Source organism: Scyliorhinus torazame, chromosome 3, assembly GCF_047496885.1.
Source record: "Scyliorhinus torazame isolate Kashiwa2021f chromosome 3, sScyTor2.1, whole genome shotgun sequence".
Classification (NCBI taxonomy): domain Eukaryota; kingdom Metazoa; phylum Chordata; class Chondrichthyes; order Carcharhiniformes; family Scyliorhinidae; genus Scyliorhinus; species Scyliorhinus torazame.
In genome coordinates, this window is record NC_092709.1 from 283,426,819 (window position 1) to 283,498,907 (window position 72,089).

The window sequence follows — 72,089 nt, forward strand, 5'->3', positions numbered from 1 at the left end:
TTGCCGATGCACATTGGTTGAGTGTAAGATCAACAGAAGTTTATTAGATAGTTCTTCAATGTAGAAGAGTTGGTACTAGACTAAGGGCAAAAGCCCACAAAGTTGCAGATGACGTCACACATGTCATGTGACTCCATTCTGAAAGAGACAATTCACACAACTATGATAGCCCACATACATAAAATCCCTCCCCCTTTATTTCTAAGGTCCAACACAGCTAATAACTAATATTTAAAATAGTCATTTACTCTATATACAGGTGCAAGCATCAAATTATTACATTGTAATAACACAGCCAATGAGATAGACCATCAGATGGGTGTCTATGTTTCGCTGGTTGCCTGTGCAGTTCCAGAACTTTGTTATTTTCGACCTTCAATGTATTTTCAGATTCCCCAGTCAAGCATCTCTTCCCTGGAAGGCATATCAGTCTCTTTTTCTGAGGGAAGACTTGTAGTAGCAGCTACTTATGGTACAAACTATTCTTTTGTAGATGGACTATACGTTACACAGTCAGATGAAATATAGAATCTCTTGAGGTAGTTCTGCCACTGACACACTAACATGTGTTGACAATAATTGATCTGCATGGCATCTCCACAGGGCATCTCCGCATGAGTTCATCTGTCGTTTGGACCATGTACAATATTGGTCCAATATAAGTCTGATCCAATAGCATTGCAGGGTCCGATTTATCACTAGTGATGTAGCTGCTCGCTGACACTTGTTCTCCTTGTTTAAATAAGCATTTCCTTGAGTTACTTTCTCGTCTCAAGATCTGTGACTGATGGTTTTGCTCTACTATGTCAGGTGTCTCCTCTGGCAAGAGTAACTCAAAGATAGTCCATGGCTTCCTTTTCATCATAACAAAGCTGTGGAACCTTGTGTAGTTGCATATGTTGTATTCTGGGATGTTGCTAAAAACTTGTTCACATGGCGATGAAGAAAACCTTGGTTCTTAGAGCATGCTTCAAGGACTGAATAAACATTTTGGCTAAGCCATTGGGATGGGTTGTAAGGTACTGACTTTATATTTTGAACTCCATATATCTTAAGTAGTCTTCAAACCCTTGGGCTGTAAACTGTGGCCCATTGTCACTTAAATCTGCTCTGGTTTACCAAATCTTGCAAAGATCTCGTTGAGTTTCTCAATGATTTATTCCATAATGATTGACTTCATTAGGACCAGCTCAGGTAACTTTGTATGTGCATCTCCATTGACCATGTGCCCCTCGAATGGACCAGCAAAGTCAATGTGTAAACGTTGCCATGGAATTTTAGCCACTCCCATAGATGCAATGGAGACAATGACAGTGTGTTCCTTACCCACACACATGATTGGCACAACCCTACTTTTTCTTCTATCTGGGTATCAATTCCTAGCCACCAAAAGTAGTTCCTGGTACTGCTCCTTCCTTCATTTAAACTATACCTGGATGCCTTTCATGTAATTCCATGTAACTCCAATAACATTTGTCACAAATTTGGAAGAACTCTGTTAATTTGAGTTACCTGGAAATGTAAGGTTATAGTTTTCATGCCATCCTCCCCTTTATCATAGAATTTACAGTGCAGAAGGAGGCCATTCGGCCCATCGAGTCTGCACCGGCTCTTGGAAAGAGCACCCTACCCGAGGTCAACACCTCCATTCAATCCCCATAACCCAGTAACCCCACCCCACACTAAGGGCAATTTTGGACACTAAGGGCAACTTATCATGGCCAATCCACCTAACCTGCACATCTTTGGACTGTGGAAGGAAACCGGAGCACCCAGAGGAAACCCACGCACACACGGGGAGGATGTGCAGACTCCGCACAGATAGTAACCCAAGCCGGAATCGAAGCTGGGACCCTGGAGCTGTGAAGCAATTGTGCTATCCACAATGCTACCGTGCTGCCCTTTAATACAGTTTCCAGTAGCTTCCCCATCACAGGATCATTTCTGGTCTGTCTTTGGACTTGAACTGCAGTCACTGGAACATTATCTGTGCACAATAAAAATATTATCATGACTGTGTGGTATTTGACCAGCTGGTAAAGGCAAACATGATAATGCATCTGCATTGGCATGATTTACCGACAGGCGGTATTTGGTCTCGTAGGAATGTGCATATAATGTTAAGGACCATCATTGAAGTTTGCTTACAGCCAACAAAGGGATAAGTTGCCCAAAAGCTGCATTTAAGGGCCTGTGGTCCATCAGCAATGTAAAGTGATTACCATAAAGGTATTGGTGTAATCATACACTTATAATACTCAGTGCCTCCTTCTCCAACCAAGTGTAGTTAGATTCTGCACTTAATGTACATGATTGGTCTTTTTTCACCTGAAGGTAGTATATGTGACACCACCGCAGCGATCTGCAGGGGAGACTAAACCAATGCGGTTTCAAGATTCCTCTTCCCAACATACTCCTGGCAAATGTCCAAGCGATCGAAAACAAGCTGGACGAGCTTAACGCTAGACTCACCTCTCAGAGGGAAGTAAGAGACTGCTGTATGCTCTGTTTCACAGAGACATGGCTAATTCCTGCCATACAACCTGAAGACTTCTCCATTCACCGGACGGACCGCACCGCATCATCAGGCAAAGCAAAGGGTGGAGAAGTTTGCTTCCTCATCAACTCCTGGTGCTCGGCTGTGGTGAGTCTGGCAATCTACTGCTCCCCGGACCTGGAATACCTGACTGTGAAGTGCCGCCCGTACTACCTTCCATGTGAGTTCACTTCAGCCATTATCACAGCGATCTACATCCCACCCCAGGCGGAAGTGAAGAAGGCGCTGGTCGAACTGTACACAGTTATAAACAACTACGAAACAGAACACCCGGAGGCCTTGTTCATCGTGATCGGGGAATTCAACTAGGTCAACCTCAAGAGTTTACTGCAAACATTCCACCAACACATCTCTTGTCCCACCAGGGGCAACATCACTCTCGACCACTGCTATACAAAAATCAAGGGCGCCCAAATAATAATAATAATCTTTATTGTCACAAGTAGGCTTACATTAACACTGCAATGCAGTTACTGTGAAAAGCCCCGAGTCTCCACATTCCGGCGCCTGTTCAGCTACACTGAGGGAGAATCTAGAATGTCCAATTCACCTAACAACACATCTTTCGGGACTTGTGAGAGGAAACCGGAGCACCAGAAACACATGCAGACAGGGGGAGAACGTACAGACTCTGCACAGACAGTGACCCAAGCCAAGAATCGAACCTGGGACCCTGGAGCTGCAAAGCAATTGTGCTACCCACTGTGCTACCGTGCTGCCTACAATTCTATCCCCTGACTGCATTTTGGAAAATCAGACGATAAGACTGTGCTCCTTCTCCTGGCATACAAACAGAAACTTAAGCGGGAGAATCTGGTTAAGAAGGTTGTGCAGTGCAGTGCTAGTCCATGGAAACAGAAGAGCTCCTACATGACAGCTTGGAGTCAGTAGATTGTTGTGGGGTGAGGGTGGAGCTGTGCCCAGGAGTGGCAGTCTTCGGGTATCGGTCCAGCCAGAACTATTAATGGGGAAAGGGGCTGATGCTCTTGCCTTTGCTTCCCTAACAGCCCGCTGAAGAATCCTGCTTAGCTGCTGATCGGCAGCACCACCCACAGCTGCAGACTGGCTGGCGGGATTTCTCCACCTGGACAAAATCAATAATAATAATTGTTTATTGTCACAAGGAGGCTTCAATGAAGTTACTGTGAAAAGCCCCTAGTCATCACATTCCGGCACCTGTTCGTGGAGGCCGGTACGGGAATTGAACCCGCGCTACTGGCCTTGTTCTGCATTACAAGCCAGCTGTTTAGCCTACTGTGCTAAACCAGGTGGCAATGGAAAGCTCTTGTATACTGCACCTAATCCATATACCCTTGTTTATTGCACAGTGTATAAAGTAAAGAAAGTCAATAAAAACATTAACATTTAAAAATACAAGTCAAGCCTTTGGAGGAGGATTGGATGATGGTCCAGTTTTTGGATTGACTGGCCTTCCTGGTAGTGGAAAGGGAAAGATGGCAGGAATTAGAGGTGCCGCTGGGGTAGGAGGTAACAGCAAACTATATTCGTGCAATGCTGTCAGAGAGGGCACCGGGCCCGGATGGATTCTCTATGGAATTTTATAAACAGTTGGTGGCTCTGCTGCTGCCACATATGCTGGATATGCTCAATGACTCGCTGACCTGGGGGGTGTTGCCGGCCACACTGGCACAGGTTTCGATTTCTTTGATCTTGAAAAGGGACAAAGACCCTACGGAGTGTGGGTTGTATAGGCCCATATTTCGGTTGAATGCCGATGTAAAGCTGATGGCTAAGGTGCTGGCTACCCATTTGGAGTTGTGCCTGCCGGGGTTAATTTCTGAGGATCTGACAGGTTTTGATAAGGGCTGACAGCTGTCTGCCAGCGTCAGAAAACTTCTGAATGTGATGCTGTCGCCCTCTGCAGGGGACAAGTAGAGGGGGTTATTTCCATGAATGTGGAGAAAGCATTTGTCCAGTTAGAGTTGGGGCACATTTTTGAAATTATAGGGTGGTTAGGTTTTGGGCCTAATTTCATATCTTGAGTTAGGCTTTTGTGTAGAGCCTCCACTGTGAGCATCCATATCAATGCCCTGAGCTCGGGCTATTTTCAATTGAATAGGGGTACCAGGCAAGGGTGTCCATTTTCCCCATTGCTGTTTGCTTTGCAATTGAGCCATTGGCCATTGCACTCAGGCCTTTGACCAGTTAGAAGGGAGTAGAGAAGGGAGCTAGGGTGCATACGTTGTCCTTGTATGTGGATGCTGAGGAAGGAGCTGTGCTCCAAAAGCTAGTGATTCCAAACAAAACTGTTGGACTTTAACCTGATGTTGTAAGACTTCTTACTATGCCCAGACCAGTCCAATGTTGGCATCTCCACATCATGGTCTACAAAAGCAGCACCCTTAGGTGCATCCATAAAATTCAAAACTGAGGGCTAGAGAAATCATTTGGGCCATGGACGTGGCATTTCCTGCTGCCTGAAGCCTCCAGCTTCAGTGCCCCCTCGACTTATTGCTGGCTGACTGGCTCCAAGGAGCTGTCGGACCTGACACTCAGTAGCAAACTGCTCCAGTACCATGAAGACCCTGGCAGGGTTCTCCTTGTCCCCTTATTAGCCTATTAATTGGTAAGTATATTTTTGCTGCTGTTGTCAGGTAAGTAGCTGCTGCTGTTGATGAGAAGATTGCCCAGAGCATTGGGCAGCTGACCCAACTCCCTCATTTCCAACTTTGCTCCTTGTCCCACCTTTTGCCCAGGCTCTGCAGGACTAGGGAGATTCAACCTCTGGTACTGGCAGCAGGCTCTCATGTTCCACGTCCTCTACTTCTTGTGTGTCCTCTAATACTATGGTGTGAGTCTAATGGAGATTTTCTTGCCCTGTAGAGCTTGGTGAATGAATGTCTATATATAGGGAAGAGATATAATTGATGGTGCATGACTCCAACTTTACCTCTTCAATGTTTTCATCCTCTCTTTATCATTAAATCAAAACGAAGGTCTTTTTCCTTTGAGAAATCCATGTTTCGATTGAAAAGCAGCACATTAAGAGAGCTTTTAGCAGCCAAAAGTCCTGATTCAACACCCAAAGAACTAAAATGAGTACTAATGCAGGCTAAGAAACACCAACGTCAGTAAGAACATTTAAAATGACCTCCCAATGTGATATCCACTACGAAATATTCTTTGTTGCAATTGAGGCCCACCATTCAGAAAAACAGCATTCAATGAGACCTGCTTTGAATTCACTCTTTATTATCTATGTTTTGCTATAAGTAGCTCAAACTTTAAATGGGTAAATCACTACAGCAGCTATTCAGGCAGCCCAAGTGAAACCTTTGTGTGCTGTTCTGCATGCAGCCGTTTTGTATTTAAATCCACACTAATTTATATTACACTTGCATTATAAAGTGAATGAAACATATTTGTCCTCAATACTCTTGTTTGTTTTGAAATAGTGTGAGGAGTGGCATAGCTGTCGATCAGAGTGACAGGAAACAAAGGCTCGAAAATTCTAAAGAAATCCTTGATCGTTAAATGCTTGTGTCTTGAAGAGATAAAAGTTCTTTTCGAACACTCTGGTGGCTTTGTTAGGTTATCTCAACCAGGAGACAGTGAGGATGCTAAAGTTGGTCTCGGTACCGCAAATCGATGGAAAGTAAATGCCTGTTAAAGCAACGTTTTGCAAAGAAACCATGTAGCAAGGTTATTGGTAATCTGTAATGCTTTGCACAGTTAACCTGTCTACCAACACTCACTATCGAAACCCATACACGAAGAAGGCCACTTGAATGAGCCACTCCATGTTTGCTAGTGCCTTTGGAAAAAGTCAATTCCTTAAGGAGATGAAGGGAGGAAATTGGGTAAAAAAAGCTGCTCGGTAATAACTGAGACATGATTGGTTATTTATAATGCATTGGTCTGGACAGTTTGCAGGTTTCATTCTCACACTCAATATTTAACTGAACTCACCCGATCTCAAGGAACTGTAGAGTAAAGGGCTAACATCAGAAGAATGCATGCTGTTGATATAATAATCATGTCAGATCACATGACTGAGAAGTAAGAGAATTCTGGAAGGGTGACACCAAATCATCTAAAGGTCCAAATGTGTAAATACTTGCTGTAAATAAGAAGGAATGGTTTTGAGAAACTACAGATTTGCGCAGGATACATTGAGAGAGTAGACAATCCCAAAACCCCCATCTAGATTCCAACGACACAATGAAACAAGGTGGCAGAGAGTGAAAGAATGATCATAACTTAAACCTTGGCATTGGCAATAAAAAGAGATCCTCGAAGGAGGGACAAAAATGAAAAAAATAAAATTCACCAAGACATCGGAATACCGTGGGAGATACAGATGCAAACTGAGAGAAAGACCTGGAGACCAGACAGCAGTGACCACAGACCTGAAGCAGAAAGCAGCAGCACAGAAGCAGGAATAATTCCAGGGTTCAGCAGAAGCATGGAATATTACGGTTCCCAGAATTATTTCCGAGTGCAGAGTGTTTGCAACAGGCCCAAGTCTGGGACAACTGGAGAGAAACATTCAGAATGCACAGAATTATTTCAGGATGATGCAAATAGATCCAAAAGACCAGGTCAATACACCGCTTTATGCGGTAGGATCTATTGCGGGTGACATGATGGCAAGGCCAAGACTTCAAATTCTTATGAAGAAGTACTGCATGCTTTTGATTCTTATTTCAGTGTCGAGCAGAATTTAACAATAGAGAGGGATAAATTTAATAAAAGAAAGCTAAGATTAGGCGAAAGCATAGATTAATTCGTCAATGAGCCCTCTAGACTGGCAGGGAACTGCGATTATGGAACCTTAAATAATGAGCTGATTCAGAAAAGTTTGTAGGCAGGTTCCCAGCTGACGGATTTTGGACGGACAAGAATGTTTTAACTCTCGTTTTAATGGTGCATATTACGAGGCAATTTCTCCTTTGTCCATGTGGGATGAGAGATCCTGTGGAGAAGATCGAGTGAGCCCATTCAGTTTGTAGGCCATAAAAGAGAAAGTGTTCCAAAGCCGAAGCCCACCAAAATGGACAAAAATGCGACAATAGCCATTTTGAAATGCATTCAGGGTGGAGGTAACAAACTATAAAAGCAAGAAGAGTGCCCAGCGGGGAGGGCGAGTGCCACAATTGTGGAAAAACAAGCCATTTAAAAATTAATTTTTCCAGCATGAAAATGTTCACAACAAGTAAAAATAGGGAGAAAAGTTTAAACAGAACCACAGACAAGAAGTGGAAGAACTACAAGCAAAGGAATTAACCTTCCTGGGGGTAGTAAATGATATGGAAAACAGCTCTTAAGCTCAAAGTGAATGGAAGAGTTTAAACCAGACGCAAGAGCAGGGGTTTTTGCTTTCTCATATTAAGTCAAATGCAGCCCTCATCACTTGTGATGGGAACGTCTGTTTGCCGCAGATGGGGGCCATGGGGGCATCTCGGTTAAACCAAAATGCTGCCTTATCTGGTTCCATGCCTTCAGTGTAGCTACTACCACTGGGCAGGATGTGTACTTTGTCGGGGGGGGGGGAGGGGGAGCACTGCTGTGGTGAGGGCCCGGAGGGTCGTTTCCTTGCAGGAGGGTTCCTCCAGCCTCATCCATTCTGTGTTAGGTTCTCGTATCCATCCCCTCACCATCTCGGCTTCCCAGTGGTAGTATTGTAAATTCAGCAGGGTCAGACCGCCCATGTTTTCCCTCCTTTGTAGTGCCGACTTAGGACCCCCCCCCGTGTGCTCGGAAAAGCAACAAATCCATTAAAGGGAGAGGTTGGTTGAACTCCATGATACATTTTGGGGTTCTGAAAAGCCTCGCCCATAACAAGGTTCTTTTTAACTTCCTCCGCCAGACTGGTCAGATTCCACTTGTGCATCCATGTCCAACCCCTCCAGTACCTCAATGAGGTACTTTCACTTGACACCGTCGAAGGCCTTTTCTGCATCCAGGGAAATGGTCACCTTTAGTGTTCTCTCGCCAGATGGGGTCAGTCTCTTGGCCAGGACCTTCGTGGGTATCTTCGTGTCTATGTTGAGCAGCGAAATGGGTTTGTATGATCCAACGTAGCGTTGAAGGCAGGGTGCCCCTCGCTAGCAAGCCTGTGAACATGACCCGTAGGTGTGAGTCCAGGACTGGTGCAAATTTTTTATAGAAATCCGTCGGGAACCCGTTAGGTCCCAGCCCCTTCCCCGCCTGCATTGAGTTGATGCTCTCCATGACCTCTCCCAGTCCTGTTGCTGCTTCCAGTTCCCCCCACCTATTGTCCCCATGATTGGCATGCCCAGTCCATCGAGGAACCGCTTCATCCCCGTGTCCCTGTCGGGTTGTTCGTAGATGTACATCCCTTGGTAGAAGTTCTCGAACGCTCAGTTACCAGCCTGCCTCTGCTATTCTTCACCTGAGCTATCTCTCTTGTGGCTGCCTGCTTTCTCAGCTGGTGAGCCAGTAGGCAGCCAGCCTTTTCCCCATGTTCATAGAAGGTCCCCCGTGTCTGGCGGGCTTGGTGCATTGCTTTCCTGATGGATAGCAGGTTAAAATCCATTTGTACCTTTTTCCTCTCCGCCAGAAGTTCTACGATCGATGCCTCGGAGTACTTTCTGTTGACCTCCAGAATCAAGGCGATCAGTTGTTGCCTGGCCTCCCTATCTCTACGCACCTTGTAGAGGCTATAATCTCTCCCCTAATCACAGCCTTCAGCGCCTCCCAGAACATGGAAGGTGAGACTTCCCCGTTCTGATCATTAGTAATGTACTCGCCTATGGCCTGTGATGTTTTCTGGCAGAAGACCTTATCGGCCAAGAGGTCCGTGTCCAACCTCCATGTGGGGCGCTGGGCATGATCCGTCTCCAACTCGCATCCACATAGTGTGGAGCATGGTGGGAGATAACAATCGCAGAGTATTCCGCCCTTACTATTCCTGGAAGCACCGCTTTCCCCACTGCAAAGAAGTCTATCCTTGAGTATGCTTTGTGGACCAGCAAAAAGAACGAGAAATCCTTCTAACCTGGGTGTAGGAACCGCCAGGGATCCACTGTCCCCATCTGCTCCATGAATGCTCCCAGTTCCCTAGCCATGCCTGTCGTTTTCCCCGATCTGGGGTTCGATCGGTCCTATACACAGTTGAAGTCACTCCCCATGATCAGTCGGTTTGTGTCGATGTTGGGGATTTCCGCCAAGTTCTTCTTTATGAAGTCTGTGTCGTCCCAGTTGGGCGTGTACACATTAACCAGGACTACCGGTGCCCCGTCCAGAACACCGCTCACCATGATGTACCGTCCCCCCGGGTCCGTAACCGTCCTTGTCGCTGTAAACCTCGTCCTCTTGCTAATCAGTATGGCTAGAAATCTCCTGCAGAAAGACTATGTCGGCTTTCAAATTTCTTAAGTGGGCGAAGACTCTGGATTTTTCACTGGGTCGTTAAGTCCCCCGACGTTCCAGGTGATAATCCTATTGGGGTTTTTTTGTCCCCCCATTCTTGTGGGACCAACCAGACGTACCTAGTGGATTCACCCCTGCACTCCAGGTTTCTCTTTGTCCATGGGGCATCCAAAATGGCCGTGAACTCTGTGTACGCCATGTGGGTGTGTCCCTGCACTCCGGGGCTTCCCTTTGCCCATGGACCCTCCAACGTGGCTGCTTGCGGTGCAATCTTGTCTCCTTAGCCTGCACCTAACCTGCTGAAGCCAATCCAAAAACCAACTGTTTTTCCCCGTTTTGTTCCTTTAGTGCCCTTTTTCCACCATGCTCTGCCCTCCCATCCCCCTCCCCCTCGCGCCACCCTTTCCTCGTCTCCCCCTATGTTTTCCCCTTCCCTGTCCCGGTGTACCCCCCTCTCCTGACCAGGGGCTCCCTCCCTCCCTTGAGGTGCGCCGCGGTTCCCCCCTTTCTGTCTGTCTTCCCGTGCTAGCTGTCCATGCTAGTGTGGTGGCTTCCCTCCCCAGGGCTAGTCTAGTCCCTAACTTATGACCGCTGACTGCCTGCTTTCTCTGTCTATTCTCTCAACTGCATTCCCCTGTCCTCACACTCTCCTGTGACCCAGTTTTTTTCATCAGAGCGAGGCAGCACAAACCTATTTGCTGTCCAATGAGCCTCTGTTTTTTCATAATCCTCCTCTGATCAGCCTTCATTGCTGCCTCACCTGCCCCTTATCCAGGCCGTTGGTTCGCACAAATTTGTTTGCATCTGCCGGGGTGTTGAAATAGTGCTCTTTCTTCTGATACGTGACCCAGAGCCTAGCTGGGAACAGCATTCCAAATCGCACCCCGTTTTTGTACAGGGTCCACTTCGCCTGCTTGAATTCGGCCCTGCGTTTTGCCAGATCTGCCCCAATGTCCTGGTAAATTTGGATTTTGTGTCCTTCCCAGGTGCCCGCGTTTGTCTGTCGTGCCCACTGCAGGACCCTCTCATGATCCTGATATTGGTGCAGCTTCACGTTGTTGGCCCTCAGCTGCTTCCCAGCTTTGGATTTCGGTCAGAGCGACCTGTGCGCTCTGTCGAACTCTGGGGGGTTGGGGAGGCTCTTTCTCCTGACTAGGTTACCCAGCATTTGCGCAATGTAGCCCGTTGAATCTCTGTCCTCGATGCCTTCTGGTAGGCCCACAAACCGAATATTTTGTCGTTGGGACCTATTTTCTTGGTCCTCGACTTTCCCCTTTAAGTTCCCCTGGACCGCCACCAACCTTTTTACTTCTGCTTCCAGGGCGATGATCCTGTCACTCTGACCCGTCGAGGCCTTCTCCAGGTCGAGGATTGTCCTCTCCTGCGTCTCCACTTTGTCCCCCAGCCCATCGCCTTTTGCATGGTGACCATCGCCTCTGCCACCACCACCTTGACTGACACCTGGATTTCTATCCTGATTGCCTCTTTCGTGGCGGTCAGCTCCTTCATGAGGAAGTTCTTCCATCCATTTCCAGGTGTTGGGGGGGGCGGGGGGGGGGGGGAGGCTGGTGCTCGGGTCGTTGGTCTCCCTCTCTCCTAGGTGGCCAGGGCCCCTTCGCCTCGTGGTTCCGCCGTCTCATCCGCCTGCTGCCCATGACCCTTTTCCTACCAGTCATGGCCCAGTCCATCACACGAACGTGCCTCCCATCCATTGACTCCATCCACACCTCCCACTGCCTGGGGAAAGCGGGCAGCATAATCAAAGACCCCTCCCACCCGGCTTACTCACTCTTCCAACTTCTTCCATCGGGCAAGAGATACAAAAATCTGAGAACACACACAAACAGATTCAAAAACAGCTTCTCCGCTGTTATCAGACTCCTAAATGGCCCTTTTATGGACTGACCTGATTAACACTACACCCCTGTATGCTTTACCTGATGCTGGTGTTATGTAGTTTCATTGTCTACCTTGTGTTTCCCTATTATGTATTTTCTTTTCTTTTCATGTACTAAATGATCTGTTGAGCTGCTTGCAGAAAAATACTTTTCACTGTACCTCGGTACACATGACAATAAACAAATCCAATCAAATCCTACACTTCTGCCGTCCTTTCGACCCCTCAACCTCCTGTTTGCTGGCATTTTTGTGTAGTTGGTGCTTTCTTCTTGCCATTGAGGAAAATTTGCCTTCGAATTTTCTGACAAAATTTGCCTAAAAGTGCCTATTTGATTCTGGTCTGGAGGAGAGCCACCTGATGTGCGTCTGCTCAGCACATCCCCGTCACCGGAAGACTCAGCACATTTATTTTGACCGTCTGTACCCTTCCCGCTAAGGAAAAGGGGAGTGACTACCATTTTTGCAGGTCCTCTTCACCTCCATTTGTGGAGCCTCGTCCAGGTGTGGGCCAATTGGATCCCCAGGTACCTGAACTTGCTTTGGGTCACTTTAAATAGTAGTTATTCCAGCTCCGATCCTCCCCCTCAGGGGTTCACCGAGAAGAGTTTGCTCCTTCGCAGGTTGAGTTTGTAACCTGAGAAGGCACCAAACTCCCTAAGGTGTGCTGTTATCTTTCCCATGCCGGCTACGGGGCTCGACACGAAGAGGAGCATGTCATCCACATACAGCGAGACTCTATGTTCCCTGCCTCCTCTCCAAATGCCTGTCCACCATTCCGCCAATCGAAGGGCGGTGGCTAGTGGTTCGATTGCCAGTGCGAACAGGAGAGGAGATAATGGGCACCCCTACCTCGTTCCCCTGTGCAGCCAAAAATTGGAGCTGGTGAAGTTCGTTTGGGCACTCACCATAGGAGTGCGATACTGGAACTTCACCCACGCGGTGAATTCTGCTCCAAACCCAAACCATTCAAGTACCTCCATGAGGTACCTCCATTCTACTGGATCGAAGGCTTTCTCAGCGACCAGGGTGGCGATCAGCTCTGGTGTCCTCTCCCTGGATTGGATCATTATTACATTCAGCAGGCGTCTGATGTTTGCTGTTAGTTGTTTGCCCTTGGCAAACCCTTTGACATTGAGTCGTTGAACATTTCCCACAAGTGTGGGGCCAGCACTGCTGCAAATTGTTTGTAAAGGTCTACCAGAACCCAGCCAGTCCCAGTGCTTTCCTGACTGCATGGAATTAATGCATTCCATGATTTTACCCAGCTTTAGCGGTGCTTTCAGCCTTTGTTTCCTGTCCTCCATTACCAGCAGTATATACAGTCTGCCGAGGGACTGTTCCCTCACCGAGTCCCCCTCTGGGGGTTCGGAGTTTATAGCCCTCGGTAAAAGTTTACACTGGCCTCGGTAACCTTGTTTGGATCTGCCACCATCCTACCATTTCTGTCCCTAACTTGCGCTATCTCTTTCACGGCTGCCTGTTTTCTCAACTGGTGTGCCAGCATGCGGCAGGCCTTGTCTCCATATTCGTAGAAGGTCCCTGATGCCTGGCGAAACTGGTGGACTGCCTCCCTTGTGGAGAGCAGATCAAATTCCATCTGCAGCTTTTTCTTCTCCGCCAGCCATTCATCGTTGGGGCTATGGAGTACCACCACTCCACCTCCAGTATGGAGTCAATCAGCTGCTGCTTGGCTGCCCTTTCTATCCTGTTCCTAAAGGCCCTATAGGCTATGATTTCATCCTGATCACCACCTTCAGTGCCTCCCAGAACGTGGAGGGTGAGACTTTCCTGTTCTAGTTGCAGGTTACATAACTGTTGATGGCTTGGGATATCTTTGTACAGAATTCCTTATCAGCGAGGAGAGCTGCGTCCAGCCTCCATGGGGAGTGTTGGCCCAGCCTTTCTCTAACCTAACATCCATGATGTGGCCCCTGGTCAGAGGTTACAATCGCAGAGTATTCCACCTTTGTTACCCCTGGAAGCACCATTTTCCTGGACGTGCGTAGGCCTTGAGCATGTGGAGAAGAAGGAGAATTATTTTTCTCTTGGTGATTGAACCTCCACAGGTCTACCCCATCCATCTGCTCCATAAAGGCATTCAATTATTGTGCCTTACCTGACAAGGTTCCTGTCCTGGGGTTGGACCTGTCCATTTTCAGGTCCTGTACACAGATTAAGTTGCCCCTGTCAGGTGGATGTACCTTTATGAAATGGGTGTTTATAAAATAGCTGCAGTGATGTCACTGTGTGGGTGGAGCTGGGCTGTTTGTCTGTCTTTTACTTTCGTTTTTGAGCTGCGAGCAGCAGTGTGTTTCGTTTTCAGAGTTGGAGAGCTGCATTCACAGCAAGAAGATGTTATGATCTCTCTCTGCAATCTAAACAATGTCTCCAAATCACTTGATGATTTCAAAGTAATACCTGTTTCTGTAGAGAATTTAAACCTGCTGTTTTTGTTAAAAAGTGTTTTGGGTTTATGGATGTTGTTAGGAAAGTTACTAAGGGTTGCCTATAGAATATTGTATTTGGGAAAGTATCAGTATTTGTAGTTGATAGGATGTTTACTGTGTGTTTCTAAAGTGTTAACTGAATTCATAGAATAAACATTGTTTTGTTTTAAAAATACTTTGGATCTCTGTTGCATCATACCTGTAAATTGTGCCCTTGTGCTCCCCATAACCAAAATCTATTAAAAGTTGTGGGTCAGATGAACTCCATTGTATATTTTGGTGTTCACTAAACCCTGGCCCATAATAAATTGGGGGCTCATCCAGGATAAAAGTCTATCTTTCATGATTGGGTTGGCTTAGTGAACTTAAAGACAGTGAGGGGTGAGCATATTTGTGTTTGCTTTTAGGGTGTGGCATTCCAGTTTAAGTATGGAGTGTGTTGTGGACAATGGCTCTTTCAGAGGCTCGGAAGCTTTTGGGGGTGGAGAAGGTCACATGCAGTACCTTACGAACAGAGACTAAAAAAAGGCTTTTAGATTTGGCAAAAACATTGCAGTTAGCGTTATCTGTCGGCACACAAAAAGAAGAGGCACTTACAGCGGTAGCTGTGCATTTAAAATTGCCTGAGATACAGTCTGACTCATTAGAAATGGCAAAAGTTCAGTTACGGATTAAACAACTGGAACATGAAAAATAATTAAAGCAGCTTGTATACGAAATGAGGGAGAAAGAAAGAATAGCCCTAGCAGAACAACAAGAAAAAGAGAGAGAGGAACAAGAAAAGGAGAGAGAGGAAAGGGAAAAGAGAGAGTGTTTGAACTTCAGAAAATGGCCATGAAACATGACAGTCAGTTAAAATTGGCGGATATGAAGGGAAACGTACAGTTTGAGGATAGTGATGAGGAAAAAGAGAAAGAGCGTCATAATCGAAGGCTTGGTAGGGATCTATTTAAATATGTCCACGCATTGCGAAGGTTTAATGAGAAGGAGGTAGAAGCTTTTTTCATTTCATTTGAGAAGGTGGCTAAACAAATGAAATGGCCACAGGACACGTGGGCATTATTGATTCAAACAAAGCTGGTAGGTAGGGCGAGTGACGTGTTTGCATCACTATCAGAGGAGATATCTGGGGTGTATGAAGAGGTAAGAAAATCCATCTTAGGTGCATATGAACTAGTGCCTGAAGCCTACAGACAAAGGTTTGGAAATTTAAGGAAAGAACCTGGTCAAACATACATGGAGTTTGAAAGAATCAAACAGAGTAATTTTGATAGGTGGATAAGGTCTTTGAAAATAGACCAAATGTATGAAGCTCTCAGAGAAATTATACTTTTGGAGGAGTTGAAAAATTTAATTCTTGATGTAGTGAGAACTCATGTGGAAGAACAGAGGGTTAAAACTGCGAGGTTAGCAGCAGACATGGCAGATGATTATGAATTAGTTCATAAATCAAAGATTGGTTTCGGACATCAGTTTCAGCCGGTGAGGGATAGAAACTGGGGAAAAGAGAAATACTCAAGTGGTAAAGGTAAAGGTGGTCTGATGGGAGATAATAAGGAGAGTGTACCTCAGGTTAAAAAAGTAATCCAGGAGAGTGGAAAAGAAATGAAAAGTTTCAAATGTTTTCACTGTAATAAACTAGGCCATGTAAAGTCACAGTGCTGGTGGTTGAAGAAAAACACTGGGAAGGCTGATGTGATAAACAGGATAAGTCAGTGGGGTTTGTTAAAGTGGGAAAGGAAAGCCCAAGTGAAGCGAAGGAGGTGCAAAAGATTGTGCAGCCTGATCAAGAGGTGATTGAAAGGAGGTGTCAGGTCTCTTTAAAGAATTTACTTGTGTGGGTAAAGTTTACTCATGTGTACCAGGTAAAGAAGTCACAGTTTTAAGAGATAAGGGAGCTAGTCAATCTTTGATGTTAAGAGATGAGAAGTTCTGTAGTTTGGGAGGAATATTGCCGGAAAAGGTGGTAATATGTGGAATTCAAGGTGAGAAGAATAGTGTTCCATTACATAAGGTAAGGTTGTAAAATCCAATGAAGAGTGGTGAAGTGGTAGTAGGAATAATAGAGAAACTATTTTGTCCAGGAATACAGTTTATTTTGGGTAATGATATCAGGTGGGAGTGATGCCTACTGTGGTTGATAAGTTAGTGGAAAATCAGACAACTGAAGTGTTGAGGGATTAATATCCTGGGATTTTTCCGGATTGTGTAGTAACAAGGCCGCAAAGTCACAGGTTAAGACAAGAGGAGAAATCAAAGAGTGAAGATAAAGTTGAAGTTCAATTATCAGAAACGATTTTTGATCAGATGGTTGAAAAAGAACAAGAACAGGTGGAGGATGAGGTGAATATTTTTAGTTCAGGAAAATTGGCAGTTACAACAGAAAGATGTAGAAATAAAACCGATGTATCAGAGAGCATACACGGAAGAGGAATCTGAGTGTATCCCAGAATGTTATTACCGTAAAAGTGATGTCTTGATGCGAAAATGGAGACTTTTACATATGCAGGCGGATGAAAAATGGGCAGAAGTTCATCAAGTGGTATTGACGGTAGGGTATAGAAAGGAGGTGTTTCGAGTTGCACACGAGGTACCAGTAGGAGGTCATTTGGGAGTAAGGAAAACGCAAGCTAAAATACAAAAACAGTTTTATTGGCCTGGACTACATAAAGATGTAGTGAAATTTGTCAATCATGTCACACATGTCAAGTGATAGGGAAACCTCAAGCAGTGATAAAACCAGTGCCCTTAATACCCATTCCAGCATTTGAGGAACCTTTTACAAGGGTCTTAATTGATTGCGTGGGACCGCTTCCTAAAATGAAAAGTGGGAATCAATATCTTTTAACTAAAAAAGCTATGAAGAAGAGTAAGATAGATTATGAGAGTAAACTTGCTCAGAATATAAAAACAGATAGTAAAAGTTTCTACAAATATATAAAACAAAAAAGAGTGGCTAAGGTAAATATTGGTCCTTTAGAGGATGAGAAGGGAGATTTAATAATGGGAGATGAGGAAATGGCTGAGGAACTGAACAGGTTTTTTGGGTCGGTCTTCACAGTGGAAGACACAAATAACATGCCAGTGACTGATAGAAATGAGGCTATGACAGGTGAGGACCTTGAGATGATTGTTATCACTAAGGAGGTAGTGATGGGCAAGCTAATGGGGCTAAAGGTAGACAAGTCTCTTGGCCCTGATGGAATGAATCCCAGAGTGATAAAAGAGATGGCTAGGGAAATTGCAAATGCACTAGCGATAATTTACCAAAATTCACTAGACTCTGGGGTGGTCCCGACGGATTGGAAATTAGCAAACGTGACACTACTGTTTAAAAAAGGAGGTAGGCAGAAAGCGGGTAATTATAGGCCAGTGAGCTTAACTTAGGTAGTAGGGAAGATGCTGGAATCTATCATCAAGGAAGAAATAGCGAGGCACCTGGATGGAAATTGTCCCATTGGGCAGACGCAGCATGGGTTCATAAAGGGCAGGTCGTGCCTAACTAATTTAGTGGAATTTTTTGAGGACATTACCAGTGCGGTAGATAACGGGGCGCCAATGGATGTGGTATATCTGGATTTCCAGAAAGCCTTTGACAAGGTGCCACACAAAATGTTGCTGCATAAGATAAAAATGCATGGCATTAAGGGTAAAATAGTAGCATGGATAGAGAATTGGTTAATTAATAGAAAGCAAAGAGTGGGGATTAATGGGTGTTTCTCTGGTTGGCGATCAGTAGCTAGTGGTGTCCCTCAGGGATCAGTGTTGGGCCCACAATTGTTCACAATTTTCATAGATGATTTGGTGTTGGGGACCAAGGGCAATGTGTCCAGGTTTGCAGACGGCACAAAGATGAGTGGTAAAGCAAAAAGTGCAGAGGATACTGGAAGTCTGCAGAGGGATTTGGATAGGTTAAGTGAATGGGCTAGGGTCTGGCAGATGGAATACAATGTTAACAAATGTGAGGTTATCCATTTTGGTAGGAATAACAGCAAAAGGGATTATTATTTAAATGATAAAATATTAAAACATGATGCTGTGCAGAGAGACCGGGTGTGCTAGTGCATGAGTCACAAGAAGTTGGTTTACAGGTGCAACAGGTGATTAAGAAGGTGAATGGAATTTTGTCCTTCATTGCTAGAGGGATGGAGTTTAAGACTAGGGAGGTTCTGCTGCAATTGTATAAGGTGTTAGTGAGGCCACACCTGGAGTATTGTGTTCAGTTTTGGTCTCCTTACCTGAGAAAGGACGTACTGGCACTGGAGGGAGTGCAGAGGAGATTCACTAGGTTAATCCCAGAGCTGAAGGGGTTGGATTATGAGGAGAGGTTGAGTAGACTGGGACTGTACTCATTGGAATTTAGAAGGATGAGGGGAGACCTTATAGAAACATATAAAATTATGAAGGGAATAGATAGGATAGATGCAGGCAGGTTGTTTCCACTGGCGGGTGAAAGCAGAACTAGGGGACATAGTCTCAAAATAAGGGGAAGTAGATTTAGGACTGAGTTGAGGAGGAACTTCTTCACCCAAAGGGTTGTGAATCTATGGAATTCCTTGCCCAGTGAAGCAGTTAAGACCCCTTCATTAAATGTTTTTAAGATAAAGATAGATAGTTTTTTGAAGAATAAAGGGATTAAGGGTTATGGTGTTCATGCCGGAATGTGGAGCTGAGTTCACAAAAAATCAGCTATGATCTCATTGAATGGCGGAGTAGGCTTGGGGGGCCAGATAGCCTACTCCTGCTCCTAGTTCTTATGACTATAATGGATGTGTACTCTAGGTTTCCAGAGGCCATTCCAGTACGCAATATTACAGCTAGAAAGATTGTGGAGGAGTTACTTAAATTCTTTACTAGATATGGACTACCCCCCAGAAATACAATCGGATCAAGGATCAAATTTTACCTCAAGGTTATTCAAAGAAGTTATGGATCGCTTAGGCAGAAAAAAGTTACATCAACTGCGTACCATCCAGAATCGCAGAGAGCGTTAGAAAGGTGGCATCAGACATTAAAGACAATGTTGAGGGCTTATTGTCAAGATTATCCAGGGGATTGGGATAAAGGAATTCCATTCGTACTGCTTGCAATTAGGGATGCACCTAATGAGTCAACCAAATTCAGTCCCTTTGAACAAATTTTTGGTCTATGAGGTAAGAGGACCAAATAAATTGATTAAGGAAAAATTGGTGAGTGAGCAGTCGGAACTTACATTATTGGATTCCGTGTCAAATTTTAGAGAATGATTAAATAGAGCAGGTGAATTGGCTAGACAACATTTAAAGGTTGCACAAAATGTGATGAAATGGGAAGCGGACAAGAAAGCAAAAGTTCGTAGTTTTGCCAGTGGCGATAAAGTTTTAGTATTGTGACCAGTGGCAGGTGAACCTTTAAAAGCAAAGTTTTGTGGACCATATCAGATTGAAAGGAAATTAAGTGAGGTGAATTATGTGGTAAGAACGCCAGATAGAAGGAAAACTCACCGAGTGTGTCATGTGAATATGCTTAAAAGCTACTTTGAAAGGGAAGAAGAGCAAAAGGAGGAGGTTTTAATGATTCTAACTCAAAGTGAAGAACCAAATCCAGATGACTTTGAATTTGGCATCCCTCAAATTAAATTATTGGAAAACCAGGATGTTCTTAAAAATTGGGATAAATTGTTGAGTTACCTTCCAGAGGAAAAACGTACTGACCTGAACGAAAAAAAAGAAAAAAATATCACTTATTGCCACAAGTAGGCTTCAAATGAATTTACTGTGAAAAGCCCCTAGTCGCCACATTCCAATGCCTGTTCAGGGAGGCTGGTACAGGAATTGAACCATGCTGCTGGCCTGCCATGTTCTGCTCTCAAAGCCAGTGATTTAGCCCTGTGCTAAAGAGTTATTGATATCACATGGGCAAGTTTGTGGAGATAAGTTACTAAAATGGCTATACATTATGTAGATGTGGGAAATGCTGTTCTAATTAAACAACATCCATATAGAGTTAACCCTTTACAATTGGCACAGGTTAACAAGGAAATTGAAAGTATGCTTAAAAATGGCATAATTGAAGTGGGTTGCAGCCAATGGAGCTCACCCATAGTGATGGTACCGAAAACGATACTCTCCCTTATTTCCTTAGATATCCACAGTCGATTTTCCCTCTTTTTACCGTCCTTCCAATTTGTTGGTATAAACCTTTGCTGAGCACTGTGAAAAATCACTTGGAATGTTCTCCACTGTTCCTCAACTGTTTCACTATAAAGTCTTTGCTCCCAGTCTACCTTAGCTAGTTCTTCTCTCATCCCATTGTAATCTCCTTTGTTTAAGCATAAAACACTATTGCTTGATTTTACCTTCTCACCCTCCATCTGTTATTTAAATTTCACCATATTGTGATCGCTCCTTCCGAGAGGATCCCTAACTATGAGATCCTGAATCAATCCTGTCTCATTACACAGGACCAGATCTAGGATTGCTTGTTCCCTCGTAGGTTCCATTACATACTGTTCTAGGAAACTATCGCGGATACATTCTGTAAACTCCTCCTCAAGGCTGCCTTGACCGACCTGGTTAAACCAATCAACATGTAGATTAAAATCCCCCATGATAACTGCTGTACCATTTCTACATGCATCTGTTATTTCTTTGTTTATTGCCTGCCCCACCATAATGTTACTATTTGGTGGCCTATGTATTACTCCTATCAGTGACTTTTTCGCCTTACTGTTCCTGATTTCCACCCAAATTGATTCAACCTTATCCTCCATAGCACCGATGTCATCCCTTACTGTTGCCCGGATGTCATCCTTAAATAACAGAGCTACACCACCTCCCTTACCATCCACTCTGTCCTTCCGAAAAGTTTGATACCCTTGGATATTTAACTCCCAGTCGTGACCATCCTTTAACCATGTTTCAGTAATGGCCACTAAATCATAGTCATTCACGATGATTTGCGCCATCAACTCATTTACCTTATTCCGAATACTACGAGCATTCAGGTAAAGTACACTTATGTTGGCATTTTTACCTCTGTTCTGAATCTTAACACCTCGATCAGTAACCTCTCCTAAGTTATATTTCCTCTTAACCTTTCTCCTAATTTTTCTTGTCGTTGAACCCATATCTTCCTGTAACAACCTGCCGCGTCGCTTACCATTAATGTTTTCACTTCCCGTTTTATTTCTTTTAGTATTCCTGGTCCTATTCACTGAGCTCCCCTCAGTCACTGTACCTTGTACTGTCGCCATTTTTGATTTTTGACTATGGCTTCTCTGCCCTACACTTTCCCCCTTACTGCCTTTTATTTCTGTCCCTGTTTTACTACCTTCCAACTTCCTGCATCGGTTCCCATCCCCCTGCCACATTAGTTTAAACTCTCCCCAACAGCTCTAGCAAACATCCCCCCTAGGATATCGGTTCCAGTCCTGCCCAGGTGCAGACCGTCCGGTTTGAATGACTATTTAACCTATGAGAGATTTGATTGCGAAAGAAGAAATGTTGGACACCAGGAAACTGTCCCGCTCTTCATTAAAAATGCCATTATTTATCATCTACCTATTCATGGAGTCAAAGACCTCAGTTATCAGCATCTCCAACAATGCTGCATTGATCAGTAGTGCACTGAAGTTTCAGCCTAGGTCATGTACTCAAGTCCTGGAGAGGTGTTTGATCTCATTACATCTTGACTATCAGCTAGGTGTGGTAACACTGAGTTAAGCTGGCATTATCTGCCTCACGGCACTGAGGACCCGGGTTCGATCCCGGCCCTGGGTCACTCTCCGTGTGGAGTTTGCACATTCTCCCCGTGTTTGCGTGGGTCTCACCCCTACAACCCAAAGATGTGCAGGGCAGGTGGATTGGCCAAGCTAAATTGCCCCTTAATTGGAAAAAAAAATTGGGTACTCTAAATTTATTTTTTAAAAGCTGGCATTATTTCAGCCACGTTCTGTCTCTTGTGAAAGATGCACGTTTAACCATGTTTATGCACATTGGCATGAGTCAATGTCTCAAGTGTACTGTTTGCATGTGAAATACTCACATTTAAATTTTAGATAATAGTGTGGTCATTTTAAAATCATACCGATTTTAGTGTAAACCAGACCCTTATCCCAATTGTTTTCTCACTGCATCCCACCAACCTCTAGCAGAATAGTGATGGCCAGTCTTGCCGAGTGGGAGGATGTCTTCCATGCATATAAAAACAGTAAATGGCCCAAGTGGGTACAGTGGGCAAAACCCCAAAACTGGATCTGGGATCCGAAGGAGAATATTGCTGGAGTCATACTCTGGCACAGCTCTTCCGTCTTTCTTTGGGGTTGTTGCTGGTGATGGCCATTGTTGTGGTAATTTGTCATAGATTTAATCAAATTAAAGAAGACAAGGAAAGTCAAATAATAAGATTACAGGGGGAGCCTCACGAATGCCTGATTCCTGCAGTTAATGACCCCAAGGGCCATTTCTGCCTAAACAAATGGGGTGAGAAAGCAGGGGAGCCAGACAGATTCAGAACAGCTTAAAGATTTATGTTGATGGATCCTCCATAGTGGAGGACATTAACAGGAAAACAGGATGTGGCATCTATGTGGAAGACCACAAAGGCAAACCCCTGAGGGAGATAGCCCTAAAATGTCCTGCACCCATGAGTGCCTAGGCTGCAGAGCTAGAAGCAATAGCTTACGTAATCAGCCGCCCCGACCTGTTTCCCAGGCCAGCAGACGTACATTCAGATAGTATGTATGTCTGCAACAGTTTTACGGATTTTATGTCCATATGGGCAGTAAGGGGATTTATCTCGGCAGATGGAAAGCCTCTGCCATCAGCCCCACTATTGAGATTCATTTTCCAGACCACCCAAGGCAGAGAGTACGGAATAATAAAAGTCAAGGCTCACCACCGCACCTCCCCATTTGGGAATGTAAAAGTGGATGGATTAGCCAAACAAGGTGCCCGGGAGCGAGAATTTTGGCAACCACTTGTCACTGAACGCATTGAAGCTGTTAGTGTCAGTCAGACCAAGGTCGAAGGCCTGAAATAGGTCCAAAACAGCGACCAGGCCCCCAAATACGCTGGACCCTATCCGGTGACAGATAAAGTCAGCCCCTCTGTATACAAGGTATTGGTGGGCCCCAAAAAAGCCGGATAGTATACCAACCAGATGAAGGTATTTGGCTCGCAGCAGAACTTCCACCAACTCCACACCACGTCAGACTAGCAGGGATCTTCGAGCCCCCAGAACCATTTAACCCACACCTTGTACTCCAGGCCCCAAACCTCCACCCTATACCTCCGGAATCGATTCCGGCCCGCCCGGCCCCAGCTCCGATTCACCGGGCATCTGGAAGAAGACCTCGTCTCAGGGGACCTCCGCTAAAAGGACTCCGGGGAACCAGAAAAGGTCACCTCTTATGGTATCCATGGTACCAAGACCCACAGAACCGCCTGACCCAGTGCTCACCACCAGAGGTGGTAATGCAGCGGGTACCCGGCAGCCAAAGCCCGCCCACGTAGGTTCCCTCCGCTGAGGAGAAATCAGGACTTCACGGTCCAAATTGTAAATAGCATTATCCGTTCACTCCACGCATCACCCAATTGGAAAGAGCTTTTATCCGCCCACATTGTATTGTTTCCATGATCCCTCGACACACCACAGTTTGATTGTGGAATGAAAAAAAATTATAATGTTACTGATTACTGACCCTTCGAATGACTATTGGGCCTTTGTTATTCATGAACTTCTTTCTTTATTTAAAAAAAACAAAATGGTCATACGACATTCTAGTAAATAAAAGGGAAAAGAGAATCAGATATTGATAAGAATTAACAGGTATTACCTTGATCTCCCCAGAACTGCATTGTGTCACACCTGGGTGTTACAGGACCCCTACTTATGGCAGTCTATCCCATCATCCAAATTCACCCGATGGAAGAAGGGATTCCTACAATACCTGGACTCGACAATCAAGAATCTTGAGATATTGTTTCTTCATTGGTTTTTTCAATTTGTTATTATTATTGTGGGTTAGAGATGATACTGTAAAACCCGGATTCAGGGTACTTGAGATGGTTTGGTAAGGATTGAGTGGTCCGGTTCACTGACACTCACTAGATCAAGAGGAAGGAATGTGGTCATTTTAAAATCATACTGCAGTCAAACCTCAGGAAGTCTGTTGTTCATAGCCCAGATCGAACCAGACTTTCCGTCACCGAGTGTATCTACTGCTGCCTTATATGGAAACAGGACATGCGCGTCCACACCACCAGAGATGGGACACCTGGGGCGGGCTCAGGTGGCCTGCCAAACAGTCATCAACCAGACCATTGGCTGCTGGGACCCCTTTTCCGAGACCTCATTGTCCGGAAGCCAGAGGAGTTTCTGGAAAAGCAAGTGGAGGGCGTATAAAAGTAGGCATCTCAGAGACATCAGTGGCAGAAGGATCAGAGCAAGCGGAAGAAGCAAAAGAGCAAGCAGAGCAAGCAAACGAGGCAGAAGGTGCAGAAAACAAGCAGAAGGGCAGAAGACAAGCAAAGACTCGAAGCAAAGACTCGAAGCAATGACTCGATGTGTGAGGTGACCTTGACCAGACCAGAAGGAAGCAAGCAAGCAAGAAACAACCAGCAAGAATCACCTTTGCAAAGAGGAACCAGAGAGACACAGGGATTGGATCTACAACTTATCAGACCACCTTTGTGGTAGTATAGTCGAATCCTGGGTGTTTCTTGTATGTATAATGGGTAATTTACAGGTTAACTATATTTAATAAAGTGTGCTGCATTATATCCATGTCCGTACTTTGTTCTACTCATAAATAAAGATATCTGGATAGACTTTAATTAAGGAGCTGGTTGAAGTATCTGAATCGGACAGATACAATAATAATAAGAACTCTGGATCCAGCCAGAGAAATGATAATCAATTCTACAATAAACAGTCCATTATTCCTCCTTTTGCATAAAATTAAATGCCCATCATCATGGAAAATTCACCCAGAAAAACCTTTGGTAGCACCTTACAAATGGTGCACTTTTGGAAGGTACAGACAAGAATTCATCTGACTGTAACAGACATTGTTGCTTATCATCCGTTTCTGAGTGGCTTTAATTATTGTAACTCTAGAAACTAATGTGATATGGGTTAAGATTTTATTTTTAGAATTCATAATGTAGCAGAAACCCAAAAGGTGAATGATTATAAAACACCAAAATAGTAAAATTATGATCATTATATTGGAAGACCTCCCCTAACAATGCGTATTTACATTAAAAACATCAAAACATAATCTGCTGTGTGAAAATCATTTAGTTAATGTTCAGATGTACAAGAACATTTGATTATTTTAAAACAAAAGCAGTTTTGTCTGGCATTTGGTACAGCTAAACACTTGGAGAAAAAAACATAATAGTCTCTTTAGATTTATTTCTGGCAGGATTGATATTATGTATTCAACTTGGGGTTTCATCCCTCGGGTTCATCAATTGCAGAAGATAATCCACCATCTGTCAAAAAAAGAAACATTGTCCATTAGCACAAGACTTGTAATTTTAAAATGTTAATTAATTGACGACTGCTTGAAAGCAACAAGATGAATATCTTATTATTTGGTCCTTCTAACCCTAATTGTTCAGTTACCAATCTATCAAAAAGAAGGCACAAAGAGCAATGATTGACTCTTCTACAACCTCCAGTCACACATCAACTCTTTTCAGATTTCTGGCAAGAGGGAGAGACGAGTAACTACATAGTGAACCCCGCCACCTCTTGGCCAAACAGAAATTTACACAGGTTACCCAATACAGCAAAGAAGCAATATTGTAACCTGAATCTCTGCCTGTAAAAATCAATCAATCAAATGACAAGAATAGAAAAGTTAATGGAAATTGAGAATTTAAAGAAATTGCAAAAACTGAAATGGCCCTCACAATGGGCGATAGCTTGAAATTGGTAGTATTCAGAGAGCCAGAATGAATTGTTTCAGTTCTCAAACATGTATTGATGCTAAGAAGCCTATTGTACCTACGTACATCACCTACAACCGTAAAACAACAAAGCTATACAATGGAGTTGCAAAATATGTATTAAATATAACAATTCAATTAAAAGTTTCCAGCACCTGTCATATTTTGCTTATTTAATCTTCATCTGATTCCCGCCACTTGCCCATGCCCGATTTTAATCGCTCAACCATTGGTGACTGCACCTATAGTTGCCCAGGTCTTAAGCTCTGGAGTTCCATCCCTACACCTCTCCACCTCACTTTCCCCCTTTAAGACATTCCTTTGACCAAGCTTTTGGGCGTCTGACCTGATATCTCCTGTTGCAGCTTGGTGTTGTATTTTCTAAGATAATGCTCCCATTAACTGCCTTTGTATCTTTTGTTACAATATAGGCGCTATATAAATGTAAGCTGTTAGCGGCCTACCATTACCATTAGACAAACGGCTTTCATATCATGACAACACATGTGTAGTTAGAAAGAGTTTGTGGGGAGTCTGCGAATGTGCATGGTCAAATTTGAAAGCAGTTCTCAAGATACGTCAACAGAAAAGATCTGGAAGGGTACTGGGGCCATTGAGAACAAAGTGGGGGCAAGTGGGTGGAAGGTGGGAGAAGCTGTCCAGCTAGGAAAGAAATACTGAAAAATAACTTACCTCAAAGTGGAAAAGCAGCATATCTCCCCCAGCATGATTATCACAGTTCATTCCACAGCACGTACCAATGGCCAAAGCCTGCGACTGCAGGCGGGCTGCAGGCATTTTATCTTCTCATACATGCTCTCATTAAAGCGCCAAAAATATTTTTCTCTGATTTTTCACCTGTCAGGATATTGCATGTCAGGGTGAGAGCATAGGAGGGAAGTAATTGAAGGTGGATATGTTGATACGGGTGTAAATTGTACTACGCTGTGATATGACAGGCTCAATGGGCCATTGATTTTCACTTTCTGTTTTTTTCCATTACATATGTTTTAAAATGTAAAGCAGATTAAGCAGCATAACAATGTCATCAAACTAACGACAGCCTTTTTAAAGGGAAGACATCCCAAATTTGACCCTGCTGTCTAATAAAATAAAGATTTTTGTTGGCTTGTAATGATTACGAACAAAGGTAACAATTATTTAGACCAGATATTAAAGGGGCGGCATGTGGCGCAGTGGTTAGCACTGGGACTGTGGCGCTGAGGACCCGGGTTCGAATCCTGGCCCTGGGTCACTGTCCGAGTGGAGTTTGCACATTCTCCCCATGTCTGCGTGGGTTTCACCCCCACAACCCAAAGATGTGCAGGTTAGGTGGACTGGCCACACTAAATTGTCCCTTAATTTTAGAAAAAATAATTGGGTACTCTAAATTTATTTTTAAAAAAGAAATTCCTATTAAAGCGCCAAAAATATTTTTCTCTGAATTTTCACCTGTCAGGATATTGCATGTCAGGGTGAGAGCATAGGAGGGAAGTAATTGAAGGTGGACATGTTGGTACGGGTGTAAATTGTACTACGCTGTGATATGACAAGCTCAATGGGCCATTGATTTTCACTTCTGTTTTTTTTCGTGACATATGTTTTAAAATGTAAAGCAGATTAAGCAGCATAACAATGTCATCAAACTAACGACAGCCTTTTTAAAGGGAAGACATCCCAAATTTGACCCTGCTGTCTACTAAAATACTGATAAATGATACTGATTGTTCATGGTAAAGACAGTTAACACGATTCTGCAAATCAAGTTCAAGAAAGCTCTGCATTTTAACAGCAGTTGAATAGTCTGTGACATTATACAAATGCACAGCATGTGAAGAGTTAATGTTATGTTAAGCCTAGCCACTAGAGGGAGCTAAGGGACAGTACTGTAAATTGCACTGGCTCTTAAGCTAAGGGGAGGAGATTAGACTGGAGCTGACAAAGGTAAGATTCATAGTGTATTGCAGACTTAGTTAAGATATAATAGTTATAATTAATAGATAGTGATAGTGTTAGTGAGTATAGTTTAATTCTTAAATGCATGTTTGCCAGTCAGAATAAGTGTTGAACTCAAATTTAGTAGTGTTAATAAAATTAGTTTAGTTCTTCAAAAGAGCTTTGTGTATCTTTGTGATCACTACGCCTTCCATCCTGGAAACCCCTCACAAAGATCACCACACTGTCTACAACTGCTGGAAGAGTTCCACAGGAATATAAAGTGAATAAAACTTGACTGCTTTTATTCCAGGATCATCTTTTAAGAGAAAGATTAAAAGTTGTGCTATAGTGACTGTTGTTTCTGTGTTTCTGCCTTATTCCCAGCATCTTTAGCTATGTTCAGTCACATCTCTTTAAAGTCAGAGGTGGAGCAATAAATCAACCTTATGTAATCTACTTGTCTTTTGATTTTGGACTGGATTGAGTACATAAATGTGTGTCAGGTTTCTGTTGAAGTAGGTCAACTAGTTGGATAAAGATTTGCAGAAAACCAAAATAACTTATTGTGGCAAACAAGCTTAGCTATCTTGAGGATTCTCACTCAACTAGCCTGTCCCACTTTATTCACCAATGTAGCTTACATGTCAAGTCAAAGAATTAAATGCTTCTAACTAAAGGCAGCTTATTTGTGTCACAAGTAGGCATACATTAACACTGCAATGAAGTTACTATGAAAATCCCCTAGTCGTCACATTCTTGCGCCTGCTCGGGTACACTGAGGGAGAATTCAGAATGCCCAAATTACTAACAGCACGACTTTCGGGACTTGTAGGAGGAAACCGGAGCACACGGAGAAAGCCCACGCAGACACGGGGAGAACGTGCAGACACCCCACAGACAGTGACACAAGCCAGGAATTGAACCCAGGTCCCTGGCGATGTGGAGCAACAGTGCTAACCACTGTGCTTCTGTGCTGCTAGGTACTCTAGTAGAGCTGGATGGTTCAGATCATAGTCAATCTGGATTTACTGACTAGTTCTTCATTATGTTCATAATGTAAGCAAAAAGAGCAAGATTGTTTTGTGAAGACGTTGGGCAGGATTTTACATGCTCCAAACCCCCCGCCCCCCCCGGGCGTGTTTTGCGATAGCGGAGACAGCCTGCCATTGGCTGGGGCGGGATCTTTAGTGTCACCACTGTCAACAGGATTTTCCATTGTTCACACCCTCCACTGCTGGGGAGCCAGTGATGGGGTGGCACCCTCGACGGGACTGGAAGATCCCACCCATCTGTGGAACACACTGCTTAGAAGCTGCAAAAATGTAGACATTTATTTGTCATGACTCATTATGGAAATCGGCATATCTTTCAACACCCAAAATAATATATTCCACAAATTCAGGTTACCAATGAGATCAGATTTATAAAGGCATTGATCAGACTTAGAGCCAGGCTTGAAGGATGTGAAAAAGTTGGATTGCACAGATACTTTGAGAAATTCAGACAAAAAGGTGGGGAAGTATGTCTTCAGATTAATTTGCTTAGCTGGCCTTGCCTATATTCGACTCCAGTTCCAGAACATAGAACACGGAACATAGAACAGGACAGCCCAGTACACGCCCTTCAGCCCACGATGTTGTGCCGACCATTTATCCTAATCTAAGATCAACCTAACCGACACCCCTTCAATTTACTGCTGTCCATGTGCCTGTCCAAGAGTCGCTTAAATGTCTCTAATGACTCAGACTCCACCACTTCCGCTGGCAGTGCATTCCACGCACCCACCACTCTCTGTGTAAAGAACCGACCTCTGCCATCTCCCCTGTACCTTCCTCCAATCACCTTAAAACTATGTCCCCTCATGACAGCCATTTCCGCCCTGGGGAAAAGTCTCTGGTTCGCCACTCCATCCATGCCTCTCATCACCTTGTACACCTCTCTTTTGTCTTCGCTCCAGTGAGAAAAGCCATAGCTCCCTCAACCTTTCTTCATAAGACATGCCCTCCAGTCCAGGCAGCATGATGGTAAATCTCCTCTGCACCCTCTCCAAAGCATCCATATCCTTCCTATAATGAGGCGACCAGAACTGGACACAATATTCCAAGTGTGATTGAACCAGGTGTCATGATATTCAAACACACACATCTTGATAGACACACCAACAGACAAATCAGCACACACAACACGACAACCAATCACAGACAAGGACAGAGACAGTATAAGGGAAGAAACACGACACCTGGTGGCCAGTCCATCTAGAGACCAGGACAAGGACAGGACCTGATTAACAACACACTCACGGAGTCACCACGTGCAGAGTATCAAGACAGAACTGTAAATAGCATGTTAGAATAAAACAGCGTTGTACCAAATGCAACCATGTTGGCTCATCTGTACATCAGAACACCCAACACCACATGGTACCTAGTGAGTTGATCGATACCTGCCGGCACAGCTGCCATCCTGAGCCATGGACATCACCAACAAACCGCAGCCGTTGCAAGTCGCTGGGAACCTGGGCACCAATTGGAAGCTCTTCAAGCAACGATTTGAACTGTACATGCGAGCCAACGAAAAACAGAGTGCCTCGGACAAAATAAAGATTGCGATGCTCCTCACTACCGCAGGTCAGCACGCCATTGAGGTATACAACTCATTGGTGTTGGCGGAAGGCGAGAACCAATCCAAGTATGACACGGTCCTCCTCAAGCTCGACCAGCACTTCAACGTTGAGGTAAATGAAAGCTTTGAGAGGTATATCTTTCAGCAACGCCTGCAAGGTAAGGATGAGCTCTTTCAACCCTTTCTGACGCACCTCCGCATACTCGCGCAGTCCTGCGGTTACGGCACCACCTCAGAATCCATGATCCGGGACCAGATCGTTTTTGGCGTTGCCTCCAGTGGCCTACGCCAGCAGCTTCTTAAAATTAAAGGCCTGACCTTAGCATCTGCGGTGGAAGCCTGTGTCCTCCATGAAAATGCGACCAGCCGCTTTGCCCAATTTCAGGCGACCGAATCGGCACAGAGGGGGTCCCTAGCGATCGAATCGGCAAGCCAGGCCGCCCACGAGGCCGAACGCATCCAGGCAATAGAGTATCTCCCGGCCCGCGGCCCGGATGAGGGCGGCCGTTTTGCGCGCTTTTCGAGGTCTCCTGCGCTTGTGCACGCCAAAACCAACGGCAACATCGAGGGACGCACTGCGCAGGCGCGCCCGATGCAAGACCGAACTGCGCATGCGCAGTGGCGTAACGAATGCCGTGACGTCATGACGTGCGGCAACTGTGGAGCTGCACATTTAAAAGGGCAATGTCCTACAAAAAAGCGACAATGCCTACGCTGTGGCAAGATGGTCCACTACGCTGCCTACTGTCGAGCGGTTCAACCGATGGATCCTACACATCTCCGACAACCTCGCAGACACGTAAGGACCGTCCAGCCCACACATCAGGACATCCAGCCCAATGACACAGATGACCAAGATGCCTTCCGGGTTGCGGTCAATGATGTGAACAGGGTCAACACCATCAATCCGGCAGATGAATGGAGTGCCACCCTGACGGTCAACCCAAATTCGTCGCACACCTACTAGATTGGACTTATGAGACTGTTCACACGTTAAAGTTTAGAAACTATTGTATTGTAACATGTACTGTTTTATCATTCCAGATCTCGTTTGACCGGACCAAACTTCAAAGTTTTTTTCTTCTTGTTTTGTTATGGTACAACCTCGTTAGCATGACACACCCGACATTGCCCCATGTATATAGTTACGCCACATGTACATGCTGTAAATATCACGCACACACACTTTTAGCTGCACTCAGGACACATTCATATTTATAACCACGTAGGCACATAATCTTGTAAAAAAGGGGGGATGTCATGATATTCAAACACACACATCATGATAGACACACCAACAGACACATCAGCACACACAACACGACAACCAATCACAGACAAGGACAGAGACAGTATAAGAGAAGAAACACGACACCTGGTGGCCAGTCCATCTAGAGACCAGGACAAGGACAGGACCTGATTAACAACACACTCAGGGAGTCACCACGTGCAGAGTATCAAGACAGAACTGTAAATAGCATGTTAGAATAAAACAGCGTTGTACCAAATGCAACCATGTTGGCTCATCTGTACGTCAGAACACCCAACACCACACCAGGGGTTTATAAAGCTGCAGCAAAACCTTGCGGCTCTTAAACTCAATCCCCCTGTTAATGAAAGCCAAGACACCATACGCCTTCTTAACAACCCCATCAACCTGGGTGGCAACTTTGAGGGATCTATGTTCGTGGACCCCAAGATCCTTCTGTTCCTCCACACTTCCAAGAATCCTGCCTTTAACCCTGTATTCAGTGTTCAAATTCGACCTTCCAAAATGAATCACTTCACATTTATCTAGGTTGAGCTCCATCTACCACTTCTCAGCCCAGCTCTGCATCCTGTCAATGTCCTGTTGCAATCTGCAACACCACTGGTCACCGACCTCATAGGAGCGAGTCTGTTGATTACAAAAATGATGCACCCAGGCCATACAGCATAGCAATAGGCCCTTCGGCCCATCATGGCCATGCTGACCATCAAATACCAATCTATACTCATGCCGTTTACCAGCACTTGGTCCATAGCCTACCATACCTTGGCAATTTAAGTGCTCATCCAGATGCTTCTTAAATGTTGCAAGAGTACCTGCCTCCACCTCCCTCTCAGGCAGCGCGTTCCACCACCCACTGGGTGAAAATATGTTCCCTTACGTCCCCTCTAAAACACTTACTCCTCACCTTAAGCTTATGCTGTCTGGTCTTAGATACTTCTTCCATGGGGAAAAGATTCTTATGATCTACCCTAAATATGCCTCTCATAATTTTGGATACCTCTATCAGATCCCCCCTCAGCCTCCTCTGCTCCAGAGAAAACAAACACAGCCTATCCAGTCTCTCTTCATAGCTGAAATTTTCCATCCTCGGCAACATGCTGGTGAATCTCCTCTGTCCTCCTTCTAGTACAATACGTCCTTCTGATGGTGTGGTGACCAGACTGCACACAATACTCCCATCTGTGGATACACACTTTTAGGGAATGAATCTGTTACAAATGTTCAAGGTTTTACAGGATTATCATGCTTGGGACTGGGTCTTTAATTTAAGGCAAACTGGCGGAATAAATGGGATTCTGGGCTGAATAATATGGGGGGGTAGACAACATACTCCCCCCTCCCCCCACAGAAGTCACATTGGCGTGGGTCTGTGATCCGCTCCGCATTATGGGACTTGGCCCCTCATTTGGTGTGGAAGTCCTGCCCTCCAGAACAACTGGCCAATGGGATTGTCTGGCATTTCCATCAGGCTGGGCAGCAACAGGAAGTTATCACTGGCTGCTAACAGAACTGCTGGTGAAGAGACAACCCCAATGTCATGGATTCACAGAGCACGGTCTTGGGCCAAAAGGGTTTGGGTGGTTAGAGAGAGGATCAGTATGTTTCAGGAAGAGAGCAAATAGGAAGAAAAGTCGGGGATTCAAAGTTATTTAACTAGAACAGGAAAGAGGAGCTAAGAATGACTTTGGACTGCTTCCTGGAGAATGAAGTGTTCACTTAAGGGATGAAGTATAGTATAGCCATGGAGGAAGGCTTTTCAGTCATTTTAAAGGTTAAATGGGGGATCTTTTCCATAGCTTACAGTATAGGTTGCCAACTGAAATAATGTTTAGTCAATGTTCCTTTTAGTTTGTGGCTTACATGAGAAGTCTTAAAACTTGAACTCTTGTGGTGCAATCCCTTTGGCCATTCAGTGGAAGTTCAGGTTTATTGTTAAAGTTATCAGTCTCTACAGGGATCGGAACAAGTGCCTGGCGATGTTATCCTGTTCCTCTGCGATACGTTTGTCAAAAGAAGCACAAAAATTTTCAAGGGAGCCTCTGTGCAACCGCTGTGGAAAATCATCCCCTTGAACTTCTGCAATGTTATCTAGCAAGTAGTTAGATCATCAAAGGATGATGCACAGAACACTATCTCCATAGATCACTTTTCATTCTTGAGAGATACATATGTCCAAAAATGATTTTCAGTTTGTGAAAGTTTGCTATCACATGCTTGGAATAAACAGCCTATGTAACAGCGCTGTAATTGATATTCCACCTCACAGTAATAGATATTAAACCTCTCAGAAATTGTCAGAAACTGCAACATCTGTAAGGGGTAAAAGATTGCCACAAAAACCATGAGGTTTGTGAAATGTAATGTTAATTTATCATTCTTAAGCATAAATGATTGTCAGTTTGTCAACAGATATCACCACTCATGTTGAAGCCACAGATTCTTACTCAAACAACATTGCAGGTTTGGAACCATCTCCCATTGATACACTAAAAGCTGAATCCAACTCCTGGTGAATGATTGTAATGATTGTGTACAAGCTTAACTCCAGATCCTCACCATTACCAATTCCAAAGTAAATTACATCTTAAATGACCGTTTTACGACAACGTATACATGAATGGCGACTTTAACATTAGTAAAAAGTCCCAATGTTCTTAACTACCTCTTGTGATCAAACAACATTTGACTCAGAGCCCCTCCAGTAGATATTAGAGCAGATGATCAATCATGTGCTCAAAAAACATTTGTTTCAAGGAATGTCTTAATGAAGGAAAGAGTAGTGAGATGGAGAGTTATAGGGAGGGAATTCCAGAGGTGAGGGACTTGGCAGCTGAAAATACAGCCACCAAGGGCGGAGCAATTAAAACTGAGAATGCCCAAGAGCCTAGAGTTGCAGGAACTCAGATGTCTCGATGAATTGTAGGGCTAGAGAAGAATTCAGACAGAGAGGGGCAAGACCATGGAAGGATTTGAAAACAAGAATGAGAATTTTAAAATCAAGGCATTGTTTGATCAGGAGTCAATGGAGTTCAGTGAGCACAGGTGTGATGATCGTATGGGTGTAATGATGCACTTTCACAGCCTTCATTAGAAACACGAAAGGATTTTGAATAAGAATTGTACAGCATGGCTGCATCTAGTTCCCTACATGTCTCTAGACTAAAATAGTTCCAACCCCTGGGGTGATTACACCTCTGAGTCCCAATTGCTCACACAAATCAGGTGACCCTTACTCTGCTGTGTTGCCCTTAAAGGGACAATCACCACAAAGCACCACATCCCCCCCCCCTTTAATTCCTTTAGACGATCTTCAATATCTAAGTTACTCAGTCCTTAATTCTAACTAAACATTATGTACATGAGTTGGACAACTGTAAATCAAGTCTTTGAGAGATTTTTTTGTTCATTGTAGAGCAGTCATTTTCAAAGTCAGGGTCGCGACCCGTGGGTGGGTCACTGGCGGGTGTTGGGAGCATCGTGGGGCCATCGGTCATGGCGTTCCCAGTCGTGGGAAGAAGTGCCCAACGGCTGGAACTGGTTTTAAAACTTACAGCCATGACCGGCTTTCAGAAGGTCGACCCTCCTGTGCCCCCTCAGCAGTGTGCAGGTCCGGAGCCAGTAAGGCAGACCGCCTCCTCCTGATGTCAGCGTGCTGACCCAGGAGCAGATTCTTTCAAAAAAAATGACCAAGTCTTCTCTCCAGAAGCAGTGGCAAGGAGCAGGTCATGCACCCTGTACACTGACGTCACATGCTCTGGGCACAAGACAGATTCCTACATTTTGAAGCTGCCAGCAGTGCTGACCTGAGCTCCAGGGCCTCTGGTGAACAACCCATGAAAAAGAAGCTGAAAATAGGAACAAAGAAGTATAAAGATGATTTCTTGTTGATTAATTGTACCACTTCAAATCAGTATACAAAGTTTGTGTGTGTTATATGCAGGGAAGTACTGGCAAATGAAAGATTAAAACCCTCAAATCTTCAAAGGCATTTCAAGACTAAACACGGCAAGTTCAAGGACAAACCTCTTTATTTTTTTCATTGGCAGCTATGAGGTCTTAAATCGTCAGCTGCAGTCCTTAGCAGAAATGTAACATTGAATGGCAACGCAAGTGAGAATGTGAGGACCAAGCAGGCTCACCTGTCGCAGTAAAGATAAGTAAAAATGGTGGGCCATGAAGTTCAGACAGCATGTGTTGCGAAGGTCAGCCAGCGTGGGTCCCAAAGGATGGGCGGTTGGACAAAAAAGTTTGATAAATACTGTCCTAGAGCACATAATTCTATAATCTGGGATGTTACCATAGGATCGACATTAACAGGAACTGTAATAACAGGGACCTCTTCTGGCACAGGCAGTTCATTACTATTTGCTACCACAGAGATATCAGTTATGTCTATAGCTGGTCGATCAGGTACGTCAGTGTTTACGGTTCAAAAACATTTCTTGATGGCAACACTGATTGCTGAAGCGTCTCCCTACTCCTGAAGTGACCCACATATTTACAAATGATCCGTAACTCCATGTCTACTTGGTGTGGTGATATGCATACACACATAAATGTATATAGTTGTGTAAATGTATAAAGTTGCATATCAGCACATGTAATCATAGTGCATGTGATTACCAGCGGGTGGCGTCAGGCATGCATCACGTGACTGAAGGAACCCGGGCAGTTGGTGGTACGACGTACAGCAGGATAGTCACACTCAGAATAGTTCCCTAGAAATGTAAGTATCTTTGTCTGCATATAAATCTATTAGTTATCTTTCCACGTGTTTGACAATAAATCATTGTTCTGGTTTAACACATACATGTTCTGTTGCATCTTCATCATCAGTGGAACCACAGAACATAACACGTTGTACAACCGGTCTGATCTTAGAGACAATGGCCGGGATTCTCCGCCGGCATGATTCTCCGTTATATCGGCACCTGGGGGTTTCCCGACAGCGTGGGGCTGCCCCACAATGGGAAAACCCATTGACCAGCCGGTGTAATGGAGAATCCCGCCGGCAGGTCGGGGCAGAAATGTGGTGTGGCGGGGCGGAGAATCCTGCCCAGGGATCCAACTTGATCCACTACCGAAGTTTTATATTATGACAACTTGTATATTATGTACTTAATATGGGTTTCTTATGACGAATGCTTGCACATATCATCATAATACATCACTGTATTACACCAAGGCTGGATTCTCCACCGCCTGTCCCAGATAGTGGAGTTCCTGATTCGACGGAGAATCCAGCGTCATCCAAAAAATGGGATCGGTGTGGTTCTGTTGCTCCCGTCCCCCGCTGGCGGCAGTATCGAGGTCCTGGCCCTGGCCAGAGAGAGGATGCAAATAGGTTTCATAAGCCAGCCCCCCACCAGAGACCCCCCCATTACAGAGACCCCTAACAGAAACACCCTCCCCCCCCCCCCCCCCATAAGAGAGCCCCCACCTGAGACCCACCCATTACAGAGCCTCCAACCACAGATCCCGGTAATGGGGGGTTCCAGTGAGACTCTCTTAAATGGGGGGGTCTCTGTGATGGGGGCCTTTGCAATGGGGGGGGTTCTCTGCAATGGGGTGGTCGCTGGTGGGGAATCGGGTCGTCCTCGTACTGTGGGGGGGGGGAAGGGGCCCAGCAAATCCTGGGGTGTGGGGAGAAAGAATTGAATTGCAGCAGAGAGGGGGCCCAGCCACTGGACCTCGTTCTTAGGCCACCCACAAAAAATGGCAGCCCAATAGCGAAATTCGGGAGGGAATCTGTCGCAATCCCCGCCATGCATACATTTGCATGACATGGGATAGTGAATCTCCTGTGCATTCCAGCTCCCAATGCGAGTGCAAATCAGAGGCGATTCATCTCCGGCAGGAGAATATAGGGGTAGATTCTCCGCCAGCGGGATTATCTGTTCCGCCAGCAGCGCATCCCCGCCCCCAAGTTTTCTGGGGGTGTGGGATGACCACAATGGAAAATTACATCAGCCAGTGACAGTGCACTGCCGAGGAACATTCAGCTGGGAGCTGGAGAATTCACCCCATAGTCTCCCAAATAGAGAATTCGGCCCCTTATATATTAATAGTTCTTTCACAATATTGGTCTATCACATAATCTCAGTTTGTTTCTCTGTCTGAATTACTGATTCTGCTGTCAAATTCAATGTTTATACCTCTTCACTTAATTTCTCATTGTCAAGCTTCCTTCTTCAGTCTCTTATTCTCCTGATTCAATTCTTCACTGGACTTGTTCTGATGTTCAAATTGATTTTCGTGGAGTTCAGCTTATTCTGCATTATCTCATTAATTTCTCCTTCTTAACTTTATTTTGTAAGTTTTGCAACCTTTTTCTTCAATGTTTGCTGTCAGTCATTTCAGCTTGTTGTTTTAATGTCTTCCCCAGAGCTTTAATTCTTTTTGCCGATTCTTCTTTGTGTTCAATAGTTCCTATTTTCTTTTGAAGTCTTTAATTTCTGTGTTTCCTTCAAGGGAAATCCATCACTGGACATATGCATTTTACAAATGGAACCTTCATTTCTACTTTTCTGAACTTCAGCATAACTCTTTTGGCTTTACTGAGGGTCAGGTCTGTATTCGACAAAGTGCTGACTTGTTTCCATTCTGCAATTCTCTCATTGCTCTACTTGTGGGGTCTTTAATAGCCCTTCTGGCATCTTTCAGTATCCTCCTTCTGTGTCTTTCATTGATCCCTTCGGGGGTCTTCAGTGACCACCTTATGGGATCTTTCATTGCCCTCCTTTATAAGTCTTTCAATTCCTTCCCTCTGGGATTCTTCCTTGTCCTTCTTCTGGGGTTTTTCATTGCCTGCCTTCTGGGGGTCTTTAATTGTCCTCCTTCTCGGGTCTTTCGTTGCCCTCCTGGTGGGGTCTTTAATTGCCCTCCTTGTGAGGTCTTTCATTGACCTCCCTCTGGGGTCTTTCATTGCCTTTTGTGGTCTTTCATTGTCTTCCTTGTGGGGTCTTTCATTGCCCTGCTTCTGAGATCTTTCATTGCCCTCTTTCTAGGTTTTCTATTGCTTCATTTCTGGGGTCTTTTTGCCTCTCCGTCGCGGTCTTCCATTGCCTCTTCCTTAAGGTCTTCATTTCCTCCTCTAATGTCTTCCATTGCTTCTTCTTTGAAGTCTTCTCTAATTTTCCTGTCCATGACTTTTCTCACTGGAGCGAAGAAGGAAGAGAGGTGATTTGATAGAGGTGTACAAGGTGATGAGAGGCATGGATAGAGTGGACAGCTAGAGACTTTTCCCAGGGCGGAAATGGCTGTCATGAGGTGATATAACTTTAAGGTGATTGGAGGAAGGTATAGGGGAGATGGCAGAGGTAGGTTCTTTACACAGAGAGAGATGGGTGTGTGGAATGCACTGCCAGCAGAGGTGGTGGAGTTAGAGTCATTAGGGACATTTAAGCGACTCTTGGACAGGCACATGGAAAGCAGTAAATTGAAGGGGTGCAGGTTAGGTTGATCTTCGATTAGGATAAATGGTCGGCACAACATCATGGGCTGAAGGGCCTGTACTGTGCTGTCCTGTTCTATGTTCTATAACTGTTTGTTCCTTTTTGAGTTTGCCACTTTAAGTGTATTGCCACTTTAAATGTATTACCTCTTTAAGGGTATTGCTGCTTTAAGACTGTAGTAATCTTTTTTAACCCCTCACAGGCTGTAGCTGCTTGGATACAGATGGCTTCCCTTTGCAGGTGTATTTTGCAACACGTATCAATGCAGGTATAGAGTGTCTTGGGTTGTTTCTTTTTTGTTTAGTCTTAAAGCTGCAGCCCTGTTTCTTAGTGCCACCATTTTGTTAAGCTTTTGTACTTGTTTAACTGCATCAATTCTTTACCTTTCATCCAAGTTCCTTGTTTTTAAATTTGAAGACATAGCTCTTGTAGCTGCCAACTCCACATAATAATAATCTTTATTAGTGTCACAAGTAGGCTTACATTAACACTGCAATGAAGTTACTGTGAAAATCCCCCAGTCACCACACCCGGCACCTGTTTGGGTACACAGAGGGATAATTCAGAATGTCCAATTCACCTAACAAGCACGTCTTTTGGGACTTGTGGGAGGAAACTGGAGCGCCCGGAGGAAACCCACACAGACATGGGGAGAACGTGCAGACTCCTCACAGACAGTGACCCAAGACAGGAATCAAACTTGGGTCCCTGGCGCTGTGAAACAACAGTGCTAACCACTGTGCTACCGTTCCGCCCATGATCGTCTTGTCATTTCTTTTTACTCTACCTTTCTTTTTTTTTAAATGTTGGACTCTGCCAGCCAATTTTACAGGTTTGCTTTTCTATGTCTGTCTTTCAGTTTCTTTAATGCATTGAGCATCTTGTAACTGTCCATCTTTTCTGGTTCAACATTACTCAGGGCAATACCTCAATATCTTAAACGGGTCTTGTCACCCAAAGAGAGACATTCTGGTGAGGACTTTTTTTCAGATTTCGATTAAAACAGGATACTCACAGGTGTCAGGCCAGAGGCAGTGTCAGGATAATTTTATCCTCAGTGCCAAATGTAATGACGCACTTTAACAGACTTCATTAGAAACACAAAAAGTTTTATTAATAAGAAAAATTGTACAGCAGCTGCACGGCTGCACCTAGTCCACACATGTTTCTAACTTAAGTGAGCTTCACCCTCTGGGATGATTGCCCCCTCTGCATCCCAATTGGTCACCTAAGTCAGGTGACCTTTACTCTGCCTTGTTGTCCTTAAAGGGACCATTACCACAATGGAAGTCCTTAAAACTACTGTTTTTGAGCATGTGTTTGGTCATCCGCTCTAACAGAAATGGTTGATGAAGTAATGTGATATACATGGGTTTCCAAAAGGAATTTGATAAAATGTCACATAACAATCTTGCAGCAAAGTAAAAGTCCATGGAATTAAAAGAAAGTGGCAGCATGGCTATAACATTTGCTGAGTGACAGGAAACAGAGAGTTCTGTTGTTCTCCAAATCTTGGTATTTGACTTTTTATTTTTTTTAAATAATTTAGAGTACCCAATTAATTTTTTCCAATTAAGGGGCAATTTAGTGTGGCCAACCCACCTACCTTGCACATCTTTTGGGTTGTGGGGGCGAAACCCACGCAAACACAGGGAGAATGTGCAAACTCCTCATGGACAGTGACCCAGAGCCGAGATCGAACCTGGGACCTCGGCGCCGTGAGGCAGCAGTGCTAACCACTATGCAACCGTGCTGCCAGGACCACCCCTTTGATTGATCCATATTAATAACGTAGACTGTGCAGGACACAGTTTCAAAATTTGCAGCTGACACAGCTCTTGGAGGTAATCTGAATGGATGGACAAGTAGTAGATGAAATTTAATTCAGAGAAGTGTGAAGGGATTCCTTTTGGGAGGAAGAATGAGAAGAAGCATTAAAAAATAAAGGATTACATTCTAAAGTGAGTTTCAGAGCAGAGGGTCCAAGGCTACACATACACCCAATCTTTGAAGGCTGAGAAAGTGGTTGGTCAAGCATACGGGATGCTGGGTTTTATAAATAAGAGCACAGTAAACAAGGAAGTAATGGTGAAGCTTTATAAAACACTGGCTCGGCCATTAACTATCACACCTGATTCTGGACACCACACTTTAGAATTGATGGAGAAATGTTTTCTGCAGGAGTTTTTATTTTATTCGTTCATGGGACGTGGACATTGCAGGCTGGGCCAGTATTTATTACCCATCCCAAATTTCCCTTGAGGGGGCAGTTAAATATCAACCATCTTGCTGTGGATCTGGAGTCATGTGTACACCAGACCAGGCAGGGACAGCAGATCCTTGCCATCCCACCATAACTTTGACAATGTTAGCAGAAGCCCCAGTGTAATGGTGTAAGCAGTTCCACCAATCCGTCACTGGAATTACACAGGGAGGATACAAAATCAATGTTTTTATTGTTTATTTTTATTTGTACTCTTCCTCTTTTCAGAGGTGCAACCGCAAGCTCCTGGTGTTTACTGTATACCCTTTGTGATTTACTAAATAGATTCAAGTGTTTTCATGACTTATCATATCATAGAATTTGGAATCATAGAATTTACAGTGCAGAAGGAGGCCATTCAGCCCATTGAGTCTGCACCAGCTCTTGGAAAGAGCACCCTACCCAAGCCCATACCTCCACCCTATCCCCATAACTCAGTAACCCCACCCAACACTAAGGGCGGTTTTGGACACTAAGGACAATTTAGCATGGCCAATCTACCTAACCTGCACATCTTTGGACTGCGGGAGGAAACCAGAGCACCCGGAGGAATCCCACGCACACACGTGGACAACGTGCAGACTTCGCATAGTGTCCCAAGCCGGGAATCGAACCTGGGACCCTGGAGCTGTGAAGCAATTGTGCTAATCACTATGCTACCGTGCTACCCGTTAGCAGGGTAACAGTATTTAGTATGATTGAAGCTTGAATAGTCTCCTTTTTTTCATCTGATATGGACTTGACCGTTCCTATCTCAGTAACTACCTGCAGCCCTAAACACCTTTGTGATCCGCGATCAGCACTCCTCCAATTCTTGTCGCCTGCACATCTCTGATTTTAATCGCCCCATCGTTGGCTGCCATGCTTTCAGTTGTCTGGGGCCTAAGCTCTGGAACTCCCTCCCTAAACTCTTCTGTCTCTCTAACGCTCTATCCTCCTTAAATACCTCTTAAAACCTACTTCTTTGACCAAGCTGTTCACCACCAAGCTAAATATCTGCTAACTTGGCTCAGTATCAAATTTTGTTTGCTGCTGCTCCCGTGAAGTGTCTTGAGATGTTTCACTAAATTAAAATAATTATATAAATGCAAGTAACCGTTGCCTGTTGTTGTATGAATTGTACAGATATAATTCCGATAAAATACATCATGGGAAATTATATCTGACCACATCTAAATCCAAATTGTTTTACTTCCTTCAGTGTTCTCCATTTCCTTCCTATTTCTGTGGACACTGCCTAATCTCCAATACCTTGCAAAATAGCTGTTTAAACTATATGTTGGTTGTTGATCTGCTATTCCCACATAAGGAGCATCATAGCCGAGCAGGTCTCCTACCTGACATGGGATTTCTAACAGGGGTCAATACATGGTAATCAGGAACAGAAAATCCAGATGGCTTTCCTTACCCTATTTTAGGAATGCTGAGTGCAACTCTTGTGACCTGCTACCTAGAGCAGCAATTACCCAGCCCATGATTATCAGGTACTGACCTTGTGACATATTGGTCTTTATGATTAAGTAAATGCCCTCTACTCCTTCAGGAGAATTCTCCATTTTCTCAAAATGGGTTTGTCTACTTGCCTCTTTGAAGTCATCATCAGTGGTCTGCCATAGCTTCTTGTTAAATACTGGAAATTGTTCCCTTGTTTGCTGAACCTTTCTGGATGGTGTTCCTTCCCACAGACTTAAGAAATTCTTAGCCATCTCAGCCCATTGCAGATTGCCTTCTGGCTGCTGAGCACTTTCTGACAGAACTGGATGTACCATGTTGTCACTGTTGGCATAAAGGCCGTCGTCAACGCTTTTTTTCCCCATCAAATGCCCTTTAAATAAACAAGAATATTTGCACTTTAACTTGAAGGAGCATATCAGCATGATAAGAATAACTTTTTTTTTGAAAGAGTAGAATTTCTCTGACTCCAGTGGCTCTCTGCATCCTCTTCCAGGATCGTTCACCAGAAGCATGGGACTTAGAACATACCTACATTAACATGGATGGCACATTAAAATTAGTACCACGTGATGGGAATATATTACATAATGTATATCCCATTGTTTTCATTCAAGCAATGTTTATTGTCAAAAATGCATTATTTATGATTACTTAAAATGTTAAAGTAACAAACGAGCCTTTGCAGTTGATCACTGGACTGTTAAGGCACCTTGCAGTATTTTCCTGCTGCACCAAAAGGATATTAAAATCAAGCTGTTGCGACAAGTATAACAGTGTCTTTACTGATAGCTTAATATTTGTGTTGTCAAAAATGGAATCCAATAGTAGTTGACAATATTGTTAAGGGGATCCTAAAACACTCTGGTTTCAATTCTTTGAATAGAGTTAAACACCATTTGCTCCGAAAGTAGCAATGGAATGTGTCACTCCTGCATAAACAAATGAAGGACTAATTGCAAGTTTTACAATTCATAAATCTTAACTACTCAATTCCTGCCAAAGACCCACTGAAAGGTCTACTGGAAGAATCCCAAACACCCAGAAATCCACATTTTAAAAATTCATTTGTGGTATGTGCACGTGATTGGCACATCCAGCATGATCATCTCTAATTGCCTTTGAGAAGGTGGTGGTGAACCGCCTTCTTCAATCTATATTGGTTTGGGTAACATTGGTGTATCTACACCAATCCATGTGGTGTACCTACGCCAATCCATGTAGCGTAGGTACACCGACAGCACAGTTAGGAAGAAAGTTCCAGGATTTTGACCCAGTAATATAGCTCCAAGTCAGAATGGTGTATGACTTGCTGAGGAACTTGTAGGTGGTGGTGTTCCCATGTACCTGTTACCCTTGTTTTTCTGGGCAATTGAGTTTGCAGATTTTACAGGAGCCCTCGAAGGAGTCTGGGTGAGTTGCTACAGTGCGTCTCGTAGATAGATTGGAGACACTGCTGCCACTGTGCGCTGGTTGTGAAGCAAGTGAACATTTAACAGGTTGGATGGGCTGCCAATCAAGCAAGTTTCTCTGTACTGGATGGTATTGAGTTCTTAGGACGTGGGCATCTCAGGTTGGGCCAGCATTTATTGGCCATCCCTAATTGTCCTTGAGGGGGCAGCTAATTGTCAACCATGTTGCTGTGGATCTGGATTCACATGTAGGCCAGGCCAGGTAAGGACAGTAGATTTCCTTCCCTGAAGGAAATTAGTGAACCAGATGGGGTTTTCCGACAATCGACAATGGTTTCATGGTCATCATTAGGCTTTTAATTCCAGATTATTATTGAATTCAAATTTCACCATCTGCAGTGGCGGGATTTGAAACTGGATCCCCAGAGCATTACCCTGGGTCCATCCAGGTACGTTGATAGGCTTCAGTGAGTCAGAAGGAAGTTATTCAGTGCAGAATTCCCAGCCTCTGATCTGCTGTTATGGTCACTGTACTTATTTGGCTGAACCAATTAAATTTCTAGCCAATGGCCATCCCCAGGGTATTGATAATGATGGCAATGCAGTTGAATGCCATGGGAGATGGCTAGATTTTCTCTTGTTGGAGATGGTCATTGCCTGGAAGTTGTGTTACTTGCCAAGCCTGAATGTTGTACAAGCCTAATTGAATATGGACACAGACTGCTTCAGCATCTGAGGAGTGCTGAACAGTATTGAGCACTGTCCAATCCTCACCAAATGTCCCCACTTCTAACGTTGCAGGGAATATAATTGATGAAGCAGCTGTAGATGGTTGGGCCTAGGTCCTGAGCAATTCCTGTAGCAATATCCAGGGACTGAGAAGATTGATTTCCAACAACCACAACCATTTTCCTTTATGCTAGGTACGACTCCAAACAATGGAGAATTTCCCCCCATTCCCCAGTGACTTCAATTTTGCTCAGGCTCTTCAATGCCACATTTGGTCAAATGCTGCCTCGGTATCAAGGGCTGTCACTCTCACCGCAGCTCTGCATTGAGTCTTTTGCTCATATTTGGACCAAGACTGGAGGTCTGGAGCTAAGTGCCCCTGGTGGAACCCAAAGAAGGCACTTTGAATAGGTTATTGCAGTGCTTAGTAGCACCGAAAATGGCACATTCCATCACTTTGATGATCATTATGGTAGACTGATGGAGCAATAATTGACCATTTGGTTTGTCCACCCTTGGACAGGACATATCTGGGCAAATTTCCTTGTTGTTGGCTGGATGCCACAGTTGTAGCTGTAGTGGATCATCACCGATTAGATCAAAGCTTTGCAGTTCTATCACACCCAGTCATGAATTGTGGTGGGTAATTGAACAACTAACCAATGAAGCAGGCTCCACAAACATCCGATGGTCAATGATGGGGGAGCCTGGTACATCAATGCAAAAGGCAAGGCTGATGCATTTGCAACCATCTTCAGCCAGAATTGCCAAGTGGGTGATCCATCTTGGCCTCCTCCTGTGCTCCCCAGTATCATGGACCATAGAATCATAAAAATCCTACAGTGCAGAAGGAAGCCATTCGGTCCATCGAGTCTAACTGGCCTTTTGAAAGACCATCCTACCAAGGCCCAATCACCCGCCATATTCCTGTAACCCCACCCAACCTTTGGACACTAAGGGGCAATTTAGCATGGTCAATCCACCTAGCCTGCACATCTTTGGACAGTGGGAGGAAACCAGAGCATCCGGAGGAAACCCACGCAGACACAGGGAGAAAGTGCAAACTCCACATAGTCAGTGACCTGAGGTTGGGATCGAACCTGGGTCCCTGGCGCTATGAGACAGCAGTGCTAAGCACTGTGCCACCGTGCCACTGTGTCAGTTTTAAGCCAATCGATTCACTCCGCATGATATCAAGAAATGCGGAAGTTACTAGATACTGCAAAGGCTCTGACAACAACTTATTGAAGATGAACAATGTAAAACACATGTCAAATCTAGAATCAAAAACTAAATTAAACAGCAATGCACAGCAGTCAATCAGCATTGGAAGAAAAGTTGATGCTTCTGTTGTATCCCTTCATCAGAATTGCCAGCTGCAGATTTCCAGCATTTCCTCTTATTTATAATTCAGCATTCATAGAATCATAGAATCCCTACAGTGCAGAAGGAGGCCATTTGGCTCATCGGGTCTGTGCCAACCCTTTGAAAGAGCACCCCGCCCTATTACTGCAACCCCACCCCCAAGGGACAATTTAACATGACCAATCCACCTAACCTGCACATCTGTGGACTGTGGGAGGAAACTGAAGCACCCGGAGGAAACCCACGCACACACGGGGAGAATGTACAAACTCCACACGGACAGTCACCCGAGGTCGGAATTGACCCCAGGTCCCTGGAGCTGTGAGGTAGCTGTGCTAACCACTGTCCCACTGTCCCGCCCTGAATCAATCTTGAATCATTTTTTAACCTCACTCTTGCTTCTACGTCTGAGGTAAAACTGCATTATTTACTAGTTACAAGCAGCCAGCTGAAACACTCAATATTAGGTTTCCCACAAAAAGGCAAACCTCAACCTTGATGTGTGCGGCTGTTCTGTTGGTAGGTGGCCCTTTATAGTAAAGTGGGATCTCCATTTTATGTGTACTTCGGGTTCAGAAACAGGCTTTTTGGCTAAAATGAAGCGCAGGATCAAGCGTGAGATCAGGGATAATGCCTGTTCTTGTCAGCTTGGATGTATGCTCTGTGGAGACCATGAATTACATTCTATTTGAATTTGAATTGTTTTTTGCAGCAAACAAGGGGCTGGGATTACGGGCTGGCCCCATCCACTCTGCGCATTGGCTGTGCATTCGTAACTCTGAGAAAGGAATTTTTAAAAAAATTCTAAAATTCAGTCCTGACCAGCAGTCTCACAGGGATTTATCCGTTTTGCTCTAGAATGGTACTTCTTTGGCCGAGCATTCTAACACAGTGTTGGAGTTAAATAAATACAGTTCAAATTCAAGGACTTCTGAATACCATTGTAAATTTCCCATCATTTAATTAAGATAACATCCTGTTGAGAAGTGATAACAATGGTGCAGTGTGTTCATTGGTAGAGAGCTCTGTCGCATTTGCATTGAGAATCTGTGGAAGGTTCCTCAAATTGTTTTTTAAGAAAGATTTTGCATTTGCAAAGCAGGAAGTCCCAAAGTGCTATCACTGCTGTTATGTTACTGAGCACTGTAGACATGCTGAATGCAGCAGCAAGATAGATAACCCAGCCAGTCTCTTTTGCTGGTAAATAAAAGCAAATTACTGCGGACGCTGGAATCTGAAACAAAAGCAGAAAATACTGGACATTCCCAACAGGTCTGACAGCATCTGTGGAGAGAAAGGGAGCTAACGTTCCCAATCTTGATGACTCTTTGTGAAAGCTGGTATTTTGCTGGCATTGATTGTGGATATAAATAACAGTATTAAGAAATGTAGCAGAAAGTTTAGGGTTACCACATTTTAAGCAGAGTAAATTTGTGTAACTATAATCCAGTCCACATTGGACATCGACAACACAGACATGCTGCTAATGAGGCACGATTCACAATTACACCCAGAGAATCTACGGACTAGCTTGATTTAGATATGAGGAAAAACGAAGTTCAACAGTGGTACTTGTCTGGTGTCGAAACTACACCTAACTGGACCTCACTAGCAGCGCTATTGACCGAGCCTGTAAAACTTCATTGCGGTGAAAAGATGGATCTGTTATTACAAGCATAAACAAAAGATGGCGCAAGACGATCACCAATAAAAGAAAAAACCCTGTGATAGTGGGGTGTAATTGTCAAGTCCTTTCGGATCAGGTCAAAATCAAATGTGATAATGTGCAAACTATGTGTAATGGCACGTTAAAGAAGCACCGACTGTTCTACTGACAGCCTTTTCGGGTTCGGAAATTTGGCAGAAAATTGAAGGGAAAAAAAGCAATACTTTCCAAACAATGTTACAGGGATGATTAGAGAGTTGTGTTTGTTGACATGGTTGATCCAGCTGTCTCAGTAGCAGACCCTGCATTACTGAAGCAAAGGTATGCTACTTCAATTGATTCTCCAAAAGTCTGTTTCCGATCTCTGGATGGCTCTGCATCTACTCCGTCTTCTCGTTTTACAGACACTGAAATGAACTATCATACTTCCTTAACATGTTTTTGGCGTTGGCGAAGTAGCGGCTATTGGGGACGTTAAAAACCTTGACTGGAAACAGAAGACTTGGATTCCAGAGAAGGGGTGAAATGTAAAGCGTACAATAGCGCCGAAAAGATGCTTCCATCTTTCGAAATATATCTTTTTTTTTCTGACTGTGCTCTCTACTCTGAAGGAAGGACATTCGAATTAGACTAAGCTACGAGAGGAGGAAGTAGGCAAAATATGGCATTGCCACTGTGTAACAGGTTGGACCAGATAGATCACAGGGTTGATCGACCTGTTGGATCTTGATATTCTTGGGCGGTATTTTGCGGGTTACGATTAAACCTTCCACTAAAGACATTTTCCAAGGTCACCCGAATCCTTTGCATCCTTTGGGGGTGGGTGGGGGGAGAGAGGGAATAATGCAGAAACTGTTCGGTTAAACAAACCCGCACATGTAATGTTCTGTGCGGTCGATTGGCACCAAAAACAAGCACCCCAATTATTACCTCGGGGGGCAAAATTGCGCACAGGAGCACCAGAAGGGACAGAAGTTGTCCCAGATTAGAGACAGGACACAGGCAAAAGCACACGCGGGATAAAGCACCAATCGCATGTGGTGAAATTTAACATAAATCACTTTTTTCCCCCCAAAATAGCACATTACACTTTTTTTAAAAATTCAGTTTGTCAGTCCAATCCAGCGACATGTGAGGCGGTGGGGCCCGGGAGCAGATGTTGGAGAAGGGTGACACCCTCCTGTCACCAGTTGCCCAGTCCCACATTCAAGAGAGAAAGGGACTTGAAATGATAACGACTGCTGAGATATAAACCTGTCCGGCTGGAGGAAAGACAATCAGGGAATTAATTCAATGTCCAGTCTGGCTGAACGGCTCATTTCCAGACTCGAGTGCATGTGGACGCGTTAATGACAAGTAGACTTTAAAATAGAAATACTCACCCACCGCCCAGTGACTGCCCCTGGGGAACATCTTGGGAAAACTGCCTTGATTTTCAACGGGAGCTGCGAGCCCATAGTGGACCGTAGAACTTGCAATACTTAAAACTATCAGAGAAAACAGCAAACGGTGTTTCCATAAAATAAATTCAGACCCCATCTCACACTAGTAGCACACGGATCTCCCTCCCTCCCTCTCTCTCTTCCCTCCTGCACTGAAACTGCCCTGAATGATTCAGAAGCTGTGTTTCCCCCCCCACTCCTCACAATAAATGGTCTCTGCTTCCCCTTCAAGTGTGGGTGCAATTTATATAAAACTATGACGGAATCGCGGGTAGCTGACAAAATTAACTTAGCTGACGATCGCTTACGTGGAATATTTTTGAATAGTATATATAAATCAAGGGTCACGTTATCATCCATCTCTATTTTGGAGTGAATTATATGAGTTGTATCTCCTACCACCGGATATGTTGGCATCATACTTCTCCGGGGGAAATTCGCAAATTGATCCAGATCTGAAGGCAGTCAGTGGAAGAAACATAAATGCTTTGTATATTTTTGTCTCGATGTCCGTTATTAAGTCCGCAATAAACAGCCGCCTGTCCTTGTGTATAATGTAAAAACAACAGCCTATGCCTATTAAATAAACACTCTTTGACACTGCTGGCGAGAAGCCAATCCCTCTCCCCTCATTCTTAGGGACGTCGCTGATAGGGGGGTCCTGGGTCTTTTGAGGTTACTTTACCCCAGTAAACTGTGGCCAGGGATTTCCAATTCGCCAACACCCGCAGCTAAACCCAAACAAAGCTGGAAGCCCGTCCATTTCACTACAAATCAAACCCTGCGGGAGTTCAGAGAAAGGTCATCCCACCTGTCTCGTTCCCTCAATTCATTTCCCTGGACAATATCTTGGACCATGAATGAATGGATCCTTTGTTCTTTCCTTAACTTTTGTTTTATCTATACCACAGTTTTCCCATATACCCTCCCGTGTCTTGCTCCCTTTCTTAAAACCCCGTTAACCTTTCTCTTCTGTGTCTTTTTTAATTGCCTCACTATTAACTAACTTCGTTTTCTTTCATTCACTGTTCCCCAGTGCTCACCATTCTTTCAGTCGCACTGTGCTGGTGTTTAAATTGGCGCCCATTTAATCGCCGCAGATAACGTGGAAGTCCGTTTTGCTCACATAGTCGTATGGAATCCTGAACTGGGTGGTGATTTTTTATCACACAATGGTATTCTGGATACTTATTAACATAGCAATACTTTCCGGGAGTCAAGTGAAAGGGTTGCTTATTACAGCATGAATCTGAATGACCATTACCCTCCCGTCCAAGTCTGCCAGGTTTCAAGGTTCAACTTTAATCGCTGGAGTGAAATAGACGGAGTGTCGGAAACTCATTCCCAGATGCCGGGGGGTTGATTTGCATTTGCCTACTTTCTAGTGTTTGATGAGCTCCCCCCGCCCCCCCCCCCCCCCCCCCACCCCCTCTTGTTTCTCGGTGGAGATTACGATTCACAGGTTTCCACATCTACCTGTCTTGAGCAACGCATTTACTCCTGAATCAACTCTCACAGTAAACGATTCTTAGCAGCTAAAACAGAAAATACACAGCAACGTCCGTTCAGCACAGTTGCTCCCAGCCAAATAGGAAACCCTCATTTCCCCCTTCAGATCCCGACTGACCCACTTTATATTTGCGGCCAAACTACCAGCTTGCCCTTGCCCTTTGCCAATGCTTCGAGTTTATTAATATAGGAATCGGCAAGCAAATCAAAGATTCATTTATCTTGTAACCAGTTCTATTTTACACTTTAAAACACTTCGAATGTTCTGTTTCTTGGTTTACCTCTTCCCAACATTTTCTTCATGCGACTCCGTGTGCAGTGACAGGGGAATGATTAACAGGTTCTGATCAATCAGACTCAACCAAAGAGGAAACTTTCTTCAATAACACTTAAATTAATACTAATCGACCTCTCCGTCTATGGAGTTTTCAGTGGAACATTCTGCCAATCCCTCTTACTAACTTGAGAGTTGAAAATAGCAGACCAGCTTCGTGAAGTTAGCAAATCCGTTTTTTATTGTAGCTCTTTGACTCCAACAACCATTTACACTAAACAAGAGAAGTAATAAATCCAGGCTCGGGAACATGGCACTATTAATCGTCTCATTTAAATCAAGCAACATCTATGACTGAAATTCAACCAGTCCTCTGAAGATGAATATTCAATGGTTATAGAATGGTACAGTGCGGGGAGGCCATTCGGCCCATCGTTCCTGCGCTGGGCATGGGTGTTGCTGAATTACAGTTCTGAATTGTCAGAGCCCGGCCGGGAGCATAATTTCTGCAGGAAATATCCGCAAATGAGAGAAGATGACACTGACGTGAGAGCACGTAACTCAATGGTGCAATGATCCATCAGGAGGGAGGGGGCTTCACAATCGGAAGAATTTATATGGATTTTGCAAACATTCCGCTCACTTGAGTACCAGGTTCAATTTTGTGGCGTCTATCCATTATCTCTCCACACAATAATGCCTGTTCTACTGGTTACATTATTTGTAAACCTTCTCCAAAGGCCTTCGCCCCACACGATACTTGGGGTAGAATTTCCACCACGGCTCTTTGGTCTCCCGTTGTGGCATCGGTAGAAGAACCCAGAGAAATAAAGGGGTGGGGGAGAGGAGAGAGATTGCGGGGAGGTGAATTTCCACGAAGCTCTTCAGTTGTCCCGGTCTATCGATCACTAGGTGATGATGGTATTGGCTAAAAAAGATATTCGCGCCTGTTTAGAATCTGCTGTAACATAATGCCAGCCTTGAGTAATGTGGTGACCAGTAAGGTAAAGTCACCATAGTCCCAGAGGACCATAGGCTGCTTTGCCCTTTGAGGGGGAGAGCTGACTGGTGGTGGCTTAACCTGAGGATCACCACACCTCAGGAGAGGGGCAAGATTAAGAAGGCGGGGTCTTCATGAATAACAAACCAGCAGCCTACCTTGGCTCCCAAAACATTTTTTCCTCCCCTTGACATTCAATGGCATTATTATTGCTGAATCAACATTTCAGGGGTCAGCATTTACCCCAAACTCAAAGGGACCTGCCATATACATACTGTGGCTACAAAACCAGGTCAGAGGCAATTTACAGCCTTTCTCCCCAAAGCCTGCCCATCATCTGTAAGACCCAGATCAGGAGTGTGATGGAATATTCCCCACTTGCCTGCATAAGTGCAACTCCACAAACATTCAAAACGCCTAAACCCATTCAGGACAAAGCAGACTATGGGCGGGATTCTCCAGTCGCCAAAATCGCATTCGCCGATCGGGTGGAGAATCCCCATTCACGACCGAATCGGGAGCGGCGTACTTTTGCGATACTCCGCCCCCTCCAAAGCGGCGTACTGTCGAGCTCAGGACATTGCCAGAGGCCCACACCCCGATGCTCCGCCCCTGACTGGCCGAGTTTCCGACGGCAACGGTCGAGTGTGGTCTCATCTGTCGGGAACTTGATGTGGCGGCTGCGGACTCAGTCCAGCACCGCCACAGTTGGGAAGGGCCGGTCCGCAGGCAGGGGGGACTTTGCCAGGGGCTGGGTGCACTGTTGAGGGATGATCCGGGAACCGCGCATCGGCCAAACGGGGGGCATTATTTCGCAGGCAGGATCCGCGAGCGGCCGGCGCCATGTTGCATGGCGCGGCCGCTGCAGGCCAGCGCCGTGCGCATGTGCGGCCACAAACCGGCAATTTCCCTGGCCATATCGGCAGCTAGAGCTGATTGCTCTACGCTGCCTTGATGCTAGTCCCCAGCCAAACGGAGGATCGGTGGCCTTTTTATGCCATGCTTTCTGTCCTAAAAAGCCACTGTTCCTTTGCCGGTGTGGGGACAGCCTCAAAATCTGAGAATCCTAGGCAGAACGTGGCGCAGTGGTTAGCACTGCTGCCTCACAGCGTCAAGGTCCCAGGTTCGATCCCGGCTCTGGGTCACTTTCGTGTGGAGTTTGCACATTCGCCCCATGTTTGCGTGGGTTTCGCGCCCACAACCCAAAGATGTGCAGGGCAAGTGGATTGGCCATGCTTAATTGCCAATCCACTTGTTTGGAAAAAATAGGTACTCTAAATTTATAAGAAAAATAAATAAAAATCTGCGAATCCAGCCCCACTTGTTTGGCACCCCTTTAACTCCCTCCACCATGGGTGCACAGTGGCAGCATCTACAAGAACAGCAGCAGGAGCATGGGAACACCACCACCAAGTTCCCCTTCAAGGCACAGACCAGCCTGACTTGAAATTACACAGTTCCATCATCTTTGGTGAATCAAAATTCTGGAATGCCCAAAGCATGGAACAATTGAACAGCATTATGGATGGACTGACATCTCATAGTTCATTCCCCAGCAACTTCTGAAGGGCAATTAAGCATGAGCAAGAAATACTGGCTTTACCAGCGATGCCCACATTCCATGGATGAATAATAAAAATTCAGCCTATATAGAGCTATATTTGACAATTTCAAAGCGGAGAAGGGATTGAAAGTTTGGACATTTGACATAGTTGAAATTTCATCTTAAAGAACTAAACTTGTAAAATGTGTTACCCCTTGTTCTGTATTCTTGTTTGCTCCTAGTTGGAACAAGGTCACTTTAAGTGTCCGATCACATGACATATTGATGATGTCATTCGCCATTTGTGCAGGCATTTCAGTAAAGTTGACTAGTCAAGCTCATCTCCAGACAAATGTAAAGGTAAAATCGCCATTGTCCCAGATGCCCATGAGCTGCTTTTCCCTTTGAGGGGGAGAGCTGACTGATGGTGATTTACCCTAAGGGTCACTGCACCTCTGGTGAGGGGCAAGCTTGGGAATGTGGGGCCTTCATGAATCACCTCAGCCGTTAGGGGAATTGAATTCTCACTGCTGATCTCGCTCTGCATCATAAACCAGCTGGCTATTATTTTCAAAATCGAATGTTTTTAACCAATACCTATATGCGAGGAAATTTACTTTATTAATGGATCATAATAATAATAACCGTTTATTGTCACAAGTAGACTTCAATGAAGTTACTGTGAAAAGCCCCTAGTCCCCACATTCCAGCACCTATTCGGGGAGGCTGGTACACGAATTGAACCGACGCTGCTAGCCTTGTTCTGCATTACAAGCCAGCTGTTTAGCTCGCTGTGCTAAACCACTGACAACAATAGCAGCGAGCCGGATGCAGAGATGGGCATTGCTACCGTCAGCACATACATACAGGACATGTACCTTCATGGCCTGAAAACCTATCCTATAAAAATACCACACTGTTGTATTTAATATCTCAAGTGATTGTGCAAAGGGGGGAACTAACCAATTGTAACATGTAAATATAATGTTTGTTGATCTATAACAAGAAGACCAAGGTAGCACAGTGGTTAGCACAGTTGCTTCACAGCACCAGGGTCATGGGTTTGATTCCCGGCTTGGGTCACTGTCTGTGTGGAGTTTGCACGTTCTCCTGAGTCTCCGTGGGTTTCCTCTGAGTGCTCCGGTTTCCTCCCACAGTCCAAAGATGTGTGGATTAGGTGCATTAGTCACACTAAATTGCCCATAGTGTCCAAAGGTTAGGTGGTGTTACTGGGTTACAGGGATAGGGTGGAGGAGTGGGCTTAGGTAGAGTGCTGTTTCAGCGGCCGATGTAGACCCGAGGGCCGAATGGCCTCCTTTTGCATTGTAAATTCTAAGATTCTATGAAAGAATACCGTAGACTGGTTTTCTATTTTACTGCAGAGTAATGTGAGCACGGAGCTTTTGATCCCAACCTGAATCCATTTTCCTATATTGGGCTTAAAATGAGGCTTCACATCAAGGTGGCGGGGTTGGGGGGGGGGGGGGGGGGGGGGGGGCGGCGCGGGGGTGTGGAGGGGGGGGGGGGATGTTCACTATGTGGGGAAACTCGGATGGTGCTGCAGTGACACAGGTATTGCCATACCTGAGGGGGTAAGAAGCTTTCTGGACTTTAGTGACAGATGTCTCATGGTAGATAATGTGAACAGTAACAACACCAGCTTATATTAATCCAACATATGTGGAGCAATCAAAATCAGAGATGCATGGGAGGTCATAATTAGAGGGGCCTAGGTGTCTCGGAGGGTTGTGGGACTGGGAGAGATTATAGTATTAGCACAGGGCAATGCCATGGAGAGATTTGAAAACAAAGATGATAATTTTCAAATCAAGGTGTTGCTTGACAGGGAGCCAATGTGCGTCAGCAAGCACAGGGTTGATAGCTGAATGGGACTTGGTGTGAGTTAACACTTGGGCAGCTGAATTTTGGATCATCTCAAGTTTATGGAGAATAGAATGTGGGAGACCACCCAGGAGTGCATTGGAATAGTGAAGACTTGGATAAGAAAGGCATGAATGAAAGTTTAAGCAGCAGCTGAACAGAGACAAGAGTGAAGTTGGGCGATGTTAGGGAATTACACATAGGTAGTCTCAGTAATCCACAAATATGAGGTCAGAAGACCATCTCCAATACAATGTAACACCCAGATTGCAAACACACTGGCTTAATCTCAGACTGTTCACAGACTCACACAGTGCTGAAGAAGTCCCTCGGCCCATCGAGTCTGCACCGACACGTGAAAAACACCTGACCTACATACCTAATCACATTTACCAGCTCTTGGCCCATAGCCTTGATGGGCCATAGTCTTGTTGCCACAGATTGGAATGGAGTTGATAGGTAGGGAATGGATTTTGGATTTGGACGGAGTTAATAACTAGAGAATAGAGTTTGGATTGGGATCGCCTTGATAGGTAGAGGATGGAGTTTGGATAGGCACGGAATTAAATTTGGATTGGGGTGGAGTTGACAGGTAAGGAATTAAGTTTGGATCAGGATGGAGTCAATAGGTAGGGAATAGAATATGGATCGGGATAGAGTTGATATATGGAATGGAGTTTGGATTGGGTTGGAGTTAATAGCTAGGGAATAGAGTTTGGATAGGGATGCAGTTAATAGCGAGGGAATAGAGTTTAGATCAGAATGGAATTGATAGCTAAGGAATAGAGTTTGGATCAGAATGGAGTTGATAGCTAGAGAATAGAGTTTGGCTTGGGATGGAGTTAACAGCTACGGAATAGAGTTTTGATTGGGATGGGCTACTATAGCAAATGGAGTTTAGATTGGGATAGAGTTGATAGCTAGAGAATGGAGTTTGGATTGGGAGAGTTGATAGCTAGAGAATGGAGTTTGGATTGGGATAGAGTTGATAGCTAGAGAATGGAGTTTGGATTGGGATAGAATTGATAGCTAGAGAATGGAGTTTGGATTGGGATAGAATTGATAGCTAGAGAATGGAGTTTGGATTGGGATAGAGTTGATGGCGAGAGAATGGAGTTTGGATTGGAATAGAACTGATAGCTAGAGAATGGAGTTTGGATTGGGATAGAGTTGATAGCGAGAGAATGGAGTTTGGATTGGGATAGAGTTGATAGCCAGAGAATAGAGCTTGGATAGTCTGTGAATAATTGCTTTAGTCTTCCCAATGTTTAATTGGAGGAAGATTATGCTCATTCAATGTTGCCGTAATGGGGAAACAGAAGCTCTGCAGTTTGTTTGAGACTGTTATTAGTTGGATTTAAAGACTTAAATATGGTGATGCATTTCCACAATGCCAGACACTAGTTTGAACAAATGATTCAATAAGAACATAAGAACTAGGAACAGGAGTAGGCCATCTGGTCCCTCGAGCCTGCTCCGCCATTTAATGAGATCATGGCTGATCTTTGTGGACTCAGCTCCACTCTCCGGCCCGTACACCATATCCCCGAATCCCTTTATTCTTTAGAAAGGCATCTATCTTTTTCTTAAAAACGATAGATTTAAAGAAGGAGCCTCAACTGCTTCACTGGGCAAGGAATTCCAGAGATTCACAACCCTTTGGGTGAAGAAGTTCCTCCTACACTCCGTCCTAAATCTACCTCCCCTTATTTTGAGGCTATGCCCCCTAGTTCTGCTTTCCCCGACCAGTGGAAACAACCTGCCCGCATCTATCCTATCTATTCCCTTCATAATTTTATATGTCTCAATAAGATCCCCCCACATCCTTCTGAACTCCAATGAGTACAGTCCCAGTCTACTCAACCTCTCGTCATAATCTAATCCCCTCAACTCTGGAATCAACCTAGTGAATCTCCTCTGCACTCCCTCCAGTGCCAATATGTCCTTTCTCAGGTAAGGAGACCAAAACTGAACACAATACTCCAGATGCGGCCTCACCAACACCCTATACAATTGCAGCATAACCTCACTAGTCTTGAACTCCATCCCTCTAGCAATGAAAGACAAAACTCGATTAGCCTTCTTAATCACCTGTTGCACCTGCACACCAACTTTTTGCGACTCGTGCACCAGCACACCCAGGTCCCTCCGCACAGCAGCATGTTTTAACAACTTACCGTTTAAATAATAATCCATTCTGCTGTTATTCCTCCCAAAATGGATAGCCTCACACTTGGCAACATTGATTTCCATCTGCCAGACCCTAGCCATTCACCTAACCTATCCAAATCCTTCTGCAGACCTCCGGTATCCTCTGCACTTTTTGCTTTACCACTCATCTTAGTGTCGTCTGCAAACCTTGACACATTGCACTTGGTCCCCAACTCCAAATCGTCTATGTAAATTGTGAACAACTGCGGGCCCAACACTTATCCTTGAGGGACTCCACTAGTTACAGGTTGCCAACCAGAGAAACACCCATTTATCCCCACTCTCTGCTTTCTGTTAGTTAACCAATCCTCTACCCATGCTACCACTTTACCCTCAATGCCATGCATCTTTAGTTTATGCAGCAACCTTTTGTGTGGCACCTTGTCAAAAGCTTTCTGGAAATCCAGATATACCACATCCATTGGCTCCCTGTTATCTACTGCACTGGTAACGTCCTCAAAAAATTCTACCAAATTAGTCAGACACGACCTACCCTTTGTGAACCCATGCTGCGTCTGCCCAATGGGACAATTTCCCTCCAGGTGCCCCGCTATTTCCTCCTTAATGATAGATTCCAGCATTTTCCCTACAACCGAAGTTAAGCTTACCGGCCTATAATTACCCGCTTTCTGCCGACCTCCTTTTTTAAACAGTGGTGTCACGTTTGCTACTTTCCAATCCTCTGGGACCACCCCAGAGTCTAGTGAATTTTGATAAATTATCACTAGTGCGTTTACAATTTCCCTAGCCATCTCTTTTAACACTCTGGGATGCATCCCATTAGGGCCAGGAGACTTGTCTACCTTTAGCCCCATTAGCTTGCCCAATACTGCCTCCTTCGTGATTACAATCATCTCAAGGTCCTCACCTATCATATCTTTATTTCCATCAGTCACTGGCATGTTATTTGTGTCCTCCACTGTGAAGACTGACCCAAAAAACCTGTTCAGCTCCTCAGCCATTTCCCCGTCTCCTATTATTAAATCTCCCTTCTCATCTGCCAAAGGACCAATATTTACCTTAGCCACTCTTTTTTGTCTTACATATTTGTAGAAGCTTTTACTATCTGCTTTGATAGTTTACTGAGCCAGTTTACTTTCATAGACTACCTTACTCTCCTTTATGGCTTTTTTAGTAGCTTTCTGTTGTCCCCTAAAGACTTCCCAGTCCTCGAGTCTCCCACTAATTTTTGCCACTTTGTATATTTTTTCCTTCAATTTGATACTCTCCCTCACCTCCTTAGATATCCACGGTCGATTTTTCCCCTTTCTACCGTCTTTCCTTTTTGTCAGTATGAACCTTTTCTGAACAATGTGAAAGATCGCTCAGAAGGTTCTCCACTGTTCCTCAACTGCTTCACCATGAAGTCTTTGCTCTCAGTCTACCTTAGCTAGTTCTTCTCTCATCACATTGTAATCGCCTTTGTTTAAGCACAAAACACTAGTGTTTGATTTTACCTTGCCATTCTCCAACTGTATTTTAAATTCCACCATATTGTGGTCGCTCCTTCCAAGAGGATCCCAAACTATGAGATCATTAATCAATCCTGCCTCATTACACAGGACCAGATCTAGGACCGCTTGTTCCCTTGTAAGTTCCATTACATACTGTTCCAAGAAACTATCCCGGGCACATTCTCTAAACTCCTCCTCAAGGCTGCCTTTACCAACCTGGTTAAACCAATCGATATGCAGATTAAAATTTCCCATGATAACCGCTGTACCATTTCTACATGCATCCATTATTTCTTTGCTTATTACCTGCCCTACCATCCTGTTACTATTTGGTGGCCTATAGACTACTCCTATCAGTGTCCTTTTCGCCTTACTATTCCTGATTTCCACCCAAATTGATTCAACCTTGTCCTCCATAGCACCAATATCATCCCTTACTATTGCCCAGATGCCATCCTTAAACAACAAAGCTACACCACCGCCCTTACCATCCATTCTATCCTTTCGTATAGTCTGATACCCTTGGATATTTAACTCCCAGTCGTGACCATCTTTTAACCATGTTTCAGTAATGGCCACTAAATTATAGTCATTCACGATGATTTGCGCCATCTACTCATTTACCTTATTTCGTATACTACGAGCATTCAGGTAAAGTACACTTATGCTGTTTTTTATGTCTTTGTTATGAATCCTAACACCTTGATCAGTAACTTTTCGCAATTTATTTTTCCTCTTACCCTTTCTCCTAATTTTCCTTGTCTTTGAACCCACATCTCTACATAATAACCTGTCACGTAACCTGCTGCCTTGATCTCCATTAACCATTATACAAAGTCCTTGTGACCAACCTATTTATCCTATTCGCTAGAACACTGGTCCCAGAATGGTTCAGGTGAAGACAGTCCCAACTGTACAGGTCCCTCCTGCCCCAGAACTGATGCCAAATGCCCCATGAAATGGAATCCCTCTTTCCCGCACCACTCCTTTAGCCACGTATTAACTTCTCTAATTTTCTCAACCCTATTCCAATTAGCACGTGGCTTGGGTAGTAATCCAGAGATTATAACCCTGGAGGACCTGTTCTTTAATTTAGTCCCAGTGTTTGATAATCCCCAAACAGGTCCTCTTTCCTAGTCTTACCTATGTTGTTAGTCCCAACGTGGACCACAACAACTGGATCCTCCCCCTCCCTCTCCAAAATCCTTTCAAGCCAATCAGAGATGTCCCTCACCCTGGCACCAGGCAGGCAACATACCATGCGGGACTCTCGATCTGACTTACAAAGGATGCCATCAATCCCCCTAATTATAGAATCCCCTACAACTACCACTTGTCTTTTTGCTCCCCCCCTCTTGAATGGCTTCCTGTATCACGGTGCAGTGGTCAGTCAACACATCCTCCCTACATCCCTCTTCCTCATCCACACAGGGAGCAAGTACCTCATACCTGTTGGACAAGGTCAAGGGCTGAGACTCCTCAACTCCTAAACTCAGGATCCCCCTACCTGCCTCCCTTGCAGTCACACCACTCTGTCCCTGACCACTGTCCGAATTAACAGTACTTATTCTACCGGGTGTGACTGCCTCCTGAAACAAAGCGTTCAGGTAATGTTCCCCCTCCCTGATGTGCCGCAGTGTGTGCAGCTCAGTCTCCAGCTCATCAATTCTGAGCCGAAGTTCCTCGAGCAGCCAACACTTGCTGCAGATGTGGTTACTGTCTCAATGGGATCCACCAGTTCCATCATCATACAGCAACATCACATCACCTGTCCAGCCATATTCAACTAGTTAATTAATTTAAATATTATTTTTTAAGAAAAATGTCTTTATAGAACCTCAAGGATAAACCCAAACACCAACAAAAACACAGCCCTCTCTGGCCACTCACCCGAACTCAGTCACTCACCTAAACTCAGATGTACTCTGTTCCAATCAGCACTCCGTGACTAAAGGCACTCCTGCCACACCTTTTGTGCACTCACCTCTCCCAGCACTGATTCTACCGGGTGTGACAATGCTCAACAGACTGCCATATTTTTCCCTTGCCATTACAAGGAACACACTGTAATATCGCAGTAGATTTACACCGTATATATTCACAAATTGAAAGCACTAGTGTAAGAAATACTGGTGTTAGAAAAACAAATAGAGTTTTAAGGGATTTATATTTGCATTGGTAAACATTAGAAATAAGGGATGGTTTTAAGCATGATTAATTTAATGTTTCTGTACCTGGAAGGGTGAAGCCAGTAGTTAAATTCATGCTGGGCAAAGGTGTCTGTATGTATGGGGTTGGTTTCTGTTATGTACAAAGAAAAATACTGCAGGGTTACAGCATGAAGAATGAATAATACCATGTGGGTGTTGGTTCGTAACTGCAGGCTCTTTTAAGGGAAAAAACTTTAATGTTTTAGTTTTAGCTGAATATATTGCAGCTGGAGGCAAGACCCCAGAGAATGAACATCTCGCAACTCTGCCAGGAAAAGCTGGACAGGACAAGGGAGTTGCAAAGATGCAGCCTTCCCAAGGAACATGTTACAGTCCAGATAACCAGGGAATTGGGACAGAAAGAATGTCTAAGACGGCAGGAGTAAGGAGAACAAGGACCAAGGTACTTATCAGAAGAGTTCAAGGAAGAGTAAACAAAGTGTTCTGAATTAAGGAGGTAATTGCAGATTTAAAGTGGGAAAACAGACTTCAGAGGAGATGCTCGGGTTCACGATCAGGAAACACCAAGACAGGTTAGATGAGAACAATCGGGAGATGCAGGATATCCTTCACCGCAAACATAAGGCGCACCTGAACTGGCAGCTCCACCAAAAATTGAGTGAGAAGAAACAAGCCTACAGGGAACTGAAGGCTAAGGTGCAACAATGAACTCTCAATCTAAAGAACAGATGTTGGGTGGAAAAAGTCAGGAGACTCAGCAACTCGCCGACAACCAGAATGTGCGCGGCTTCTTCAGCACAATTAAAATAACTGACAGTCTGAGTACCCAGGGGCCCACCCCACTGACAGCCAAAAATGAGAGGTGCTCATCAAAGCCAGAGAGGGCATAAACGCCCACTGGAGAGAGCACTTCAAACCTCAACCAAGACACAGCCTTCCACGTAAGATCCCTCGGCAGCATTCTGCAACCCGCTACCCGCCACCAACAGCACAACCCCAGCTCACCAAGAGGTCGAAAAAACCATCCGAGAGCTGAAAACTAACAAGGTGCAGATAGAATTCCCACAGAAGTATAAAAATGCGGTGGCGAGGCACACTCGACAAGAATCCACAACCTCACCACCCTTGTCTGGAAGGAAGAGAGAATGCCAGGTGATCTCAGTGATGCCTTAATTGTGACCATCCTCAAGAAAGGAGACAGGTCCGACTGCGGAGATTTCAGAATGTATTCCATACTCTCTGCCACGGGAAAGGTCATCGTGAGAATACTCCTCAACCGTCTCCTCCCAGTGGCTGAATATCTCTTTCTCAGTGTAATTTCTGTCTATCAAGAGGCTCAATGGACATGATCTTCAGCATGTGACAAATCCAGGAAAAGTGCAGGGAGCAGCATCAACCTCTGCACATGGCCTTCTTCAATCTCACAAAGGCCTTCGACTCTGTCAGCCATGAGGGGCTGTGCAACATCCTCCTCCAATTTGGTTGCCTCAGAAATTTGTCACCATTTTCTGCCTCCTCCATGATAACATGCAAGCCAAGATCCTCACCAACAGAACCACCACAAACCCAATACGTAAACTGGGGTCAAACAGAGCTGCATCATCTCACTAACACCTTTCTCCCTCTTCCTTGCAGCAACACCCAACCCAATCACCCTGAAACTCCCCACTGGAGTGAAGCTAACCTGTTGGACAAGCGGGAAAATGTTCAACCTCCAACGCCTCCACCAAGGCAAATGAGAGAATGGGCCTCAGACTAAACATTCGGAAAACAAAGGTTCTCTCCTGCCACACAAAACTGCCCTTTGACCAGTGAGATCCATGGTGAACCCCTGGACAATGTAGATCATTTCCCATACCTCTGGAGCCTCTCCTCTCAGTGTGAGCAGACATCAATGATGAAATATAGCATCAACTACACTGCACCAGTGCAGTCTTCAGATGCCTGAGTAACAGAATGTTCAAAGATCGAGTCATGAATTCCAGCACCAAGCTCATGGTCTATAGAACAGCCGTGATCCCCACCCTCCTGTATGCATCAGAAACATGGACAATGTACATCAGACACCTCAATCCCTGGAGAGATATTAACAATGTTGCCTCCGCAAAATCCTGTTAATCCATTGGCAGGATAGGCATGCCAATGAGCGTCCTCTCCCAGGCCAATATCCCCAGTACCATAGAACGTACAGTGCAGAAGGAGGCCATTCAGCCCATCGAGTGTGCACCGGCCCTTTGAAACAGCACCCCACTTAAGCCCACACCTCCACATCTAGCCCCGTAACCCCACCTAACCTTTTTTTGGGGACACTAAAGACAATTTATCATGGCCAATCCATCTAACCTGCACATCTTTGGACTGTTTGGAGGAAACCGGAGCACCCGGCGGAAACCCACGCAGACAAGTGGAGAGCGTGCAGACTCCGCACAGACAGTAACCCAAGCCGGGAATTGAACCTGGAACCCTGGAGCTGTGAAACAACTGTGCTAACCACTGTGCTACTGTATCGAGGCACTGGTCAAGCTAAACCAGCTGCGATGGGCAGACCACATTGACTACATGCCCAACACAAGATTCTCTTGAAACAAGTGCTCTTGAAGAAACATCCGCGAAGGTGCCTTTCTCCTCAAGAGCCACATGGTGGAGCATGCGGAGACCAAGGGTAAACAGCAGAAAGAGATCGCAGAATCCAGAATGCCCCACCCACCCACCTCATCAAACGCCTCCTGCCAAATCTGTGGCAGATCCAGGCTTGAACTATTCTGTCACTGCTGAACCCACCTCCCTGGAGTGGAATTACATCATCCTCGCTCCTGAGGGACTGCCCAGTGTTGCTAACTTTTGGTTGGTTCAATTGGCTCTGTTTTATAGCCTTTGCTCTAGAGTCGCCAGCTATCTTTATGATACCGCCACGAGGTTCAAGTTGAAGTAATAATCAATAACTCAACACACCAATTAGTAAGATTCAAATCAAAACACATTTATTGTACACAGTAAATCGCTACTCATGCATAAACTCTACTTTCTATGCTATTTCTATAACTAACAGGCCTATACTTAGCTTTGGACTGGCCCACCAGGTCAGGGGAACAAATGGCCCTTCGTTCAGGTCCTGAGTCTACGGGATTCAAAAGCTGGTATGGACTGGTAGCTAGGAGCGCCTACCTCATAGCGAGCGTTGACTTGAGACTTATTTGCTTGGAGGCAGCTTGGGCAGTTCACTCTCAAGGGTTGATTCGCTGCTGAGTGACCCTGCCAAGAAGGACGATTTGAACTTGGGGGCTTTACTTTATAGTCCCCAGGGGTTTCCCGCCCCTCGGGGCGGACCCCATACCTGGTTCCAAGTGATTGGACTACTTTCCGATCACTTGGATCGATTTCTTCAATGCTGGAGCGGTTCCCGGATCGCTAGGCGGTCCTAAGTGTCCGTTGGCCTTCCTTTGTCTTGGCTCCTGCTGGCGCCGAGGAGTCTGGCTTGGCTTTGTTTATCTTTACTGTTGCCATTGTGCCTGGGAATTGTACATTACTATGTAGATGGCTGCTACATTACTATGCAGATGGCTGCTGGTTTCGGTGCTGTCTGGTTGTTTTGCTGGTTCCAATACACATGATTTCTGTATTTGCTGGTCTTTGCCTGTGTTGGCTGAATTTCCCTTCAGCCTTTGCGGTTCTCCATTTTAAGTCAACTCAGGTGGCTACACCAGGAAGGAGATTAAGAAGTACTTTGTAATCCATGTTAATATTAAAATATGTGTGCGCTTGTTAAGATAAAGGTGGATTAAAGGAACATTGTTTTATAATCCAATATGTTTATGTTTATTAGATGTTTTTTTTGTTGTTGTTAAAATGAATTAGCAGTTCTGTGACTCCGTTGCACCATGGTAAAATGTAGACGTTATGGGGCAGAATTCTCCGTCGGCGGGATCCTGGGCTCCACCAGCAGCGAATCCATAGCCATGGGTTTCCCGACGATATGGGGTGGTCACAATGGGAAATCCCACTGGCCGGCTACCAGAATGGAGGATCCTGTTGCCGGCGAGGGCGCGCTACACAGGAAAACGCGACTGGTGGACTGGAGAATCCCGCAAATGGTCTTTTGAGCCAGGGTTGCATTCTGGGAAATTCACATCCAGTTATAACATCAACTGGGATTGCAGCAAAAGTGGGGGCATTGTGGGGTTTCAAAACATGAAAAAGCGTTATTGGATTCTGGTTAATAATAATTTATTGGGATGTTTTGAAACGTGGAAAGTAAGTGACTGGATGCTGAATAATAACATTTGTCCTGCGATTTATTGTTAAATGGTGGGATCTGTTAATCTTTCAAAAGGAATAAGTGGGGTACTGAGGTATCGGACAAAATAATCGGCAGTTACTGTGAGGTATTTTGTGCAGGTTAGAATGCAAAATGGCAAGGGTGGCACGGTGGTGCAGTGGTTCGCACTGCTGCCTCATGGCGGCAAGAAACTGGCTTCGATCCTGGCCCCGGGTCACTGTCCGTGTGGAGGTTATACATTCTCCCCATGTCTGCATGAGTCTCACCCCCACAACCCAAAGATGTGCTGGGTAGTTGAATTGGCCACGCTAAATTGGCCGTTAATTGGAAAATAAATGAATTGGGTACTTTAAATTTTATGAAAAATGAAAAATGGCTTTGGAATTTGCTAAGATTCCCCGATAGATGGAAGATGTAACTTTGACTGGTTTACAGAAAGTAACCATGAGTCAGTTAATTGAATTAGCAGATAAATTGGAGTTGCAAAATGTTGGCATTATTGAAAGTATACCGAGACGTTTAAATGTACAAGCATTATCAGGTAGACCAAATTCTTTGTAAAGTGACTAAATTGAATGAGTTAAAATTCAATTACCAATTAAGAAATTAAAAATGCAGGAAAAAGAGAAAGAAAAATGAAAAAACTTTAAATATAGAGGGACAAAATGGATAAAGAGAGAGCTTTTCAAAAGGAAATTGACAGGAGAATGCTTGATGCAGAAGTGGAAAAAATAGCAAGGGAAAAAAGAGAAAAGAAGGAAGAGAGAGAATTTCAGCTTAAAGTGCTGGCAGTTACAAAAAGAGACACCAGAGTAGGTTGAGGAAAGACATGAACCTATTGGGAAATGTTTCAATTTATACAAGTTCTTTCAAAATTTGAGGAAAAGGATGTGGAAACATTCTTTATTCTTTTGAAAAGGTAGCTAAACAGATGAAATGGCCAAAATAAATTTGGCCATTTTACAAATTAGACTAGTAGGTAGAGCTAATGAGGTGTATGCATCATTTTTGTTAGATGTAACTAGATTATGATGTAGGAGAGAAAGCTATCCTTGGTGTGTATGAGTTGGTTCCTGAGGCCGACAAGGAGTAATTTCGCAAAGCAAGAAAACAGCTTGCACAAATTCATGTTGAATTTGTGAGGGTGAAGCACAATAACTTTGACCATTGGATATAGGTGTTAAAGATAGAGGGAGCATATGAAGCTCTTAGAGGTGATTCTTTTAAAATAATTTAAGGATTCACTTCTTATGATTATTAGAACGCATATTGAGAAACAAAAAGTGAGAACAGCTAGACAGGTAACAGAGTTAGCTAATGATTACAAATCGGTCCACAGAACCAAACCTTTTTTCTATCATCCGTGTAAACATGAGAAGGATAGAAAGTGGGAAGGAGAACAGAAAACAAATAGTCAAGAAAGAGATGGTACAGTTGGGAATGGTCAGAAAATGTCACTTCTGATCAAAAAGGAAGTTGCTGAGGGTGGAAGTGGCATTCGCCGGCCTAATTGTTTCCATTGTAAGAAAGGGGAACACATTAGGGCAGATTATTGGAAAATAAATGGAAGACCAGTTGTAGTAGTAGGACAGGAAACACCTGAAGATGAAATGTCTGTTAAAACTGCAGCAGTATACATTTGAAGCGTGCCCTTTCGGAATCAATGCGAAAAGGGGATACATCTCAAGATTGTTCGGAGAATTATTTGAGTACTGGTGAAGGGTTTTGGCGGTTCTGGATGCTTTGTTCCAAAGGGAGACATTTTGCCTTATTCACCTAACAAAACAAAGTAAGTAAATAAATTAAAATGTTAAGAGATGCAGGAGTAGATTGTAGGAGCATTTCCAAGGCCTGGGTATTGAGCCAGCTTTCACAAGGGGTCCTTCCCTTTTAGTTATGGCTCTGCTTAATACACAGAGCAACAGACACATCAACCTGGTTAAGACGGCTTTATTATTCCAAGCTTGGTTTCGTGTACACGAGAGAGAGAGATCTGGATAAATGCCGAGATCAATCTGGCTAACACTGGTAAAAACACATCAATTATAGCATTTTCCAAATATCAATAACTCACCCCAGTTGGACTTGATCCAATCCTTGGAGCTGTCACTTATATATTATCCAGTAAATTTACTTTAAACAAAATGATGACTTGTGATCAGCTCACGATTCAACCCTATCCTGTCACCTGATGTTTACCAGGATCACGTGGCCATTTTAAAGCTGTTTTTCGGACATTCCCAACCTTGTATCGCAGTCAGTTCCTGTCCACCTCATTGTTCATCCAGGAATACCAAAGCTGGTTTCTTCTTCACTCCATGGATTGTTTGAGACAGGATATTGGGGCCACTGATAAAAACTGTTTACTGAGTTGACTATGTAATCTGCTGACCACACAATCCCATTTGTCTCAAAAACATGGGCAAGTTAGCTAGCTTAAATCCCATCATGCATTGTGGCCACTGCATGTAGCTAGAGTTTAAATGACTATCACTGCTCTGTCCTAACATCCAGGTTTAATGATTAATAATGATTACTGGGTATCCTTTCTATGATTAATCTCAATCCTTAATAAACTAACTTCTGTAGAACTATTCTAGTGTTGTCCTAGCTATTTAGATTTAAGAGGTCTCATCTCTGAACATCTCCTTCAGTCCCCCCTTTAGGCCCTTGGCTAGCCCACAAATAAGCCATCAAATAGACATACCGAACCTGGTGGATTCAGGCCGAGCTGTGAAATGGTCAATAGGTAAGAGCTGTAACAGTTCCTTTTTATCTAGGGGGGGACTGTCTTCCTGCCATTCCCTAATGAGGTGCCTGAGAAGTGATGAGAACAATTGCGAATCAGCCAGGGAAAGCAGACCATTTGACTCAGGATTTGAAATGTCTAAAGGATAAACTTGAAAAAGCAAACTTGGCAAAGTTAATACTTGGTGAACTTTAAGCATCAGAAATTCCTGTGAACTATCGTGGAAAATACCTTGAACATGAAAAGAGGGTTCTGGTAAATCACAATAATTGGTCAAATGCAGATTTTAAAAAGTAAAACTAACAAACTGTTAGAACTTTGTTGTAAAAAGGGAAGGATTTTCTGATTGTTCCTGCAGGTGGGAATCTTACAACCCCGCTGAAGGTGCATCCCTGCCATGGGTTTCATGGCAGCAAGTGGCACATTCAAAGGAAAACCCTGTTGATGACAGCGGGACCAGAAGATTGGATACAATTCTAATTGTGATTCTATTGTGCTTGGAGAAGGATTGCTTTTCATCGAACTGGTCATAAAGCTGAGTACAATGGGAAAAAGTTGCTGTGTTCTGCACTGTTGGGTTATAATTTGACACAGGCATTTAACTCAACATGTCGGGCGCGATTCAGCAACCGCATTGCATTTGGCGCGGGTTCCTGGCGTGCTGGTTGAATAGTGGGAAAGGTCAACATCAAGATTCACATTAGGCACGAGCCATTTTCCGATTCATCCAGCCCACTCCTGGTGGGGAGTTCCGGATCACGCCGAAATATGGATAGAATATCATTAACACTGCAGCAGCAGGAGGTGGGGCTGAACATGCGGGCCACCCAGACCAACACTGCACGGGTGGCGTCCGCAGTGGAGGCATTGAGGGGGCAATGGTTTTGGCTATGGATCAACATGTTCAAGGCCTGGGGCATTTTTGCAGGTGGGGGCCTGCCCTGGACCTGGGTGTGCTAATGCATAAGTCGCAAAAAGTTGGTTTACAGGTGCAACAGGTGATTAAGAAGGCAAATGGAATTTTATCCTTCATTGCTAGAGGGATGGAGTTTAAGACTAGGGAGGTTATGCTGCAATTGTGTAAGGTGTCAGTGAGGCCACACCTGGAGTATTGTGTTCAGTTTTGGTCTCCTTACTTGAGAAAGGACGTACTGGCACTGGAGGGTGTGCAGAGGAGATTCACTAGGTTAATCCCAGAGCTGAAGGGGTTGGATTATGAGGAGAGGTTGAGTAGACTGGGACTGTACTCGTTGGAATTTAGAAGAATGAGGGGGAATCTTATAGAAACATATAAAATTATGAAGGGAATAGATAGGATAGATGCGGCCCGCTAATGACATGCAAACAATGTTTACTCGATGTGCATTCCGGAATGCATTGATGCCGCTGTGACGGAGAATTGCGATTTGGCATCAAATTGGCGTCCGCCGCGATTTTGCTGTCATAACTGATTCTCTGCCCAATCACGTTTTGTGATTGTGGCGTCAGCCAACGAAAGATCCTGCCCATTATATTTTGTTCCCTCATCCAAATCCTTAACGTATATTGTGAAAGCTGTGGAACACCACTAGTCACTGCCGATCATTTGGATAAAGACCATTAAGTCCTACTCTTTGTTTCCTGTCTGCCAACCCATTTTCTACCCATCTCAATACACTTTCCTAATCCCATGCATTTAATTTTACATGTTAATCAATTCTGTGAAAGCCTTCTGAAAGCCCAAATAAACCACTTCCACTGGCTCCCTCTCATCAACTCTAGTAGTTACGTACTCGAAGAATTCCAGTAGATTTGTCAAACTCGATTTGCCCTTCATAAATCCATGCTGACTCTGTCCGATTCTCCCTCTTTCCTAAGTCCTCTGCTATAAAATCTTTGATAATGGATTCTAGAATTTTCCCCACTACCGACATCAGGCTTACTGGTCTATAGATACCTGGGGCGCGATTCTACGACCCCCACTGGGTCGAAGAATCGCCGGGGGTTGGTGTGAATCCCGCCCCTGCCATGTCCCAAATTCTCCACCACCAGAGATTCGGCGGGGGCGGGAATCGCACCGGTCGGCGGGCCCACCCCCGGCGATTCTCCGGCCCGCGATGGGCTGAAGTCCCGCCACTGTCAACCCTCTCCAGCCGGCATGGATTAAACCACCTACCTTACCGGCAGGAGCTGGTGGCGCGGGCGGGCTCCGGGATCCTGGGGGGGGCACGGGGCGATCTGGCCCCGGGGGGTGTCCCCACGGTGGCCTGGCCCGCGATCGGGGCCCACCGATCAGCGGGTGGGCCTGTGCCGTGGGGGCACTCTTTTTCTTCCGCCTTCGCCATGGTCTTCACTATGGCAGAGGCGGAAGAGACCCCCTCCCCTGCGCATGCACGGGGATGACGTCAGCAGCATGTGTCGCCCGGCGAAGTCCTTTCAGTGCCGGCTGGCGTGGTGCCAAAGGTCTTTCCCGCCAGCCGGCAGAGCGGAAACCACTCCGCGCGGGCCTATCCCCTCAAGGTGAGGGCTTGGCCCCTAAAGGTGTGGAGACGTCCGCACCTTTGGGGTGACCCGACGGCGGAGTGATCCGCGCCGTATTTGGCGCCGGGTAGCGGACATCGTGCCAGTTTGCGGAGAATCCCGCCCCTGTTTTCTCTCTACCCCCCTTTTTAAATAGTGGGGTTACATTACCTACCCTCCAATCTGTAGGGACTGTTCCAGAGTCTATAGAATCCTGGAAGATGACCATCAAATCATCCATTATTTCTCGTGCCACTTCCTTATGTGCTCTGGGAAGTGGATTACCAGTCCCTGGGGATTTATCAGCCTTCAGTCCCATCAATCTCCCCAACTCTATATCCCGTCTTAAATTGATCACCTTCAGTTCCTCCCTCTCACTAAACCCAGTGTTCCCCAACATTTCTAGTATCTTAGTTGTGTCATTTGTGAAGACAGAACCAAAGTACGTATTTAGTTGCTCAGCCATTTCTTTGTTCCCCCATTATAAATTCCCCTTTTTCTGACTGTATGGAACCAATTTTTCACCAATCTTTTTCTCTTTACGTACCTCTAGAAACTTTTGCATCAGTTTTCATGTTCCCCGCAAGCTTACTTGCGTACTCTATTTTCCCCTTCGTAATCAATCCATTGGTCTGCTTTTGCTGAATTCTAAACTGCTCCCCATCCTCAGGACTGTTGTTTTTCTCGGCCAATTTGTATGCTTCTTCC

The 72,089-nt window shown here is 44.7% G+C and overlaps 1 protein-coding gene across 2 annotated transcripts; it reads right to left on the reverse strand.

Moving 5' to 3' along the window:
- Positions 1–25,368: 25,368 nt before the first annotated feature.
- Positions 25,369–51,636, reverse strand: LOC140409149 (gastrin-releasing peptide-like). 2 transcript variants are annotated; one of them, XM_072497330.1, is made up of 3 exons: positions 51,605–51,636; positions 43,332–43,573; positions 25,369–25,739 (listed from the first exon to the last, which is right to left on the reverse strand). In XM_072497330.1, exons 1-3 carry the CDS (start codon positions 51,624–51,626, stop codon positions 25,686–25,688), a joined length of 318 nt encoding a protein of 105 aa, XP_072353431.1. In that variant the 5' UTR covers positions 51,627–51,636; the 3' UTR covers positions 25,369–25,685. The 2 variants fall into 2 exon arrangements, with proteins under 2 accessions (XP_072353431.1, XP_072353430.1); XM_072497329.1 differs by lacking the exon at positions 51,605–51,636 and adding an exon at positions 50,123–50,249.
- Between the last annotated feature and the right edge of the window lie 20,453 nt (positions 51,637–72,089).

Bases quoted from the DNA above. Each gene is read 5' to 3' on its own strand.
- LOC140409149 (XM_072497329.1), bottom strand. From the start codon at position 50,234: ATGATGCCAACATATCCGGTGGTAGGAGATACAACTCATATAATTCAC. The intron at 43,574-50,122 runs GTAAGCGATCGT...GTTTATTTAAAG, and splicing joins ACTATTCAAAAATATTCCAC to GGCATTTGATGGGGAAAAAA. The intron at 25,740-43,331 runs GCAAGTAGACAA...TTTTTTTGACAG, and splicing joins CTGATGATGACTTCAAAGAG to ATGGTGGATTATCTTCTGCA.